Source organism: Marmota marmota, unplaced genomic scaffold, assembly GCF_001458135.2.
Source record: "Marmota marmota marmota unplaced genomic scaffold, marMar, whole genome shotgun sequence".
NCBI classification, from domain to species: domain Eukaryota; kingdom Metazoa; phylum Chordata; class Mammalia; order Rodentia; family Sciuridae; genus Marmota; species Marmota marmota.
This window is the reverse complement of record NW_025999875.1, coordinates 659,549-724,802: the sequence shown is the minus strand read 5'-3', so window position 1 is coordinate 724,802 and position 65,254 is coordinate 659,549. Positions and strand designations below refer to the sequence as shown.

Sequence of the window (65,254 nt, the reverse complement as noted above, 5' to 3'; positions counted from 1 at the left end):
TATATATATATCACAGTTTCTTTGTCCATTTATCTATTGAAGGGCATCTAGATCGCTTCCACAGTTTGTCTATTGTGAATTGTGCTACTATAAACATTGATGTGGCTGAGTCTGTGTAGTATGCTATTTTTAAGTCCTTTGGGTATAGACCAAGGAGTGAGATAGCTGGGTCAAATAGTGGTTTTATTTCAAGTTTTTTAAGAACTCTCCATCCTACTTTCCAAATTGGTTGCACCAATTTGCAGTCCCACCAGCAATGTATGTATGAGTGCCTTTCCCCCGACATCCTTGCCAACACTTATTGTTACTTGTATAACTGCCATTCTGACTAAAGTGAGATGAAATCTTAGAGTAGTTTTGATTTGCATTTCTCTAATTTCAAAATCAACTTTTTCAATGCTGAGTAATATTTCATTATGTGTGTGTGTCACACTTATGTATCCATTCATCTGTATGTAAACACTGGTGTTGCTTCCACATCTTGGTTATTGTCAATAATGCTGCTATAGAAACAAGTTTGGAGATCAATTTCTTAATCCAGTCAACTTGAGCCTCAGTTTATACCCAAAGTACTTAAAATCAGCATACTACAGTGACACAGCCACATCAATGTTTATAGCAGCTCTGTTCACTAGCTAAACTATGGAACCAACTCAGATGCCCTTCAACAGATGAATGGATAAAGAAAATATGGTGCATATACACAATGGACTATTACTCAGCCTTAAAGAATGAAATCATGGCATTTGCAGGTCAATGGATGGAGCTGGAAATATCATGCTAAATGAAATAAACCAACCCCAAAAAGTCAAAGGCAAAATGTTTCCTCTGATAAGTGGATGGTGATCCATAATGGGGTCGGGGATGAAGGGACTTTGGATTGTACAAAGGAGAGTGAGGGGAAAGGAGGAGGTATGGAGATGGGAAGGACAGTGAAATGAGACAGACGTATAGGGTATATACATGTAGGATACATTCTCGATGTGACTCTGCACCATGTTCAGCCAGAGGAAGGAGAAGTTGTGCTCCATTTGTGTACAAAGTGTCAAAATGCATTCTACTGTCTTCTATAACTAATTAGAACAATTTGCAAATAAAAAAAGAAATCCCAAGAGAATGGTAACGCATTATCTACATGTGTCTATGAGGGCATTTCCAGAGTACATTTTAATGTTAGTCAGTGGACTGAGTTGGGAAGATCTGCTTTCATGTTTAGCAGGCACTGTTCAATTAGCTATAATCCAGGCTAGAACAAAAAACAGGAAAAGTGAATTATTTCTCTCACTCTCCTGGAGTTGAGACCTCGTATTTATCTTCACATTAGGCATCAGGACTGCAGGCTTCCCAGACTGTGGACTCCAGAATTTAAACCAGGGATCACTGACTCTCAGTCCTCCAGCCTTGGATAAGAGTTACAACATTGGCTTCCCTTTTTCTGAGGTTTTTAGGCTTTAACTGAGCAATTCTACCATTATCCCATGTTCTCCAGCTTGCAGTTGGCCTAGTGTGGGGTTTCTCAGCCTCCATAACTGTATTGCAAATTCCCCTAATGAATGCCCTCACCTCTCTCTCCCCCACATCACATATTGTACCTGTCTCTCCAGAAAGACATGACTAATATGATGAGTATGAAAATATATCTTTGAGAACCTGATTTCCAAAGTATAGATACCATGAAGTAAAATAGCTAAATCATATTTTAATTGTATTTTTATTTTTTAAGGAAACTTCCTACTTTTTTCATAGAGATAACATTTCGCATTCCATCAAGGTACTGGGGATCGAATTAGAACAAGATATATTCCATGCTTTTATAATCATGTCAAAATGGATTCTACTGTCGTGTATAACTAAAATGAACCAATATAGTTTTTAAAGAATGCATAGGAGTTACAATACCCCCACATTCTTATCGATACTTGTTATCTTTGGAATTTTTAAATGACACTTATTCTAATGGGTATAAAGCAGTATATCCTTGGGGTTCTGATTTGCATTAACCTAATGATTAGTAACTTGAGCATCTTTTCATATAATTACTGACCATTTATATATCTTCTTCAGAAAAAAATGTATGTTCAACACCCTTGTACATTTTTAGTTGGGTTATCTGTTGTTGTTGTTGTTGAATTGTAGGTGGTCATTATATTCTGGATATTAATTATTATTAGATATGTGATTTGAAAATATTTTGTCCCTTTGTCAATTATGTTCTTTGATGCCCAGATGTTTTTAAGTTTAATATGGTCCTGTTTGTATAGTTTTACTTTTATTGTATATCTCAGAAAATCAATTTATTCTTTTCATATGCACAGCTAGTTTTCCCAGAACCACTCATTAAATAGACTGTCCTTTCTCTATTGTATTGTCATGACACCCTTTTTACCTCCTACCTTTCTTTCTAGCCTCAGTCTTCATCTATTAAAAATTCACTGTCAGAAAAAAAACTAGCAGAACATTGAAGTAAGAGTTGTATTTAGAATTGCAGAAGCCTGGGTCACATATTGAACCCACATTGGCTATGTAAACTTGAATAAGTTACTTAAACACACTGGACCTTTAGTTTCATCATGATTAAGCAAGGAATATAACAAAACATGAATATAGAAAACTAACTCAATACAATTTTAGTATCAATGACAATTTACTCTACACAAGTTTTCCTATCTTAAGCAAATAATGGTGATTAGTATTGAAAAAAAAGATTACTCCATCAAACCAAAAAGATTATTAAGATAGATACCTGCTGTGTGATGGGTGACATCAGATAGAGCACTAATCTCTAGGGTATATAAAGAACTCAAAAAACTAAACACCAAAAAACAAATAACCCATCAATAATTGGGCCAAGGAACTGAATAGACACATCTCAGAAGAGGATATACAATCAATCAACAAATATATGAAAAAATGTTCATCATCTCTAGCAAATAGAGAAAAGCAAATCAAAACTACTCTAAGATTTCATCTCATTCCTATCAGAATGGTAGCTATTAGGAAGATAAACAAAAATAACTGTTGGCAAGAATGTGGGGTGGGAAGGTACACTCATACATTGCTGATGGGACTACAAATTAGTGCAGCCGATATGAAAAACAGTGTGGAGATTCCTTAGAAAACTAGGAATGGAACCACCATTTGACCCAACTATCCCTCTCCTCAGTCTATACCCAAAGGACTTAAAAACAGCATACTACAGGAACACAGCCACATCAATGTTTATAGTAGAACAATTCACAATAGCTAAAATGTGGAACCAACCTTGATGCCCTTCAGTAGATGAATGGATAAAAAATATGTGGCCTATATACACAATGGAATATTACTCAGCAATAAAAGAAAATAAAATCATGGCATTTGCAGGGAAATGAATGGCGTTAGAGAAGATAATGCTAAGTGAAGTTAGCCAATCCCCCCCCCAAAAAAAAGCCAAATGTTTTATCTGATATAAGGAGGCTGATTCATAGTGGGGTAGGGAGGGGGAGCATAGAAGAAATAGACAAACTCCAAACTCGAGATAGAGCAGAGAGGTGGTAGGTGAAGGGAGGAGGCAGGAGGTTAGAAATGATGGTGGAATATGATGAACATCATTATCCAAAGTACAAGTATGAAGACACAAATTTATGTGAATATACTTTATATACAACCAGAGATATGAAAAATGTGCTCTATATTCTAATATGAATTGTAATGCATTCCACTGTCATATATAAAAAATCAATAGAAAAGAATGATACCTGCACTTTTAACATGACACTATTCTTTAAGTACATGAAATAAAATGATAATGACTAAAATATGATACTGAAATAAAGAAACATAAACATGCAAAAGTGGAATAGAAGATCTCAAATAAGCTTTCACATGTGTTAAAATGATGAATTAGCACTTTGCTTCAATTTATGTCCTATGTTAAATTTCTTTGAGAGCAATATTTTATATATATTTTTCTTCACTCTGCCAACATATAATATGTGATTATAATTCATTTTAAATTCATAATTTGCATACTCATTTCTTCTTTATTCTCTTTGACCTTACATGGGAAATTTCTTCTCCATGACTCCAGTAGCATCATTGAGACTCTTTCTGAAGCTGGCAAGAAGTTGCTTTCTCCTATTACTCAAGAATAACATGGTTGCTTATTTCTTCAATAGGTAAATGACACCCATGTCTGAAATTTATATGCTCCATGAAGTAGTTCTGTTCATAATTTTTATTTGTTCCAAGTATCACAAAAGGGTAAGAAACTTTTGAGAAAAGGTCCTGAGATATGAAGGAATGTGGCAGAATCCCAGATAATTAGAAAATCAGGGTGAACTCATGTCCTCTGCCTTTGTCATAGTGTCATCTTTATGGCACCACATTGGTAATGGAAAAAGTGTGGTCAGTCTGAACTGATGATACTCTGATTCCCAAACATGCCAAGGACCCAACATCATTTTTCTTATATGGTCATGATGCACCCCCTTCCCATCTCATTCCCTTAGAACTTACTCACCACTGAACAAATATCATAGCAAATAAACATCTCAAGAGATCTCCCCTTCAAAATTTCAAACAAAGAAATTTTTTAAAAAATGCTGTGCCCTACTGAGAACTATTATCTTTTTTATTTAATTGATTTTATTATTTTAAATACACGACAGCAGAATGCCCTTCAATGGATGAATGGATAGAAAAACTGTGGCATATACACAATGGAATTTTACTCAGCAATAAAAGAGAATAAAATCATGGCATTTGCAGGTAAATGGATGGCATTGGAGAAGATAATGCTAAGTTAGAGAACTGTTATCTACACACTAACCATCCTATAAGAAACAAGATGGGCTCCATAAGGAGAGAGCTGTGACAGGAAATGTTTTTAACCCTCTTTTATCCTCCTATCCCAAGTCTCTGCCTCTCCCCACCAGCTTCCACAGAGCCCCCTTCACATCCTTGTTCCTTAGGGTATAGATCAGAGGATTGAGCATAGGGGTAATTATAGTATAAAAAAGAGCAACAAACTTTCCTTCACTCTCAGAGTAATTGCCCAAGGGTTGGAGGTATGTGTACATGGCTGAGCCATAAAACAGACAAACCACAAGGAGGTGGGACCCACAGGTCCCAAAAGCCTTTCTGCGCCCTGCCATTGACTTGATCCTCAGCACTGCCTGAGCAATGTGTGCATAGGAGCCTAGAATCAATGCTGCAGGAATAACAATGATTATGACTCGGGCCACAAACATCTTGGCCTCTGTGCCAAGGAACTCACAAGCCAACTTCTGGAGTACAAGCATCTCACAGAAGAAGTGGTTCAGGTAATGGAGGCCACAGAGAGGCATGGCCATCATGAGGCTTGTCTGAATCAGAGAGTTCATGAGACCTCCCACCCAGGCAGCAATAGCCAGAGACAGGCAGAGAAGGGGGTGCATGATTGTTGTGTAGTAGAGTGGACGACACACAGCAGCATAGCGGTCAAAGGCCATCACCACCAGAAGCACACACTCAGTTCCACCCAGGGCGAGGACAATGAAGAGCTGGGCCACACACCGTCCATAGCTAATGGTCCTGTCAAGTCCAGAAAGATTGATCAGCAGCTGGGGCACAGTGCTGGTGGTATAGCAGAGGTCCAGGAAGGAGAGGTGGCAGAGGAAGAAGTACATGGGTGTGTGCAGTCGAGGGTCCAGTTGGGAGAGAACAATGATGGTGGTGTTGCCAAAGAGGGTCAGAGAGTAGAAAATTGAAATGAAGACAAAAAAGATAAGTTCCAGCTGCGGCCAATCTGAGAAGCCCACCAAAATGAAGCCTTCTTCAAAACTGGTATTGAAACCTCCCATAGCCTTGCACCTGCATAAAAAATGAAAGACAATTCAATGCCTTTACAAAGAACATGAATTAAAACATTTTATCAAGATTAAATCTATTATCACGTATAACTAAAAAGAACAAATACAAAATTTAAAAATAAAACATTGAAAAAAGGTATTCACAGTACTCCCTCAGTAATACATTTCTTTATTTTGCTAATCAGTTCAGTTTTATGAAGTCTTCTATTTTATTCTTTCCTTAAATGTGTAAATCACTGGATTGGAAATGATGCCATCTTTGAACCATAGTCCTGCTGCCTGTGTGTTCTGTGATGTTAGCCAGGTCACTCAGACTTACAGATCTGATGCTTCTTTGTCTTGAAGTAGAGATGACATTATCTCTACATTGCATTGAGATTAGGACAAAACATAGTAATTTTAAATTGCTTTTAAATATCTAAGGTGTAAAAGTGCAGCATTATTATTCCCTTTGCTCTTCTCCATGATCTGTTAGGAATCCTATTTCAGGTTTGAGTCAAGGATTAAGCAGACTGAGATCACAAATTTAATCCCACCTGAATGCTAATAAGCTACCTTCTGCTAGAAGAACTTAACCAGTGCATCCATCCTGGAAGCCCAGTTCATGATCAGATACCATCTGTCACATAGACTGAGAAGGGTGTGGATTCATGCCTTGATGGCAAAAAAAAAAAAATGTTCCAAGTGTTGAGTCATCATGCCTGGAATACCCCTCCCCTGACTTCATCAACCAACTAGGTGGGTAGAGGGGGAAGAATAGAAGTTCACTAGATTAGACAAAGGACAATGAAGAGAAGGGGTGAGGGAATCAGAATGAGAAAGACAGTGGCATGAATTTGACATAACTTTCCTATGTACATATGTGAAAGAGCTGTTCTTATTTTTCTAGCCCAGCCCTTTTGTACAGCTCCTTTCTAGCACTTGTCCTCTCACTAAAATTCTTTTTACATATCTTTGTCCTTTCTTGAGCTGTGAACTCCTCATTCATAGAGAATAAGTTCAATATTTAAAATATTAGTTTCTTCCTGTATGATACTCAAGATATGAAAAATTAATGCTTATTATTACACTTAATAGCTGTTAAATAAATTTTGTAATGTGTAGCATTAGACTTTCTAATCTCAAAATTCTATTCCTCTAAGAAACCTACATATTAACTAACAACATACCTTAATGAGGTTAGAAAAGGGATAGGCATGAAAAATTACCTTCCATGAAAGGTTGGTCTTTCTTGTGGCAAAGATCCAAAAATGTCATATGAAAATATGTCAGGAAGCAAAGCAGAAAACAGGTGACTAACAAAGCCTGGCTGTGCTCAGTATGAAACATCTTTTCCCTTATTAGCTGATTCTTTTTTCCCTTTATTATTATTAATTAATTAATTTTATAGTAGAATGCATTTTGACATATTGTACACAAATAGAGCACAACTTCTCATTCCTCTGGCTATATGTACATGGTGCAGAACCACTCCAGCAGTGTAATCATACATGTACATAGGGTAATAATGTCTGTCTCATTCTACCCTCCTTCCCATCCCCACAACCCCACCCTTACCCTCACTGCCCTCTTCACCAACCAAAGTTCCTTCATTCTTTCCTATTCCCTACTATGGGTCATCATCCACATGGATCAGCTGATTTTAAGTCCTTTGGGTATAAACCAAGGAGTGGGATAAGTGGGTCAAACGATAGATCCATTCCAAGTTTTCTGAGGTATCTCCATACTGCTTTCCAGAATGGTTCCACCAATTTGCAATCCCACCAGCAATGTATAAGTGGACCTTTTTCCCCACATCCTTGCCAACACTTATTATTGCTTGTATTCTTGATAATTGCCATTCTGACTTGAGTGAGATGAAATCTTAGATTAGTTTTGATTTGCATTTCTGTAATTGCTAGAGGTGATGAAATGTTTTCATATATTTTTGATCAACTGTATTTCTTCTGTGAAGTGTCTGTTCAGTTCCTTAGCCCATTTATTGAGTGGGTTATTTGTTTTTTGGGTGCTAAGTTTTTTGAATTCTTTATATATCCTGGAGATTAGTGCTTTGTCTGAGGTGTGTGTGGTACAGATTTTTTCCCATTCTGTAGGCTCTCTCATCACATTATTGATTGTTACTTTTGCTAAGAAAAAGCTTTTTAGTTTGAATCCATCCTATTTATCGATTTTTGATTTTACTTATTGCACTTTAGGAGTCTTGTTCAGGAAGTCACATCCTAAGCCAACATGATGAAGATTTAGGCCTACTTTTTCTTCTGTTAGGTGCAGGATCTCTGTTATACTAAGTCCTTGATCCACTTTGAGTTGTTTTGTGCAAGGTGAGAGATAGATAGGGGTTTGATTTCATGTTGCTACATATGGATTTCCAGTTTTCCCAGTACCATTTGTTGAATAGATTATCTTTTCTCTAATGTATGTTTTTGGTGCCTTTGTCTAGTATGAGAAAACTATATTTATATGGGTTTGTCTATGTTTCTTCTATTTTACACTATTGGTTTACATGTCTACTTTGGTACCAATACCATGCCATTTTTGTTACTATATCTCTGTAGTATACTTTATGATCTGGTATTGTGATGCCTCCTGCTAATTAGCTGATTTTTCTCCATACAAATACTGAACTGAAACATCATCATCAATGGATCTATGTTGGGTCAATGAAAATAATGAATTTGGAGGCTATCTTGCAGTCACAAGGGAAAAGATAAATAAATTGTGAGTTAATACTGAAGTATTAATTCACACATACCTTAACCAATACTCCAGAACTTTTTATTAAATGACCACCTTAGTAGAGAGCAACAGCTCTAGTGTGAATAACTGTTCCTACTGCTCAAGTCTACCACTGACTGACTGTTCCACCTATTCTAAAAAATTCATATCTATGAGTCTTATTCTACTTATCTATGTAACAAATAAATAACTTATTTCATAAGATTTTGATTGGGATTAAATGATATGTATTCTATTCTGATTTTTAGAACTTATATTTATTCATCACATGCAATAGGTTCTGCTTAACTTAGTCACCCTTATATCCCTATTCCAGGGCAGTACCTGGTAAATATGAGAATCATGAAAAATTTGTTGACTAAATTAATGAATGCATTCCTACCCTTAGACAATGCCTTGGGCATATAAATGTCTCCAAAATATTGGTTTCCTTTTGCAATGTGAAAGAGTTAACACACTTTCACTGTTTCTAACTTAGTGGCACAAACTATTTAATTGTTACTGCTCTATATGTTTGTGAGTGATTTTTATAATGTCACATGGATATGCTTCATATATTTGAAATTGAACAAAAACTTAGAACTATAATCAGCATGGATAAAGAATAAAACTATAATATAAAAGTATTTCAACATGATAAAATGTGGACATTTAAAATATAATATAAAATATAAATGGCCACTTTAGTAGATAAAAGAATGAGATATCTTTGAACTGGAAGAATTGAATTTAGCTTTAAACTTTACTTGGAGAAATATGGAATGGAGGACCCAAAACTTGCACATATTTCAGTTATTCACAAAAAGTAAAGGACAACCCCAAAGATCCAAATAAATTATATGTATATGTATATAAAATTGTAATTATATATAATTTCAATTATATTGAGTATACTTTGAGTTGTGGCATCACATATTCTAATTTCAATTTTTATTACAAAGCAATCATAACAAACAAACAAAAAACAAATAGCCCTGTAGAACAGAAGATTTGGCCTAGACATAAAGAGCAATATATTTGATTAATTTTTCACCAGGAACACAATGAGGAAAGAATAATCTCTTCCATAAATGGTGCTGGCAGAAATAAATTTCCACATGCAAAAGAATGAAATTGAGCCTATATCATGCAAAGAACAACTCAAAATGAACAATACAAAAATATCTTGCCATTTGCTACCACAAAGATAAAACTGGGAGACACTATATAAGGGAAATAAGCCAGAAGTAGAAAAACAAAAAATTGCTTGATCTCATTTAGATGTACAATGTAAAAGAAAAATAAATCAAATATACAGAGATACTAAATGAAATGTGGTTTCCAGGATTAGGTGGGAGGATGAAAGGTGAAGATATAGGTCAAAGGATTCAAAATAGAACACATTTAGGATAAAAAAAAATCTAGAGATCTAAACACAACCTGAAGACAATAGGCAACAATATTGTATTGTATTTGGAATTTATGTTAACAAACTTTAGCTATTCTGCTGGGTTTGCCATAAAAACAAAGAAAAAAATGAGAAATTGTGTATAACAATGTATGTTAACTTGCTTCATGATATTAACCATTATCCTACTTAAATGTATTCCATGTCATCATGTTTTATACATTAAATGTTCATGATAAAAAATTTTGCTATTAAAAATATTTAAAAAGCAGAAGACAAAGATGAGGTAAGAGTTGACTAAATTCTCAATATATAAGTCAACAGGGCCTGTTGGTCAGATTTTCATCACTATGACCAAACTATCTGAAAACAGCTTAGAGGAAGAAAGGTTTCAAAGGTTTCACTCATGGTTGGCTGGCTCCATTGTTCTGGGCCTGAGGTGAACAGATCATCATAAGGGAAGGGTGAGGCAGAAGAAAAGTTGCTTAGCTCATGGCAACTGGGGAGCAGAGACAGAAGAAGGGGCCAGAGATAAGATATTGTCCCTAAGGGCATATCTTCTTTCTTCAACTATGTCCCCCGTCTGCCTACAGTTTCTACCACGTGCCAGTAGTCCATTTGAAGTACTAATCCATCAAGTGGATTAGTCCACAAATGAGATTAGAGCCCTATGAGCCAATCATTTCTAAATGGTCCACCACTGTACATTGTACATTTGTATACGGGGTAAAAATGGGAGTTCATAACCCACTTGAATCAAAGTGTGAAATATGATATGTCAAGAACTATGTAATGTTTTGAACAACCAACAATAAAAATTAAAGGAAAAAAAATAAATAATAAAATAATAAAAAAAGAGAATTTTGAGAATTTTTCAAGTTCTGGTTAGAGACTTAGATAAAAACTTTTACAAAATACATAGACTCAAAAGACAGTAAAACCAATAAGTCATATGAAGATATTCTTTATGAGAAATAGGTGTTTCTCATTGTGTATTTTTTATTACAACAGGGAATGCTTTAAATATAGGCATGATAGCTTATATCCTATTTAAAGATTGGTCATATGGACACTAGTATTGCTGTATGTATATACGTGGCCGTATAACCAATGTGATTCTGCAACCTGTACACTTGGAAAAATGAGAATTCATACCCCATTTGATTCAAATGTATGATATGTCAAGATCATTGTATTGTCATGAGCAACTAATAAAAAAAAGATTGGTCATATGGAACAGGTGTTTAACTTGTTTTGTTCTTCTCCAAAGGCCAAAACTAGGACCAACCAGTGAAATGCATCAGAAAACAAAACATGCTTCACCATCTGCTTTCTCTATCTATGCATTTAGAGTGATCTTCAAGACTCTTCTATTAAATTCTCCATAATAACACACTGGTATTATAGAGCCAGAAAACCACAATTGGGGTCTAGTCACCTTAATTGACATTCAAAGACTCAATTATGAAAACTTGAAAGAAGTGAAGTCGTCTAAACATACAGTGCCTGGAACAAAAGTGACATTTTGTTCACTTTGCTAATTCAGAGGCTTAAAGTTAAAATTACAGGATGCTGTAAAAACGTTTCCACATGATCTGGAATATTGGGTTTAATCGTTTCAAGCACCATCTTCAATCCTGATAGCCTATGTTTCACTACTCATAAATTATCTTTTTAAAAATTTAACTCTTTAAGTCCCGAGCATTTGACATTTGCATAGTTGATTGTCTATATTACAAAAATCAATAATTATGTTTATCTCTGTGTGTTTGTGTTGGAGTATATGGATCTTTGTCTAGACATGAATTCTGTAAAAAATAAACCTTTTGCTGGACTGGGAACTAAACCCATTGACTCTTGCATGCTGGGCAAGCATTCTAAACTGAGCTACACACCCCAGGGAATAATAAAATTCTTGAGATCAAAAATCATGTACTAAATTCTTCATGCTTTTCGCCTAATTTAATGACACTATCTGACCATGATGGAGATACATTTGAGCCAGAAAAGATAATTTCCTGTGTGAAGGATAATGTTCTACAAACTCCTTACACTCCACCTTATTGTGAGAACATCCATTCTTCAATTTAAATCAAATTTTCCTTTCTCAAATTTTCCATGCTCACATTATAACTCTCCTATTAGTTTACAGAGGAATGAACTCACTACCAAACCTAACTAACTATGAAAGAATTCTTTTCCCTGTTGTCGATCACAGTTTGGATTTACCTTTATAGACTCAATCTCTCATTCCAAACCCATAGCTCTCACACTCAATAACATACAATTATCTTCCTCTCCCCATGTATGTAGGGTGATCTTCAAGAGTCTTCTATTAAATCCTCCATAATAACACACTAATGTTTTCCAGTGTAGAACCAAAAAACCACAGCTGGGGTCTAGTCAGCTGATTGACATTCAAAGGCTGAATTTAACAAATTTCTTTTTAAATTCCGACTCCTCACACAGCATTGTCTCTAAATATAATAGATTCTCTCCAACTTCCAGGATTTGCTCCAACCTTTCTTGATTAATTTTCAAAAATTCTAACAATGACTTGACTTCTTGGTCTCCTGGTTTTGATGTTTAAACTTTATATGACAGAGCAATGGCATCATAGGATTTGAGTTTGGGAAGAGACTTGAGAAGCCAGAAGGCACCCCAGTCAGTTCTTACACAGGGTTCTATTAAAGAAAACTGTTCCTTTTACCTCTTTTGATTCCACTGCCTTCAAGATGATGTGAGACCCATCTCACACTGTGGCATCTAGCGCTGTCTAGTAAAGACGTGTTCCTCTTTGGTCCTCACTTCATCTGTGGAGTGAGGATTTACACCAGAATCTTGTCCTGGAGAAATCAAACTTCCTCCATTAACAGAGGAGCCTGCTCAGAACCTAGGAGGGGGAAGCATCTTCCCACTGCACTCTGGTACAGTCACCTTAACCAGCAGAGAAAATGAAGAAGCTGGTGTATTACCAGACCACCTCCTGACCTCCCACAGAGGAGAATTGGCTGAGCACTACCAATTCTCCCATGGGGACACTGGTATAATCTATTCAAGAGCAGTGGAGAAAGAATTGTTTACCCAGACTGGCCTTGGAGACCTCTGGGCCCCAATGTGGCAATTATAACCAACTGACTGGCTCAAGATCTGCCTTGTAGTCCTCAGCTCTTTCTACCCTCACACTCTGCCAAACCAAACTGATGTATCCAGTGTGCTCAGAACACCACTTCTCCCTTGCTCATGGACTCTGTAGCCTGGGATTCCTCCCATAGTCCCTACATTGACTCCAGTCCTAATAGCTCTTCAATAAACCAAATTTCATGTCTCACTTAGAGACACCATTGTCACCACAATCCAAATGTTTCTTTCTCTGCAATTTTCATCACATGTTTATGTCTCTTTTACATGTATCATGAATCCAATAAATATTTATTTTCTTCATGAAAAGTTTGATGCTTTAAAATCTCTTTCACACACTATATACTCAATGTATTAGTAAAACTTATTATGTTATACCCTGACATTGTCCACAACAAATTAAAAAATTAAATGTGTACCTTTATCAATTCATTCCACAATCATTGTTGAGCAATGCACACTGGTCTAAATGCTTGAGAAATAAAAATCAAGGTTCAGAATTTATCTGTAGCCATTTAAAGGCATACGTGATGCAGAGGAAACAGCTCTGCCATAACTATCTGTGTGACCTTGAAAAGCTATCTTGACATGCTTGAGCCTCATCATTAAGATGATGTTAATGTGGCTTATCCTGTACCACAGTTTGTACATTAATGATACAACATATGTGAGGTGCCTGGTGTGTGGCAGACATTCACTCAGTGGTAGTGGTATTGTTTAACAAACATTATTTTGTGCCTTCTCTTTTTTTGTGAAATAAATGAAGAAAATATGATCTCTGTCAACAGGAAGTCCACAATCTTGCAAGAGATGGACATCACCTTAAATAATTGCAAACAAAGTAATAAGTTCTAATTGTCCACTTTTATTCAAGAGAATATAAAAATAAAGGGAAGTATTTTAAAAAATAATACCATGCTGGGTTTCACTTTGTATGCAGTTAAGAAAATGCCACAAATGGTTTTCATAGTTATGAAAGAGAATTACTTTGGTAAAGTCTGGGCAAAATCTACCTAGATGAACTGCTTTTTTAAAGAAAAAAATCTAAACTGTATATGTTTCTAATGATGCACCAGGCACTATCCTAAGAATCTGCACTTGTTGCCCAATTAATCCAAATAATAATTGTGGGTGAATTATCATTCCTTTTCTACAAAAGAGGACACTGAGGCAGAGGGTTCAAAAAATATTTTCAAGTTTGCACAGCTATCATTTGCCTGTGCCAGGCTATGCACCCAGGCACGAATGAACTAAGCAGGTTTACAGTGACATAGGTAGTGTTGATTTATTTCTGAAATATATAAATAGGGGGATCCACATGTGTGTATATGTGTGGCTATATAAGCATAAAGAAAAGTATGGAAAGATTCACATCAAACTGTTTGTGGTTACACTGCTTATTAGATGAAAGGTGTTGAATATGAGAAGGGAGTGTGTGTGATAAAACAGAAGTCTTGACTATAGTGACTCCAATTTGTAAAACATCCACGCCACCTAGAAAGGTTATGACTGGGGCAAGTTGTTTTTCCTTTTGTTGTGGAAACCCTCAAGAACACAGAACTGTCTAACTGGGCTCTGTTTCTGTAACTGGGGTAACTGGCTTATTCTGATTGGCTAAGCCTCCCACCACCTGACTGCAATCTGCGGCTTCTGTGATTTCGCCTGCTTGCATTGGCTAAACCCCCTAACATCCCTTTGTGGTTTTTTAGCTTAAATATGAGACAAACTGAAGGGAATGAGTCACTCTATCTCGATTTTAGAGAGTAGAGTGTCCACCACTGGCCAGCAATAAAGGCTTAATTGGAATGGCAATGAGTAGTCTGAGAGTTATTTGAGAGTCTCAGTATCAGTATAACATGTGGAGAGTAATTGATTTTTCTTCATACAATAACGGTTTCCTTTAACACATAATTTACATTGCTTTCACACCTTACACATTTAAAGTATGAAATTTGATGTTTTTTATTACATTCCCAGAGTGTCCCTGTGGTCTCTTCTCAAAGAAATTATTTTTTCTCATAGCAGGGATTGAACCCATGGGTGGTTAACCATTGAGACACATCCCCAGCATTTGCTAAGTGGCTGAGACTGAATTTGCAATCCTCCTGCCTCTGGAGCTGTTGAGATTACAGGTGTGCGCCACTATACCCAGTGCAGGATGTATTTTATGTTGTGCATATTAACCTTCATTGATTATGCACATTGCAAATACCTCCCAATATGTGTGTATTCTACATTTTATTTAATCCATTCATCTGTCAATAATGGATCAAAAATGGGTCACTTCCATTTTCGCTATCATAAATAATGTTATATAAATATAGATTTGATAGTTAATTTTAGAGCTGGCTGCATTAAGAATAACACAGAGAACTGGTATAACGTTATTTCTGAATGTGTCTGCAAAGGTATTTCCAGGGTAGATTGGCATTTTAGACAAGGGATCAAGTAGAGAAAATCTGCTCTCATTCTTGAGCAAGCTGTGTCCAATTAGCTGGGAACCAGGCTAGAACAAAATACGAGAGAGAAGGTTTATTCTTTTCTCTTTCCTAGAACTAAAACCCCCAATTTCTCTTGCAATTAGACGTCAGAATACCAGGTTCCCCAGCCTTTGAACTCCAGGACTTTACCCTGGTGGTTGGGGGCCCAGGTTCTCAGGTCTGCAGCCTCAGATGATAGTTACAACATTGGATTCCTTGTTTTGAGGTTTTTTAGACTTGGACTGAGCCATGCTACAAGCATTCCAGGATCTCCAGCTTGCAGGTGGCCGGTGGGGCTTCTTAGCCTCCACAAATGCATGAAAAACTTCCCCTAATGCACTCACACCTCTTTTTCTCTCTGTAATACACCACACATTGGTGCTGTCTCTTTACACAGACTTAACTAATATGATGGGTTTATTTCTTTGAGAACCTGCTTTCCAAAGTATATATACCTAGAAATAAAATGGCTATATCATATGGTGTTCTATTTTTATTTACTTTTTTTAGGAAACTCTGTGATATTTTTCACAGAGATATAACATTTCACACTTTCCCCAAGAGTATGCTAGGAGTTCCAATTTCTCCACATTCTCAATAATACTTGTCATCTTTGGATATTTCTTAACAATATTCATCCTAAGGTATGAAATAAGATATCTTTATGGTTTTGATTTACATTAGCCTAATGATTATGGATTTGAACAACTTTTTGTATGCTTAATGGCCTTTTTATGTCCTTGGCACATTTTTAAATTGGGTTACTTTGGTTTTTGTTGAATTGTAGGTTGTCATTATATATTATGGATAGTAACTATTATCAGATATGTGGTTTGAAAATACTTCCTACGAATGTTGATTTTGTCTTTGGTTTTAATTTTGACGAGGTCCCTATTTTTACTTTTATATCCTATGCTTTTGGGTCATATCCATGAAACCATTTACAAATGTAATGTCATGAAGCATTTCTCTAGGTTTTCTGAAAAGAGTTTTATAGTTTTCCAATTTATGTTTAAGTATTTCATATATTTTAAGTTATTTTGTACATATGGCATAATTTAAGGACCTGAATTCATTCTTTGTCATGCAGATACCCAGTTTTTCAGAACTGTTATGTTGAAGAGACTATCCTTTCTCCATTGTATCCATTTGGGCATACTGTTGACCTCTCCTACCTCCATTCTTCCTAACGTTAGTCTTTCTCTATTACAAGTTTGTTCACAGAAAACAGAACTGACAACATGTTAAACTAAATGTTATATTTAGACGCAGAAGTCTGGGTCCAAACTTCACCCGACATTTGCTATGTGTGCTTGAATATGTTACTTAAACCCATTGATCCTTAGCTTCATTGTGATTAAGCCAGGAAATAGCAAAATATGGATATAAAACAAACAATTTTTATAATGCTGTTATAGGAATAATGACAATTTATGCAAAATAAATTTGCAAATAGTAAGCAAATATTATTAATGATAATTATTGGAATAAAACATGACTAAACCAAACTAAAATTCAAGAAGACTGCAAAAGGTTGTTAATAAACATATCTACACTTTTTTAAATGAAACTCATTTAGTACATGGAATGAAATAATCGTGATGGAAATGTGGTTCTGCCATGCAGATAGACATGTGGAAAACTGGAAGAGAGAACAATGTAGAAGTAATCTTTCACATACAATTGAAATTGTATTTAGGAGTCTTTTCCTTTGATTGTTGTTATTTATTGAATAACTTTTATAAATAAATGTTATTTTTCTACATAAATTTCTTTTGCCTGCTGAAGTACCACAAGTATATTTTATAATTTGAATTTTTTTTCCTTTTAGGTCATTTATTTGTGTACTCATTTCTTCTTTATTCTCTTCTATCTTACATGGAAAATTTCATCTCCATGACACCAAGCAGCATGACTGAGATTCTTGGTGAGGCTGACACAATGTTCTTCTCTCCCTTTATTCAGTGATGAACAATCAATATTGCATCTTTCTTCAATGGGTAATTGACACCAGGTCTGAAATTTACATGCCCCATGAAGTAGTTCATTAAACATTATTTACTCCAAGTATCATAGAAAGGGATCCACTGTAAAGGGACATTTATGATAGACCCTGAGATATGAATGAATATGGCCAGAGTCACAAATAACTAAAAAATCAGACTGAACTCATATTATGGTTTGGATGTGAGGTGTCCCCCAAAGCATGTGTGTGAGACAATGCGAGGTTTGAAGGTAAAATGATTGGGTTATAGACTTAACCTGACGGGTGAACTAATCCATGATAGGATTAACTCTATGGTGACTGGGAGCAGGTGGGGTGTGCCAGGAGGAAATGGTTCATTTGGGGGTTTGGCTATGGGGTATATATTTTATATCTGGAGAGTGCACTCTCTCTCTCTCTCTCTCTCTCTCTCTCTCTTTCTCTCTCTCTCTCCTTCCTGATCATCATGTGAGATGCTTCCCTCTACCACACTCTTCCACCATGATGTACTGCCTCACCTCAAGTTCTGAGGAATGGAACCAGCTGTCTATGGATTGAGACCTCTAAAACTGTGAGCCCCTAAACAAATTTTCATCCCCTAAACTTGTTCTTGTCAGATCCTTTTAGTCACAGCAGCAATAATTCTAACTAAAACAACTAATGTCCTCTTCCTTTATCATATTGCGATCTCTATACCACCATATTGGTATCCGCTGGAACAATGTGGTCATTCTGAACTGATCCTTTCCTGACTCTCAGACATGCCAAGAACCCAACCTCATTCTGCATAAGTAGTCAAGATGCACCCTATTCCCATCTTATTCCCTTAGAAAGTGGAGATACAAATCAGCACTTACTCCCCACTGCACAGTGATCATAGCAAGTAAACATCTCAAGAGATCTCCCCTTCAAACTTCCAAACAAGGAAAACAATAAAAACCCTGGGGCCAACTGAGAACTGTTTTCTATACACTAAGCAACTCAGTGAGAGCCTGTCTCTAAATAAAACACAAAATAGGGCTGAGGGCGTGGCTCAGTGGCCAAGTGCCCATGAGTTCAATTCTTGGTACCCCACACACCCCCAAAAAAATCTAACTCGCAAAAATGTAGCATTGTTATTCTCTGTTGGTCTCTTTTGTTCTTTTCTTTGGTCTATTAGGTATCTTGCTCCATATTGCCAAGTTTTTTAATGACCACCATAGGAAGAGGATGGGCCATAGTCAGAAAGCTGGTGACAAGAAATGTTACTACTAACTCCCATTTCTTCTTTTATCCTGAGCTTCTGCCTCTCCCCAGTACCTTCCACAGAGCTCCCTTCACATCCTTGTTCCTTAGGGTATAGATCAAAGGATTGAGCATGGGAATGATTACAGTGTAAAAAAGGGCAACAAACTTTCCCTTACTCTCAGAGTAACTGCCCAGAGGTTGAAGGTAGGTGTACATGCCTGAGCCATAAAACAGACAAACCACAAAGAGATGGGACCCACATGTCCCAAAAGCCTTTCTGCGTCCAGCCATTGACTTGATCTTCAGCACTGCCTGAGCAATGTGTGCATAGGAGCCTAGAATCAATGCTGCAGGAATAACAATGATTATGACTCGGGCCACAAACATCTTGGCCTCTGTGCCTCCTGTATCCTCACAAGCCAACTTCTGGAGTACAAGCATCTCACAGAAGAAGTGGTTCAGGTAATGGAGGCCACAGAGAGGTATGGCCATCATGAGGCTTGTCTGAATCAGAGAGTTCGTGAGGCCTCCCACCCAGGCAGCAATAGCCAGGGACTGGCAGAGAAGGGGGTTCATGATGGCTGTGTAGTGGAGTGGACGACACACAGCAGCATAGCGGTCAAAGGCCATCACCACCAGAAGCACACACTCAGTTCCAGCCAGAGACAGGTAGATGAAGAGCTGGGCCACACACCCTCCATAGCTGATGGTCCTGTCAAGTCCAGAAAGATTGATCAGCAGCTGGGGCACAGTGCTGGTGGTATAGCAGAGGTCCAGGAAGGAGAGGTGGCAGAGGAAGAAGTACATGGGTGTGTGCAGTCGAGGATCCAATCGTGAGAGAATGATGATGGTGGTGTTGCCAAAAAGGGTTAGGGAGTAGAAAAGTGAAATATAGATAAAAAGAATGGGTTCCAGTTGAGGCCAATCTGAGAAGCCCACCAAAATGAAGCCCTCTCCAAAACTGGTGTTGAAAGTTCCCATATCCTTTCACCTGCACAAGTAACAGAAGACAATTAAATGCCTCCTATGAAGAACTTGAATTAAAGAATCACTTCACAATTATCCCTCAGTATTCCAACACCAAGGTTTTCATAATGTCAGAGAGATGTGTTTAATATATTTGAAATTGCTGAAATTGCAACCGCTGATGCTTATAACTATAATTATTGCAATAAATAATAAAACCACAATCCAAATGGATTTCAACGTGATGAAACCTAGACATTTAAAAAATAAATGGACACTTAAATAAACAAAATCATGATATATATTGAAGTGGGAGAATTGAACTTCCAAATCTCAGTAGAACAAATGTAAAATGGAGGATTCGAAACCTGCAAACTTAACTGCTATTTGTAAAAAGTAAAGGACATCCCCAAATAGCAAAAGCAATTCTTAGAAAGTACAATAAAGTTTTGGTATCATACTTCCTGTTTTAATTTTTTTATTACAAAGCAAAGGTGGTACTGGCAAAAGACACACACACACACACACACACACACACGTCATGGTGAGGAATCCCTGTAAACCAATTCAAAGCCAGACTCAAGAACTTAGTGAGACCCTGTCTCCAAATCTTAAAATATAAAGGGATGACAATGTAACTCAATAATAGAATTCTCCTGAGATTAATCCCATTCCTGAGTTCAATCCCCAGTACTACATACAGAACAATGAAACATAAGACATGACCCAGATATAAATACTAATATATATGGTTAATTTTCCACCAGAGGAACAAGAAGCAACTATGAAGATAGAATAATCTCTTCCATAAAGGGCTGGGGAATATGAACTTAAACACCAAAAGAATCAAATTTAACATATACAAAAATGATTCACATTGGATATGACTACGATATCCTGCCATTTGTGATGACATGATGAATGAAACTGGGGATATTATGTAAGGGAAATAAGCCAGAAGCAAAAATAAAAATTTCATGAAATAATTTACATGTGTGTTGTAAAAGTCAAGTATACAGACCTAATAATTAAAACATGGTTGCCTGGAACGAGATGAGGAAGCAAATGTGGGGTAGAAAATACTTAAAATAAAAAAGGATAGAGATATAATGACAACATGAAGAATATAGGTAATCAAGGTGTACTAGATATGTGATTTGGGAAAAATGAGTAGACTAGCTTCTCTTGCAATGTAAACAAAGAAAATGAGAAATTGTGTAATGGTGTACAGTTTAATTTGCTTCATGAGAGTAACTATTTTACTAATATTTATCATACATGATAAAATTTAGTTTTAAATGAAATAAGAAAAACATGCAAGGCAAAGATGAATTGGAGAGTAGTGAAGCAAAACCTCAATATAAAAGTCAACAGAGCCTGTATTAGTCAGCTTTTCATCAGGATGACCAAAATTCCTAACATAGACAACTTGGAGGACAAAAGATTTATTTGGGCTTACAGAGGTTTCAGAGGTTTAAGTCCATGGTCAGCTGACTCCACTGCTCTGGGCCTCAGTTGAGGCAGAACATCTTGGAGGAAGGACCTGGTGGAAGAAAGCTGCTCAGCTCATGGAAGCCAGAAGCAGAGAGAGAGAGAGAGAAGGGGCCAAATACGAATAGAGTTCACAAGGGCAAGCCACCATGACATCCTTCCTCCAACCATGCCCCACCTGCCTGCAATTTCCACCACCTCCCAGTAGACTCTACAAATTATTCAAATTATTAATCCATCTAGTACATTAATCCACTGATGAGGTTACAGCCATCAGAGTCAATCACTTCCTAAAGGCCCAACTCGGGATAATTATTGCTTTTCCTACACCCTTTTAAACTCTTCGATGCATGACTCTTCTGTACAAAATCTCAAACCAAAAACTTGTCTAATGAAGCCCTGCCTCATTTCCTCATGCCAGTTCTCTTGTCCGTTTATTTCTGTCTGCTCCTCACATTCATCTTTACGTGTCCTGCATTCCTTGAGTCATCATGTCTGCATCTTTAACTGAAGAACGCACTCTGTACAGTCTACCCACCTAACTACAGGTTAACAAATTCTTCTGAAAAGAATAAGATGAATATGCAAATGAATTATACCAAAAATTCAGTCCTTCTTAATGTGTCTTTAACATTCCCTTCTCTATTGGCTCTTTCTCAACAAAGTAATGTATGAGCAAGTCTCTTCCATTTGAACATATTTCTTTTCGCCCTGTGTCCCCTTTTATCTTTCTTCCTCTTCATAGATTACTTTACTGAAAGAGTCATCTCCACTCAGTGTTTCCACAACTTCCCTCCCACTCAGTCCTCAACCCACTTCTATATGGATTCTGTCCTTTCCACACTGTACCGTAAAACACAGTAGGCATTTTCAGTACTCTTCCTGGTCAAGAATTCTACATGTTGACTACTGTTCATTCTACACAAAACCTCTTCCCTTATCTTCCTGGACATCTTCCTCCTTCCTTGGTTATTTCTCAGTCTTTGGTGTGCTCCTCTTTCTCTGTACATCTCTTTCACAATAGGTTTCTCCTCAGGGTTCCACCCCAAACACCCTTCTCTTACCCTTCTAAAGACCCTTACTAGAAAATGCCATTCATTCCATAATTTGCATAATTCAAAAAGTCACCGTGTAGGTAACACTCCCAAACATTCAGACTTCCATAATCCATCTGTACTAATTACACCTTTTCATTTTATGTATTTCTAATGCTTTGACATTTGGGGATCTGACTGACCGTGCACAGACTACCCCTTTCAGGGATAACAATTCCTAAAGACAGTAAAAGAATTTCTTGAAAGCAGACCTGGCATGTGAAAACCAATCCAGAGCTCAATTCCAAGTTCCCCCTTTATTCGGCTTCAATGAGGCTCTCACACTTTGGGCCATTATGCACCCATCTTGAACAGCTGAAGGTCAGTTATCAGACAACTCTTTATATCCCAGAGAGTGCTAAGAATATTCAAACTCACCAGTTTAAGCCTGTTTATCCTTACCTGCTTTGTCCCATACTGAAAATACTTTGTGCTTCTCCAAAAGCCAAAATTAGGAAGAACTAGTGAAATTTCTAAGAAAGCAACATAAAGAAAACTTGGAAAAAGTGAAGCACACTAAACATACAGTCCCTGGACAGGAAGTGGCATTCTGGTCACTTGAAAGTTTCTTGCTTATTCAGAGGCTGGAAAATGTTTCTGCACTACCTGGATTATTAAGTTGGATGCTGTCAATCACCACACAAAACCCCGATAGTCTAGATTTTGCTACTCTTAAATTATCTTTTTAAAATTTAAGGGGGCTGGTATGGTGGCTCAGTGGTAGAGCGCTCGCCTAGCAAGTGTGAGGCACTGAGTTCAATCCTCAGCACCACATAAAAATAAATAAAATAAAGGCATTGTGTCCATCTATAACAAAAAATTTAAATTAACTCTTACTCCTATTCCCATTACACCAAGCATTTTTGACATTTGCATATCTGATATTGTTGATTGTCTGCATTATAAAGATCAGCAATTATCTGTGTTCACCTGTTTTTGTGCCTCATACAGAATCTGGGTCTGTGCACAATCTCTGTAAATAATAAACTCTTCTTTTTTGCAGTGCTGAAAATCAGACTTGTGAATATCGCCTACATTCTAGGCAAGTATTCTTCTACTCAGCTAACCCCTGGTCAATAATAAACTTCTTCAGATCAAAAATCATGTACTATCCTTCTAATTTACTAATTTAATGATATTATCTGACTATAATAGACCCACATTAAAAACAAAATATTTAATCTTCTGTACATAAAACAGGATGTTCTAAAAACTCTTTACTGTAAGATTACCTTCATCCATCCTTCAATTTGAGTTGATCTTTCCTTTCTCCATTTATGATTGCACATGAAGATCTCCTGTTAGTTTTCAGAGGTTTAAATTCACTACAAAAACTAGCCTTGCCACCAAAGAGTTCTTCTCCCCCTTCTCCGTCACAGTTTGCACTTCTACAGACACATTTCTCATCCAACTTCATCATGCTCACACTAGTTAACACACAATCTCCTTCAATCACTGAGTATGTATGGCAATCATCAAGACTCTTCTATTAAATCCTCCATAATAACACACTAATGTTTTCCAGTGTAGAACCAAAAAACCACAGCTGGGGTCCAGTCAGCTGATTGACATTCAAAGGCTGAATTTAACAAATATCTTTTAAAATTCTGACTCCCCAGACAGCACTGACTCTAAATATGATAGATTCTCTCCAACTTCCAGGATTCTCTCCAACCTTTCTTGATTAATTTTCAATAATTCTAACAATGTCTTGGTTCTTGGTCTCCTGGTTTTGATGTCTACACTTTACATGGTACAGCAATGGCATCATAGGATTTGAGTTTTGGAAGAGACTGTGAAGCCAGAATGGCACCCCAAGTCAGTTCACACCCAGGGATCTATCAAAGAAAACTCTTCCATTTACCTTTCTTGATTCAACTGCCTTCAAGATGATGTGAGACCCATCTCACACTGTGGCATCTAGAGATGAGAAAGATGTGTTCCTTTTTGGTCCTCACTTCATCTGTGGGTGAGTGTTTACACCAGAATCTTGTCCTGGAGAAATCAAACTTCCTCCCTCAACAGAGGAGCCTGCTAAGGCTCAGAACCTAGGAGGGGGAAGCATCTTCCCAGTGCACTCTGGTACAGTCACCTTAACCAGCAGAGAACCAGAAGAAGCTGGTGTATTACCAGACCACCTCCTGACCTCCCACAGAGGAGAATTGGCTGAGCACTACCAATTCTCCCATGGGAATACTGGCACAATCTATTCAAGAGCAGTGGAGAAAGAATTGTTTACCCAGATTGGCCTTGGAGACCTCTGGGCCCCAATGTGGCAATTATAACCAACTGACTGGCTCAAGATCTGCCATGCAGTCCTCAGCTCTTTCTACCCTCACACTCTGCCAAACCAAACTGATGTATCCAGTGTGCTCAGAACACCATTTCTCCCTTTCTCATCATGGATTCTGTAGCCTGGGAATCCTCCCATATTTTCTGACTCCAATCCTACCAGCCCTTCAAACAAACAAAGTTCTGTGTCTCACTTGATGTTACCATGGTCTAGATAATACAAATGTCTTCTCTCTCTGGAATTCCATCTAGTGTTCATATCTCCTTTATATGTATCATAGATAAATATAAGAATACTTATCATGGATAAATATCATGGATAAAAACTTCTTCGTGAAAGCTTGATGCTTTAAAATCTCTCACACACACTATATTCAATATACTAATAATCCTTATTTTGTTGTACCCCAACATTGTCCACAATGAATAAAAAATTAAATGTGTTCCTTTATCAGTTCATTCCACAAATATTATTGAGCAATGCACACTGGTTAAATGCTTGAGAAACAAAAATCAAGCTTCAGAATTTATCTGTAGGCATTTAAAACCATTCACGATACAGAGGAAACAGTTCTGTCATAACTATCTGTGTGACCTTGAAAAGCTGTCTTGACATACTTGAGCCTCAGTTTCTCCATCATTAAGATTATATTAATGTGGGGCTGGGGTTGTGGCTTAGGGGTAGAGCGCTCGCCTAGCCCGTGCGAGGTCCTGGGTTCGACATAAAAATAATCAGCACCACATAAAAATAAATAAATAAAATAAAGGTATTGTGTCCAATTAAAATAAAAAAATAAATATTAAAAAGAAGAGATGATGTTAATGTGGCCTATCCTGTACCACTGTTTGTACATTAATGATACAACATGTGAGGTGCCTGGTGTGTGGCAGACATTCACTCAGTGGTAGTCGTATTGTTTAATAAACATTTATTTTGTGCCTCTCTTTTTGTGACATAAATGAAGAAAACATGATTCCTGTCTACAAGGAAGTTTTCTGTTTTGCAAGAGATATACATCCCCTGAAATAATTGCAAACAAGATGGTAAGTTCAAAGTCTCTACTCTTGTTTAGATAAATTAAAAACATAAAGAGAATTATTTTTAAAAAATTACCATACTGGGTCTTCCTTTTTATATAGTTAAGAAAATACCATAAAATGAAATTTTACAGTTATGAAAGAGAGTTACTCTCTAATAGGCTGGGGAAAGTCTACCTAGATGAACTTCTTTTTGAAAGAAAAACAATACCTAAAATATATGCTTCTTATGATGTGCCAGGTTCCACTCTAAGAACATTTATGTGTTAACCCAATTCGTCCTTAAAATAACCTTGGGTGAATTATTACTCCTTTTCTAAAGAAGAGGACACTGAGGCAGAGAGTTCAAGAAAGATTTTCAAGTTTGCACAGCTATCCATTACCTGTGCCAGGCTATGCACCCAGGCATAAATGAGCTAAGCAGGTTCCCAATTACATGGTAGTGGTGTCTTATATCTGTAATATATAAATGGTGGGAACTACACATGTGTGGTAACATTTCCATAACCTCTTCATATAAGCATAAATAAAAGTATGGGAAGATTCACCCCAAACCATGCATGGTTATGCTGCTTATTAGATGAAGAGTATTGAAGGTGATAAGTGGGTGGGGAGAGTGACTGCTTTTTCTTCATATGGTAATAGTTTCCTTTACCATATAATTAGCATAAATTGCTTTCAACATTTTTATTGAGAAATAATTCACACATCCTACAATTCACACTTTTAAGGTACAAAATTGGACTATTTTTATTATATTCCAAGAGCTGTGCATCCATCTGTAATTTCTGTAATTTTAAATAAAATCAAAATAAAATCAAATATTTTGATGCTAGACATTAACTATACATGTCGAAAACATGAAAATATTAATATTTTGCAAATAACTTTACTCCTCTGCATAATTTCAAAAGAGAAAGAGGTGGGGTGAAGGGAAAGGAAAGCAAAACAGTCTGGGAAGGCATTTGATACATATTAGTTGGTTTTTAACTGAGATTTCGGGTTTAAAATCAATAGAATTTACATGAAATCTAGATATTTTTCTTCTTTGAAATTCTAAAAAATGTGGCAATACTTTAACTGAATTGCCTCAAATAAAATTAACTGAAGTTTAACAACAGCTGCCCTAGATTGAAGAAACATGCAGCTGCTCCACCCAACCAGCCCCTTTCTGTACATACCCTCCTTGTACCATGAATACTGGAATGTGTGACCCTCAGTTCTCAGAGGACAGGAGAGAATATCTGGGAAAATTAGAACAATAAATGAGATTTGGGGGGCTGGGGATGTGGCTTAAGCAGTAACGCGCTCTCCTGGCATGAGCGGGACGCTGGGTTCGATCATCAGCACCACATAAAAATAAAATAAAGATGTTGTGTCCACTGTAAACTGAAAAATAAATATTAAAAAATTCTCTTTCTCTCTCTCTCTCTCTCTCTCTCCTCTCTCTCAAAATAAATAAATAAATAGATGATAGATAGATAGATAGATAGATAGATAGATAGATAGATAGGATTTGGAAGCAACTTTTGAAGCCCTTGTCTGATTCACAGACCTTCTAAGCACCAGCATCTAACCATGGCCACACAGCTCCTATCTAAAGTCTCAGGGAAGGGGCCCTCATTACTTCCTGGGAGGCACTTATATTTTCTAATTTTTCAATTTGACAAATCATAATGGTATATGTTTAAATGGTTCAGTGTGAAATCTTCATATATGTACAAAATGTGCATGATTAACTCAAGGTAACTAACATTTCCATGACCTTGCTTACCTAACAATATTTCATAGTGAGACATTTAAAATCTACTTAGTTATTCTATAATGTGTAATGTATTATTTTTGCCTATGAGCACCCTGTTATGCATCTCTTACTTTTGTAAATTCTTCCTTACACTCAGCTAAATTCAGCTTCCTTTAGATTTCAATATCTCCATCCTTACTCTTACCTTTAAAAATCATAAGAAAAATTAAACCTGAGCACACTTCACAACATCTTTCTATCATTTAAAGATAGCACAATGCCCTGGGAATACTTTTAACCAAAACCTCAGAATAATTTAATGAATTGTGACCAAGAAACTAGCTCTCAATGGAAAAGCCATGATTAAAAACAAAATTCCTTTGGTTCTGAGCGTGAAAATCTTTCCCAATTCTACTAAATACATGTAACCACAGGAATAAATATGAAGAAATGGAAGCATGAAAGCGGCTGTTCCTGGCCTCTTCAGATGGCTCTCCAATGGGTAGAGGGGAGACTGAGGAGTTCATTTATTTTAATTGCTACATAGATTCATGGAATCAACATACCACTGTTTAATCATTATATCTGAAGAACAAACTATTGTGTTATTTCAAATGTTTTTCTACTTCAAACACTATGGTAGTGAAGATTTTTATGCATGGCTCTGTGCTATGGGCAAGAGTTTTTCTAGATGGTTTATCACAGTCAAATCTGAGTCAGAAAATACAAGTATCTTCAACAATAAAACACTGGAATATCTCTCATCCCTGTCATTTAAAAAACAATAAAAACAAAAACAAACAAAAACTTTAAATGTTTGCTAATTTAAAGGGTATGAAATTGTACCTTATTGACATCAATTTGCACTTTTTCGATCGAGAGAGGTTGAGGATTTTTTCACTTGTTTTTGAGTCCAATTTTTTTCTAGAATTATCTAAGTATGTATTTTGCTTTTATTGTGATATTTATACTTTTCAAAAGATTTTATAATTAATTTATTTTGTACATATTAATCTACTTATTTTTACATTGCAAATACCTCCTAATCTCTAGCATGGTTTTTATTTTATTTATTTCATTTATATATGTGTGTGTGTGTGTGTGCGCGCGCGCGCACGCATGCATGAAAGAAAAAGAGACAGATAGCATTCATGCACATGTGTGTATCCACATGCATTTAATATTAATCTTTTCCTTTTAAGTCTTCTCAAAAACTGAATCTCCATACCTGCACACCCAAGTTTATTGTAGCATTATTTACAAGACCTAAGATATGGAATCAGCTTAGGTTCCCATCAATAAATGAATACATAAAGAAAATATGGTATGTATACACAATAGAATATTATTGATCCATAAAAAAGGATGAAATCCTATCACTTGTAGCAACATGCAAAGGAAATTGTGCCAAATGAAATAAGCCCAAGGGGATATAGCTCAGTTGGTAGAGTGCTTGCCTTACATGCACAAGGCCCTGGGTTCAAGCCCCAGTACCACCAAAAAGAAAGAAAGAAGCCCAACACAGAAAGGCAAGTACTACACGTTCTTCATATGTAGAAGCCAAAAAAGTAAATAAATAAAAAATTAAAAAGCAAGCCTACCTAAAAGTGGAATAGTGACTAATACAGATTGAGAAGGGCATATGCAGGAAGGTTGGATTTGATCAATGAGTGCTATATGTTGTACAGAAATACCACACTGGATCCCATTAGTATATACAATTGATGCATGTTAACAAAATAAATTAAAAATTAAAACAAAAAAAAATGAGTCTCTAAGTTATGGACCTAGAAATATTCTTCTCTGTGCCTTCTGAAAGTTTGATATCTTGCTATTTCACATTGAGGCTTTGAATCAATTTGGCATATTATTATCATATCCTTTCAGATAATCTGTTTGAATAACACTTATTGAACAACTCTGGTTTCCCTAGCAAATTTTCCATTGTCATACACCAACTTTTCAGTTTCTGTTGGTTCTCTTTGTTCTGCTGTTCCATCATATGTTCCTTTCAGTAATATCTTTTGTCTTTATTTTTAGATTTATAGTAATTTCATAATTTATAGCCCAAGTCTCCAAAGTTTTTTTTTAAGAATACTCTTTACTTTTTCCATGAGAGTGTAACTATTCAAGTGCTACAAGAGGCCCTGTTTGGAAGTTTTTAGAATTGTATCAGGAAATAATTAGAATTAGTTAGAGTAAAATAGGAATTTATATAGTATAGTGTATTCCACATATGAATATGTAGATCTTCAGTATCATTTAGATTTTTTTATCTTCTTTAGAAATGTTTTGTGATTTTTATCCATTGATTGCTAATTTCTTCTATGACGTGATTATTATTGGCATTCTGGATGTTACTAATTTTACATTTTTTCTCTAATTGCGGTGAGATACACATAACGTAAAATTTGCCATCTTAATCATTTTAAGTATATAGTTCAATAGTGCTAAGTACATTCACATTGTCATACATCAGCTCTCCAGAACTTTTTTATCTAGCAAAACTGTATCTCTATACTCACTAAACAAGCCCCTATCTTCTCTACTCCCTGGCAACTGCCATTCTACTTTCTACATCTAATGAATTTGACTACTCTACTCATATAAGTAGAATTATACAGAATTTGTGCTTGGCTATTGTGACTGGCTATTTAACTTAGCTTATGCTTTATAGTTCACAAAGTTCTACCATACTGAAGCATGTGTCAGAATTTCCTTTTTTAATGCTAAATAATGTTCCACTGTATGTGTATATGTATTTGTGTATGTATATATATGAGATATTATATATAATATATATGAGACATTATATATATATATATATATATATATATATATATATATATATATATATATATATACAATTTATTCATTCATTCATTGGTAGATGGACACTGAGGTTGCTTCCACCTTTTGGCTATTGTGAATAATGCTGCTGTGACAATGAGTATGACAGTCAAGTTAACTGGATTAAGAAATATATAGAGAACTGGTAAAGCATTATTTCTGGATATATGAGAGTATTTCCAGAGTATATTGGCATGTCAGTTGGTGAAACTAGTTGGGAAGATCTGCTCTCAATATGAGCAGGTACCATCTAATTAGCTAGGAACCAAGATAGTTTAAAAAGCAGAGGAAAGTGAATCTCTCTCTCTCTCTCTCTCTCTCTCTCTCTCTCTCTCTCTCTCTCCTAGGACACCCATCTTCTTCTGCCATTGGATACTAAGATTCTAGCCATCCTAGACTTTGGACTCACAGGCCTCAGTTTTCAGGACTTCACCTTGCATGAAAGTTACACATTGGTTTCCTTAGTTCGGAGACTCTCAGACTTGAACTGAGCTATCCTACTGGCATTACAGGGTCTCCAGCTTGCAGGTGGCCTATTGTGAGGCTTCTCATCCTCCACAATTGCATGTGCAAATTCCCTTGATAAATGCCTTCACACCTGTCTGTCTCTCACCCACACACCTTTCTCTTTCTCTTTGGTACTGTCTATAAAGAACCTAATACCATGGGTATGCAAGCAAATCTCTGAAACCCTGCTTTCAATTATTTTGGATATAGACTCAGAAATAAAAATAGCTGGATCCTATGGTAATTCTACTTTCATTTATTTATTTTGTGAAACTCCATGCTGTTTTCTGTAGAGATGATACCAATCTACATTCCCTCCAAGAGTACATGAGGAGTTTCAATTTTTCCATTTTCTCACAATCCTTCTTATGTTTAGTTTTTTAAATAGCATTTAACCTAATGGGTATAAGTAGATTGTGCTTGTGGTTTTGATTTGCATGAGCCTAATGATTTTTTATGTTGGCATCTTTTCATACACTAGTCACATAGCTTTTTAAGAACAATGTCTCTTTAACTCCTTTGAACATTCTTTATAGCGATGTTATTAATTTTGTTGTTGTTGTTGTTGTTGAGTTGTAGATGGCCTTTGTATATTAGTAGATATGTGATTTGGAAGTACCCAGTGATCTCCCATTGAGTACTTTGCCCTTTCACTCTGTTGATTGTGTCCTTTGATGTACAGAAGTTTTTAATTTTGACAGGGTCCTGTTGATCCAGTTTAACTAATGTTACCCAGGCTTTTGGTGCAATATGCAGGAAATCATTGCCAAATGAAATGTCACCAAGATTTTTCCTTGTGTCTTTTTCTAAGATTTTTATAGTTTTCCATTTTATGTTTAGGTATTTGATATCTTTTAATTTTATATATGTCATAAGATAAGAATCTAAATTCATCCATCGCAAGAAGAGAGCCAGTTTTCTAAAAACCATTTGCTAATGAGACTCCTTTCTTCATTGTACCATCTTGGCATCCTTCTCACCTCTCCAACATTTCTTCCTAATCTCAATCATTATGACATTTGCTCTCAGAAAATAGAACTGGCAGCATGTTATGCTAAGGGTTTGGTTTAGGATTGCAGAAGCCTGGGCCTTGCCTTCACACTTTATTTTCTATTTAAACTTGAGTAAGTTATTTAAAACTTTTGAACCTTAACTTCATAATGAATAGGCAGTGAATATAACTCAATGTTGTTACAGAATTAATGACAACTTACACAAAACAAGTTTTCAAATATTAAGCAAATATTATTGTAATTGAAGTGAAAGATGATTAAATCAAATTGAAATATGAGAAAACTGCAAAAGGTCTTATAACAAACATACTTGCACTTTTTGTTATGAAACCCTCATTTAAGTACATGGAATGAAGTGACAGTGGTAGGAATGTGGGTTACCACCATGAAGACAGATATGTAGAAAGGAAATATAGAAAAGCCCAGAAATGAACATTCAGATACATGTCAAATGATAAATATTTATAAATCTTTTATTTTTCTTGCTTTTTATTTATTTTATAACTCTCTTCGAAATAATGATTTTTCTATATGATTTTCTTCTATTTGAGTACAACGTGTACTTTTTTATTTTAAAATTTCTCTTATTAGTTCATTATTCGTATACTCATTTCTTCTCTGTTCTCTTCTATCTTATATGGCAAATTTCTTCTCCATGCAGCATGACACCAAGTAGCATGACTGAGACTCTGGTGAGGCTGATAAGCTATTGCTCTCTCCCTTTATGCAGTGATGGTCAATTGACATTACCTCTTTCTTCAATGGATAAATGACAACAGGTCTGTTTCATGAAGTAGCTCTGTTTAAAATTATTTGCTCAAAGTATCACAGAAGGGGAACAACTGTAAGAGACTTTTTAAACAGGCCTTGAGATATGAATGATTATGGCCAGAGTCACAAAAAATTAGAACATCAGGGTGAACTTATGTCCTATGACTTTGTCATGGTGCCATATAGATGGCACCATGTCAGAATCTGGCTGTTGGTAAAAGTGTGGTCATTCTGAATTGATCCTTTTCTGGTTCTCAGACATGCCAAGAACCCAACCTCATTCTGCACCCTATTCCCATCTTATTCCCTTAGAAAGTGGAGATACAAATCAGCACTTACTCCCCACTGCACAGTGATCATAGCAAGTAAACATCTCAAGAGATCTCCCCTTCAAACTTCCAAACAAGGAAAACAATAAAACCCGGGGCCAACTGAGAACTATTTTCTACACAATAACTACTCTACAAGAAGCAGGATGGACTCCATATCAGAGAGCTGTTGACAAGAAATGTTACTACTAACCTTCTTTTCTTCTGTTACCCAGAGTCTCTGCCTCTCCCCAGTACCTTCCACAGAGCTCCCTTCACATCCTTGTTCCTTAGGGTATAGATCAAAGGATTGAGCATGGGGATGATGATAGTATAAAAAAGGGCAACAAACTTTCCCTCACTCTCAGTGTAACTGCCCATGGATTGGAGGTATGTGTACATGGCTGAGCCATAAAACAGACAAACCACAAGGAGGTGGGACCCACATGTCCCAAAAGCCTTTCTGCGCCCTGCCATTGACTTGATCCTCAGCACTGCCTGAGCAATGTGTGCATAGGAGCCTAGAATCAGTGCTGCAGGAATAACAATGATTATGACTCGGGCCACAAACATCTTGGCCTCTGTGCCTCCTGTATCCTCACAAGCCAACTTCTGGAGTACAAGCATCTCACAGAAGAAGTGGTTCAGGTAATGGAGGCCACAGAGAGGCATGGCCATCATGAGGCTTGTCTGAATCAGAGAGTTCATGAAACCTCCCACCCAGGCAGCAATAGCCAGGGAGTGACAGAGAAGGGGGTTCATGATGGCTGTGTAGTGGAGTGGACGACACACAGCAGCATAGCGGTCAAAGGCCATCACCACCAGGAGCACACACTCAGTGGAGCCCAGAGCAAGGTAAAAGAAGAGCTGAGCCACACACCGTCCATAGCTGATGGTCCTGTCAAGTCCAGAAAGACTGATCAGCAGCTGGGGCACAGTGCTGGTGGTATAGCAAAGGTCCAGGAAGGAGAGGTGGCAGAGGAAGAAGTACATGGGTGTGTGCAGTCGAGGGTCCAGTTGTGAGAGTGCAATGATGGTGGTGTTTCCAATGAGAGTTAGGGAGTAGAAAAGTGAAATATAGATAAAAAGGATGAATTCCAGTTGAGGCCAATCTGAGAAGCCCACCAAAATGAAGCCCTCTCCAAAACTGGTGTTGAAACTTCCCATAGCCTTTCACCTGCACAAATAACAAAAGAAAATTCAATGTCCTCTATGAAGAAAATGAATTAAAAATATTTTACAATATTCCCTCAGTGCTATAAAATCATGCTTTCTATTTTCTGTTTTTGTATTTAGTTCATTTCTGACCAGTCTTCTATTCTTACTCTGTTCTTTGTACTGCAAATCACTAGATCAGGAATGCTGGCATTATTGTTTCAACCACAGTCTTGCTGTCTGTTTTTTCTTTGGTCAGGTCACCCAGTCCTCTGGATCTGCTACATCTTTGCCTAAAAATAGAGATGGTGTTTTCCCTCCTCATTTCACTGAGTTTAAGACAAAATGTAGTAATGTAGAAATGTATTTTAAATATCTAACATGTAAAAATGCAGCATTATTATTCTCTGTTGTTATCTTTTGCCCCTGTCCTTTGTGTAGGGTATCTTATTTCAGATTTTAATCAAGAATTAACCAGACTGGGGTTAAGGTTGTGGCTCAGTGATAGAGCACTTGCCTGGCATGTGTGAGGCACTGGTAATCCTCAGCACCACATAAAAATAAATAAAATAAGGGTATTGTGTCCATTTTAAATTTTTTTAAAAAAATTAACTAGACTGTAATTGTGAGTTTGATCTGTGGGTGCTGATAAGCTACCTTCTGCTGGGATATCATAGCCAGTGCACCTATCCTGCTGCCCTTCTCATGACCAGCTGACACCTGTCACATAGGACTGAGAAGAGTGTTGATTCAAGACTCTGGAGGAAAAAAGAACAATTAACAGAAGATATACTCCATATAATGTGTTATCCATCACACCTTGAATACCCCTCCTTCCACTTCTTCAGCTAATAAATCTCATATTTCAACTGCACAGAAAAAGCTATTCTTTCCTTTCTAACATAGCTCTCTTTGTGAATTTTCTTTCTAGTACTTGGCCACTCACTAATATTCTTTTCTCTGTCCTTTTTTAAGTTGAGTGGTAGAAAACAAATTGTATTTAAAAGTAAATATCAGCATTTTTATGGTACTCAAGATATGATGATGTTACTTTCATTCATGCCACATAGTAGCTCTCAGATAAATTTTTTACATGAAACATTTGACCCTCCATCAAATCTCATGGAAGTTCACTTCCTCCAAGAAACTTGCAGACTAACATATAACACATTTTGATGAACTACTGAAGTGGGGTATGCATCAAAATTGCCTTCCTTGAAAGATTGATCTTTCTTGTGGTAAAAATCCAATTATTTCATATGAAAATATATCAGAAAGTAAATCAGGAAACTGGTGATTAAAAAAAAAAGTCTGGTTTGTGCTCAATATGAAATATCTTTTCCTAACTGCTGATTCCTCTAATGCCAAGTTTACTGAACTAGAAGATCATCATCAATGGATCAATGCTGGATCAATGATGATGAATTTGGAGACTATCCTTGAGGACCTTATGGAAAAGTTAAATGAAATGTGAATTTATTATAAAAACTGTTAATTCATATGTAACTTCACCAATACTCCAAAGCTGTTTTTTTTTTCTAAAACAGCCTTAGTGTACATACCAGATCCTAACCAATCAATTCTACCACTGACCAGATGAGCCATCTGTTCTGAAAAATTCGTTTCTATGAGTCTTAACTTACTTACCTGAAAACAAAGAAAATGAACCATTTTACATTAATTTGGGACTAAATAATATGATACATTCTGTAACTTACCAAAAATAAAAGAGCTATTCTCACTTTTAACAGTTGTCTTCCTCTATAACTAATCTTTAAGTTCCCTGCAACTAGATCGGCTGAATTTATTCATCATAATATTTTCATCTTCCAGGGCAGCTCTTAGCAAATATTGTTGAATGAATTAATGAATGCATTACCTACCCTGAGACACAATGTCCTGTGCACATAAATGCTCCAGAAATATTTGTTTCCTGTGTAGCATTCAAAAATTAATACACCTGCACTGTTTGTCATTTAGTAGCACAAGACTGTTAACCATTCCTGCTCTATATGTTCACCAATAATATTTATAATGCCATATAGATATGCTTCATATATTTGAAGTTGAACAAATGCTTATAACTATAATTGAAATGATAAACAATAGAACTATAATCCAAAGGAATTTCATTAGGTTGAAACCTGGATCTGTAAAACAATACATGGCAATTATGGTAGATATAATGATGAGATATCTTTGAACTGGGAGAATTAAATTTAGCTTTCAAACCTCCATTGGACAAATGTGGATTGGAGGACTTGAGACTTGTAAATTTGACAGTCATTCATAAAAACCAAAAGACAAGCCCAAATAACCAAAACAATTCCAAGGGGAAAAAAAAACAAGTCAAAAGTATCACATCTTCTGATTTAAGATTTTATTATAAACAACAGTAATCAAAACAGTGTAGCATCAGCAAACACACACACAAACTACCTAAACACTAGACCCATAGGCCAGTAGAATAAAAGACTTGAACAGAAATAAATCCTAACATATATGGCTAATTTTTCACCAGGGCACTAAGAGGACATAATGCAGAAAGGATAGTCTCATCCATAAATTGGAGACTATAAATTTCCAATGCAAAAGAATGAAATTGGAGCTTATCTCATACCGTGCATAAAAACAACTCAGAATGGATAAGATGAGAAGATTTTGTCATTTACTACAATTTTGGATGAAACTAGAATACATTGTATAAGGGAAGTAAGCCAGAAGCAGAAAACAAAAATTGCATGATCTCACTTATATGTATTATGTAAAAGAAAAGTAGATAGTAAAAAATAACAAACATCATTGCCAGAAATGAGCTGGGAAGGGGGAATAGAGAATATGTATCAAAGAATACAAGTAGAAGATATTTAAAATGAAAAAGTCTAGAGATCTAATGATAACAGAAAGAATATAGGTAATAAAATTGTGCCATATTTGGGATTCATGCTAAAAAAATATATTTAAGCTACTCTTGCCACATAAACAAAGAAAAATAAGAAACTGTAGATGATTGCATATAGATTGATTTATTTCCTGATAGTAGCTATTTCACTATTTAATATGTATGCCATAACATCATGTTTTAGACCTTAAATATGCATGATAAATTTTATTTTACAAACTAAGGAAAAAACAGAAGAAAAAATATGAGATGGAGAGTACTACTCAAAAGCTTAACAAAAGTCAACAGACTGTGTTAGTCAGCTTTCCATCACTGTGACCAAAATATCTGACACAAACAACTTGGAGGAGAAGAGGATTATTTTGGCTTACAGATTCAGAGTTTCAGACAGCTGGCTCCATTGTTCTGGGCCTCAGGTGAGAGGAACATTACGGAGGAAGAGACACTCTCTGGGATGGAGACAAAGAGGAGAGGGGAGGGGAGGGGAGGAGGGTCCAGATACAAAATATAGAGCAAACCACATACTTCCTCCAATCATGTCCCAGCTGCCTACAGTTTCCACCACCTCTCTGTACTCCAAATTATGAATCTATCAAACAAATTAATCCCATGATGAGGATAGAGCCTTCATTCTCCAAACGTTTCATAAAAGCCCTACTGATAGATAATTGAAGCATTAGGGACTAAGCCCTTCAACACATGGGCTTTTGGGGAATAATTCAGATCTAAATGATAACAGTGTCCATTGGACCCTGAATTTCACCAAAAAAACAAGCTCAGACTTAGCAAAATAATAATACAGGACATTTGCCTCTCTTTTTTGGAGAGAACAAACAGATCATTTCCTTATAGCCCTTCACACCATCGGATGCATAACTCCTGTGTACAGAATTTCAAACCAAGAACTTTTTTAATGAAGCCCTGCCTCATTTTCTCATCCATAATCTTGTACCCCCATATTTCTATCAGCTCCCTACTTTCATCATCATGTATCTTGTACTCTTTGAGTCACCATATTGATCATTTTGTATCACTTATTAGAACTCTCACATCTACTCAATTCTGGAAGAATGTAGTTCTCTACAGTTTCCAGTAGTGACAATGCAATAATAGTGGTGTTACTATCAGATTAATAAATAATTCTGAAAAGAATAATATGAGCATTTAAATCAGTCTTACCAAAAATTCACAGTTTTTCTAATGTGTCTTTAACATTTTTCTCTCTCTACTTACTCTTTCCCAACAGAAGTGAGCTATGAGCAAGCGTCTGCCATCAAAAAAAAAAAAATCTTTCCTCCTATGTCCCCTTTTAGTTTCTCTTATGTCTCTTCCTCTTCATAGATTACCTTATTAAAAGAGTTGCCTCTGCTCAATGTTTCTACCACTTCCTCTCCCACTCAGTCCTCAACCCACTTCTATATGAATTTTGCCCTCTCTACTTTTATAAGAAAACTCAGTGGATATTTTCCGTTTTCTTCTTTGCCATAGCATTTTACATGTTGACTCTATCCCTTTCTACACAAAATATCTTCCCTCACCTTCCTGGATATCCTCCTCTTTCTTTGGCCATCCCTCAGTCTCTAAGATGCTCCTCTTTCTCTGTACATCCTTTTCATGACAGGTTCCTCTTCAGGGTTCCATCCTAAACCTTCTTCTCTTACCTTCTAAGGAACCTTACTGGAAAATGTCACTTATTCCAGGGAGCTTGCATCACAGAGTCACTGTGGTTGATAATCCTCAAATGTATGCCTCCATCACCAATATCGCTTGAACTTCAGACTTCTATAATGAATTTGTACTAAATTATGTCTTTTTATTTTATGCAATTCGAATGCTTTGACATTTAGAGGTCTTGATGATCATGGAAGAAACTTCCATCTCAGGGATAGCAATTCCTAAAGATAGTAAGAGACTTTCATGAAAGCAGTCCTTTCATATACAAACTACCAATCCAGAAATCCTATTCCAAGCACCACTTTATTTGGTTTCAGTCAGGATCTCACACCCTGTACTTGCCTTGACCAGACAAGTAAAGACAGTTTTTATATCCCAAAGAGTGTTGAAAATATTCAAGCTCACTAGTTTTAAGCCTGCTTACTCTACCTGCCCAGTTCCATATTGCAGAAACCATAGTAGAGACTCTTGTTCACATTTTCCCTTACTCCCCCTGTTGCCAACCCACCTGGTGCTTCATTATATGCCTTGCCCCATTTTCTTAGAAGTCATAAGTAATAAACTATTTTTAAAGGATAGTTTCTTTTTTAGTTGTTGATGGACCTTTATTTTATTTATTTATTTATTTATTTATTTATTTATGGTGCTGAGAATTGAACTCAGTGCCTCACACATGCTAGGCAAGTGCTCTACCACTGAACTACAAAACCAGCCTCATAATAAACTACTAAATGGCAATCATTTTCTGGTCTGTTTACCTCATCTTACCTGAATAATAAAACCTACTGGTTAAACACCATATGCTTGCTGGACATCTCCACTTAAAAGACCCCTGGGGTCCATTACTAAACTCACCCTCTTACCCTTCAAAACTCCTTTCCTCCTGTGTGCCCTATGAGGGAAGGGCACCATAATTACTCAATTTGCCAAGCCAGAAAACTAGTCATCAGTTTCCAATAGCTCCACTTTGGTTCAAGTTATATCTTCCATATCACTTCATTTAAGACAGAGGTTCTCTAACAGGGGTGAGATGACCTTCAGGAGATACTTGTCAATGTCTGCAGACAATTTTCATTGGTACAATTGGCATCTAGTATATCAAGGCCAAGAATATTGTTGCACATTTCATAATACACAAAATATCCTATCTCACCACAACCCTAACACATACCCAAAAATGCACTAGCCTAAAAATGTCAATAGTGCAGAGGTCAAGAAAATCTCTATAAGAAATATTATTTAACATCTATTGTCTAAGCTATGTCCTTTGCTATATGCTCCTATGGGGCACTGTAATTTCCCACATACAATTTATTATGTTTATCTTAATTTCAAATTTGATTATTTCCTTATCACATCACTCTGCAGCTCACAGAGACAGAGCTTGGTCTCTCATATTCACAAATTTATGCTTCATGCTTGGAACAATGACTGGCTCATAAAATTGCTCAATATGTCCCTGAGACTATGGGCATATACCTGCATGAGCTCCTTAGCAAGTCATTGTGAAAGCATTCCATTTTGCAATAGTTTTGATTCCATTTACAAAGTGGGATATGGAAGTAGTCCTGTGTCCTTGGAATCTAGTGTTTTTGTCCAGAAAGTGATGTGCAAGAACAGGGCCCAACATTATGTACTCTCTAGCTGAAAGTTTTTTCTATCCCTGCTCCATCATATGGAGTTTTTTCTGCCAAACCAAGAACTTGACATTTGTCTGTCTGATTATAACCCCCTTGTTTGAAGGATGTGTACTAAAATTTAAGGACTTACTGAAAATGGGATGATCTCCAAAAAGTTAATAAGTTTATATATATATATATATATATATATCTCCCCAAATGAAGTGTCCCACTAAACTTCTCCCAAGACTGAAGCCTGTGACTCTCTATTCAGTACAGTCAACCTCACCCTCCCTGTACTGGGCACATCTCTGACACTGAGAAACCAGTTCCTACAGTGATGACCATTTTCCAGTCCCCTCATAGAGCTTTTCTCCACCTTTCCTTGGGCTCACTAGTGGGGTCTGCCTCATGCCCACATCTGGTAATCATGGAAAGAAAAGCTCTTCTTATTTATAAACTCCCTGGGAGTCTTTTCATCTGTAAGAACTGTTGCACATTACATCTCAGATGGACCCTGCAGTAGGGTTTTGGTAGATCCCATACAATATTCCCAGCCCTGTATCTCATAACCCAAGAGGGTTGGACCAGAAAGCAAGCCGAGCATTGGTCAAGATGGCTCAGGGAATGAGCACCATTAGGTCTCATATGAACAGCCCCAGTGCATATAGCTGGGAAGGGTGGGGAAGATCTCACTAGGAGAGCACACAGGATAAACCCAAATCTCCTTTCAAATGATGATACTCTGTATACTAAAGAAAACAGTCATGCCATGCAACCTTTACTAGGTTCCATATTCCTTAAGTGAAAATTCAAAAAGATCATTTTCTTAAATATTTTCCAAATTTGTCATTCTGGTGATGGAAAAAAAATGATAAAGATATGTGACTGATTCTTAATGTTTCCTGTTTTTATAGCAGCTATTTCTGTTTTCAAATAATTTGTCTGCAACTTCACACCTAAATAAATGTATGATGGCCAACACTTTGCCATAGTCAAATTGAATTTGAGGATTTCTCAAGTTCTAGTCAAAGGCTTAGATTAAAACCTTTACAAAATACATAGACTCAAAGGACAATGAAACTAATAAGTCTTCTGAAAATGTTTTTGAAAAATAAGTGTTTTCACTGTACATTTTATATTATACCTAGGAATGCTTAAGGACAGGCATGAAAGCTTATATTCATGCTTAAAGATCTGTTACATGGAAAGAATAGTAATTTGTTTTGTTCCTCTTCAAAGACCCAAACGAGGACAAACTGGTGAAATTTACAAGAAAACAGAATGTGGCTGAAAATAAAACTTAGAAAAATTAAAGTAGTCTAAATATACAGTGCCTAGAAAGGAAGTGATATTCTGGTCACTTGAAAGCTTCCTTTTCATTGAGAGGCTGAAATTTGGACTTCCTGAATGAAGATGGACCCTGCAGTGGGTCCATCTATAAAAATATTTCCCCATTACCTAGAGTATTGAGTTTGATGATATCAAGCACCATACTCAACACTTATATCCTATATTTTACTTCTCTTAAATTGTCTTTCAAAAATTTAAGTCTTTACTCCTAATTTCCTTAAGAAAACCAAGAGTTTTGATATTTTCGTATTTCATACTATTGATTATCTTGTCTGCATTACAAAGATCAGTGATTGCCTGTGTTCATCTCTGTGTTTTTATGTCTAAGTATGTGAATCTATGTCTGCGCATAATTTCTGTAAGTAGTAAACCTTTATTTATTGCAGTGCTGGGAATCAGACCCATGCCCTTTGCATGCTTGGCACGCATGTGACCACTATCTACACCCCCAGCCAATAATAAACTTCTTGAGAAAAACTATCCTGTACTATATCCTTCATAATTCACTAATTTAATGGTACTGTGTGACTGTAATGGAGCCACATTTAATCCAGAAGTTTTTAATCTTCTGTCTGAGTGAAGCAGGGATTCTACAAACCCTTATTAATTACCTTCATTGTTAGAACATCCATCCTTCAATTTGATTTGAATGTTCCTTTCCCCTGTTATGCTTATACATGTAGCTCTCTTATTAGTTTTCAGTACTGAACACACTACTAAATCTAACTAGGCACCAAAGTGTCCTGCTCCCTGTTCTCCATCACAGTCTGCATTTGAATAGATGTAATCATTCTGTGATCCTAATCCCATCACTTTCTTTTTTTTTAAGAGAGAGAGAGAATTTTAATATTTATTTTTTAGTTTTTTCGGCAGACACAACATCTTTGTTTGTATGTGGTGCTGAGAATCAATCCAGGGCCACACGCCTGCCAGGCAAGCACGCTACCACTTGAGCCACATCCCCAGCCCTCCTATCACTTTCATGTAGAAGTCACACAATCTCCAACATTTCCCTGAGTATTTATCTTCACAACTCTTCTATTAAATACTTATTAATAGTACACTGATGTTTTCCAGTGTAGAACCAGAAAAACACAGTGGGAGTCTAGTCAACAGTTAACATCCAAAGGCTAAATTTAACAAATTTCATTTTTAACTATCACTCCTCACACAGAGCTTTGTCTCAATACAATGGATTCTTGCCAACCTGCAAGAGGTGTCCTCTCCTTCAAGACAACTTTCTTGCTTTATATGTAACAACTCTGACTATGACTTAGTTCTTGGTCTCCTAGTTCTGATGTGTACACTTTACATGACAGAGCAATGGCATCATAGGATTTGAGTTTTGGAAGAGACTGTGAAGCCAGAATGGTACCCTCAGTCAGTTCTCACCCAGGGCTCTATCAAGGGAAACTGTTCCATTTACCTCTCTTGATTCTATTGCCTTCAAGATGATGTGAGACCCATCTCACACTGGTGGCATCTAGAGATGGGACAGATATGTTCCTCTTTGGTCCTCACTTCATCTGTGGAGTGGAGGGCTTGCACCAGAGTCTTGTCCTGGAGAAACCATGCTTCTACATGGTTCCCTCCTTCAACAGGGGAGCCTGCTAAGGCTCAGAACCTAGGAGGTGGAAGCATCTTCCCTCTACACTCTGGTTCAGTCACCCTATCCAGCTGAGACAGAAAGAAGCTGGTGTGTTATCAGACCACCTCCTGACCTACCACAGGGGAGAATTGGCTGAGCACTGCCAATTATCCCCTGTAGACACTGCCACAATCTTTTTAAGAGCAGTGGAGAAAGAATTATCATGACTGGCCTTGGAGACTTCTGGGCCCCACCCAATGTGATGATTATAACCAACTGACTGGCTCAAGATATGCCTTGCAGTATTCAGTTCTCTCCATCCCTTCACTCTGCTCAAACAAAACTTATGTATCCAGTGTGTACAGAACACAGGTTCTCCCTTGTTTGTGGACTCTGTAGCCTAGGATTCTTCCCACACCCGCTACTTTGACTACAATCCTACCAGCCCTTCAATCAAACCAAATTTCATGTCTCACTTGGAGCCACCATGATCACCCCAATCCAAATGCTTTCCTTCTCTGGAACTTTCTCATCTAATAATGTTTGTGTCTCTTTTACATGTATCATGGATCCAACTATATATTTTCTTCATGAAAAGTCTGATGCTTTAAAATTCTCTTATATACTACACTAAATGTATTAATATTCCCTATTTCACTATACCCTGATATTGTCCACAACAAATTAAAAAATTAAATGCATTTCTTTATCAATTCATTCTATAATTATTTATTGAGGAATGTATACTAGTCTAGATGCTTGAGAAATAAAAAACAAGATTCAAAGTTTTTCAGTATCCATTAAAGGCACAGATGATATGAAAATCCTAGCTCTGCCATAACTAACTTTGTGATCTCAAGAAACTATCTTGATATTCTTGAGCTTCAGTTTCCCCATCAGTAAGATGAAGATAATGTGATCTATCCTGTACCACTGTTTGTGCATACACAATGTATGTGAAGTGCCTGGCTTGTGGTAGACATTCATTCTGTGATAGTCAGTATTACAGTAATAAAAACACTTATTTAGTATTTTTTTCTTTGCCTGAAATAAAGGAAAAAAAATATGTAGCTGTCTACAAAAACATCCCCAATCAAACAAGAGAGAAACATCACCTGAAATAATTGTACACAAGGTATAAAGTTAAAGGTCTCTCCTTTTATTCAGAAAGCATAAAACAATAAAGGGATATATTAGAAACATTTAAAACAGTATTACCTTACAAGATCTTACTTTACATACAATTAAGAAAAATATCACAAAATAGTTATAAAAGAGAGCTCTTTTCCAAAAGGTGGGAAATGTCTTCTTAGATGAACTACTTCTAGAAAGAAAACTAATACCTAAAATATATATAGTGCTTACAATGTAACAGGCACTATTCTAAGAACTTACACATATTAACACAATTAATCCTTGGGTCATAGTTACCATTTTTATTCATGTTTTATAAAAGAGGACATTGATGCACAAAGGGTTCAAACAATTTTTTTCAAGGTACTCAGCTTCCCAGTGCCAGTACCAGTCTCTAAAACCCAGTAGGAAGTGAGCTAAGAGGGTTCACAGTGTCACTGGTAGTGTTGTTTTATTTCTGTAATATGTAAATGGAGGAAACTACATGCTTGCATATGTGTGGCTATACAAGCATAAAGAAAAGCATGGGAAGATTGACCCCAAACTATGCATGGTTATGCTGCCTATTAGATGAAGAGATTTGAATATGGTAAGGTGGTGGGGAGAATGATGGATTTTTCTTCACACAATAATAGTTTTCTTTGCCATATAATTAGCATCTTATTTTTTTAAGTTCTATCACTGCATATATTTAATATCCATGTAATGCATTCAAGCCACACAGTCATTTTTCAGCATACATTTTACAAAAAGGAAGTTAAATTTTCTTACAGCTTCTGGAATATTACTTAGTCAAAAAAACAGAATGACTTTATGACTTTTTCTGGCTAATGGATGGATCTGGAGACTATCATACTAAGTGAAATAAGTCAATCCCAAAAACAAAGGTCGAATGTTCTCTCTGATATGCGGATAGTAACACACTATAAGTGGGGCAGGAAGGGAAGAATAAAAGTTCAGTGGATTAGAAAGAGGGGAATGAAGGGAAGGGAGGGGAAATGGCTTAGGAAAGACAGTAGAATGAATCAGATAGAACTTTCCTACGTACATATATGAATATACCACAAGTGAAATGTCACATCATATACGACCACAAGACTGGGATCCTAATTAGAATAAGTTATACTCTCCATGTTTTCAACATCTTATTGAGACATAATTCATACATCCTACAATTCACACATTTTTTAAGAGGGGGGAGAGAAAGAGAGAGAGATTTTTAATATTTATTTTTTAGTTATCGGCAGACACAACATCTTTGTTTGCATGTGGTGCTGAGGATCGAACCCGGGCCGCACGCATGCCAGGCGAGCACGCTACCGCTTGAGCCACATCCCCAGCCCCACAATTCACACATTTAAAGTATGAAATCCCATGATTTTTATTATATTCCCTGAGATATGCATCCATCATTTTTAATATTTCTTTTATCCAAAAATGACATGCCCATTAGCAATTGCTTGTCATTCCCATATCCAACTCTCCAGGCAATCACTGATGTGCTATCTGACTCTATAGATATGCCATTTCTGGAAAGTTCATTTCAATAGATTCTTAGAATAGTCTATTGAGTCTGTCTTCTATCCTACCATAATCCTTTCAAGGTTCATCCAGGTAGTAGCAAAAATTAACAGTATGTCATCCTTTTTTATGGCTGAATGTCCCATTATATGATTAGATCATTTTTGCCTTATCCATTCATTTGTTGGTGGTTATTTGGGTTGTTTCCACTTTTTGGCTATCAGAATTATACTGCTATGAAACATTCACATGTGAGCTTTTTGTGCACATTTTGATTTCTGTAATTTCAAGAAACATCAAAATGAAATCAAATATTTTAATATGGTGGAAATAAAGATGTTAACCATACATGTCAAAATCCTGGGAAAAAATTTTGATATTTTCTACAGGTGATTTTACTCCCTATAATTTTCATAACACTTAGACTGAAAATCTATTGGTAATGAGGATAGTGATTAAATGGTACTCATAGACTGTAATCATTATAACAAGTTTTTCTTTATCACTATCCCTCTAAACTCAACTGAAGAGGGGAGTGCAATAAATGGTAGCAGGGAGGGTAGATACATTCTATGCATGATATGTTCATATGTGGAAATGTCACTGAGAAACCCACTATATAATTAATATGACTGAAAATTATAACAAAAAGATAATGGTAATAAAAAGGAGGACTACCCAAAGGATGTAATCCTTTCTTTTGCCTTGGATGAAACTTGCACATCATTTACAGATATATAAAAGTCTCATTGTCACTTAAAGACTACAAACAGAATAATTTAAAAAATTGTACATGAACAAAAAAGTAGCAGAGTTGGAAAACTATAATTAAAACAAAATGTCTTTGATTCCAATGGTGAAAATCCAAGCCTATATATACCGGCTTGGAATGTAGCTCAGTGGTAGAGCATTTGCCTAGGTGAAACCTGGAATTAGATTCCCAGCACTGCAAAACTTTTTTAATAAATAAATAAAAGTATATGGCAATGAAGATAAACAGAAATCCAGGCAAAATAAGTGAAAATGGCTGTCACTCTTTTCCTAAGATTTATCTCCCCTGGGGTGGTGGGGGGAAAGCTTGAGGAATTTATTCATTTCAGTTGCTATATAGAATTTCATGACATAACATAACTCTGTTTAATCATTGCTCTTGAAGAGTAAACCACTCTGGGTGTTTCTAATGTTTTGCCACTTTGAACAATGTGCCAGTGAACATATTTATACATAGCTCTAAATCCCATGTGCAGGAATTTCTCTATACAGTCCATCACACATGGTCAGAGGGATGAGCATCTTCAACATAAAAGATATTCTGAATTGCAGGAATTTATCTTGTTTCTGTCCTTAGAAAAAAGAAAACAACAGCTTTTAGATGCTTACTTATTAGATAGGTATAAAACTATACCTCCCTGCCATTTTAATTTACACTTCATTGACTATAAGTAAGGTAAAGCATTTTTCCACATGATTTCCAATTTCCTTCTGGACTTATCTGCTTATATATTTTGTATTTTATTAGGATACTTATACTTTCCTAAAAGATTTGTAGAAAGGATCCAACATGGCAGGCCAGAGGTGAGGCAGCATTCTGTGTCACTCTGTGACCTGGGACTCAAGAAGTGAGAATTCTGCTTCTCTGCAAGCGATATTCCTGCTTCTGCACAGGAATCGTGGTCACCATGCCTGTGCAGGGCTCCAGGCCTCAGCTTCAGAGTTGGTCTCCCAACTATTCGCCCACACAGAACCACCGGGTACCTGAGTGGGGACCATCAGCACCTGCACAAAACTTTTGACCACACATCCAAGCAGAAATCCTAGATGCAGCTCCCTATGTGCAAGATCTCCAGCTGCCACTACTGTGTGGACCCCCATCAACCAATGTGGGGCTCTCCTGTTGCCCCCATCTTGGGACTTTGCAATAAAGAAGATAGTCCCCTACACACCATGGCACCGAGGAACTTCACACAGGCTGGGAAGACAACCAAAATCATACACTACACTCCACAGACCCAGTCTCTGAACTTATAATCCAATGCCATTGCCCGGCTCCCCCCACCCAATCAGACACTTCATTGCTAAAAGCAAATCCCTCCATCTTGAGTCACCTTCATCACCATCTTTAGTGAGGGCAACTTCTAGTTTGGAACTCCGGAAGGCCAGGTACCCAGTTTCTAACCACACCTGTCCCCAGCAGCTGCTAACCCCACACAGTGACTGCCTGTGGGGACAAGTTTATGGAGTATTGCATACATGGAATAACTTAAGGGCATCTGAGTGGCAAACCACTCCCCCATGCTAGGTGTGTGAACAGCAAACCACTTACCCCATAGGCACAGCCCTGGGCATGAGGCCATGTGTTGCAGTGTCTGGACTTGCTCCATGGCCCACTCCTCGATTGGTCGCTGGGAAGACAGTTAGCAGAAATTGCATTGGTGGCTGCCTGTAATCTGCTTAGCTACTGCCTGAGTATATATACATGGTAACTGCTCAATAAAATCAGACCTGCTTCCTGCTTGGTCTCCAGAGGTCTTGATTAGCAACTCCACAGCCACACTCTCCTCTACCCTGTTCCATGGACCTCCTCGCTGGATGAGAGAGAGCCCATGAAGCTGGCACCCCCAGAAGGTCCCAAACAGGGACCTGAGGTAAGCCTATGAGACAGGGTGTGGCCCTATCACAGAGTAGTGAGGAAGGGGAAATGGGGAACCTGCCTAGTTCCACCAAAGACTCGCAGCTGCAAGTGCTGTACACTCTCTTAGATACTAGAGGTTTAACCCTGAATAAGAGAGAAGCTCAGAAGTTCTGGGATGTTATGATTAATGCCAGTCCATGGATAAGTGCCGCTGATGTTTTTGAACCTAGGTCATGGGACAAGATAATGGCAAGTACATGGCAAGCTGAAGTGAAACAGGGTTATACTTTACCACTACATTTTTTTTCTATTGTGACAGTCATTCAGCAAAGTTTAGGGGGCCTTGCAACAGACCCTTCTCATATAATGATGGCCCTGAAGGAAGATGAGACTGTGAAAGACAGGCAAAGGAAAAAAGTGGGGTTGACAATCTACCTCAAAGCAAGCAACCGCAGCAGGCACAGGAAAGCAAGGGCGAGAATCTACTCCAAAGCAAGCAACCACACAGGTGCAGGAAGAAGAGAGGCAGGAAATGGTACTGGTACCATTAGCCTTCATAGTGCAGGAAGAGGTGACCACAAATGGCACAAGTGTGCCTTCTACTGACAGGCAAAGATTATATCCTTCCTTAAGTCAATGGCAACTGCCTCCTCATGAGGCAACACCAAAGCTATCAAGGGACTATGACAGCTTAGAAATGACCAGGCCACCAGACAGGCCCAAGCCATGGTCTCCCAGAAACCCATTCCAGAAGGCCAGAGATCCTTTTGAAGATCTATGTAAGATAAGAGATGAAAAGTGGGGTAAGGGAGTGAAAGCCTTCCTAGTCAACACGGCCCCACACCACAGAGCCTTGCTATTTGGTATCCACACACATTGGGTACCCTGAAAGAGTTAAAGAAGGCAGTAAAAGAGGATGGGACCCAGAGGCCATTTGCAGAGCAAATGCTCGAATCACTCAGTCTGGAGCTTAATTGCCCCCAAGACTGGAAAGACCTAGCCAGAGCAACTATTGAGTGTGACATTTTTGAAGTGGAAGGCATTCTTCTATGATGAATGTGAACAGTAGAGGGATCCTAACCACACCACAAATATTAACCTCCCAGATGCATGCTTGCAGGGAGAGGGAATCTACAGTTCCCCTGTGGTACAGGCTACAGGTCCATCAAATTATTTTTATCAAGTGTGGCTCTGTGCTCTGAGAGCCTGGAGGAAGTTGCCAGCTGGAGAAGTACAGTTTCTATACAGGGCTTAAGGCAAAAAGCCACTGAGGACATGCCACAGTTTATTGACAGAGTAAACAAGGTGGTAGAAGGGAAGGTGTCTCATGAAGAAGCTAGGGCTGCCTTAGCCAAGGAGTTGATCTGGGACAGACTAAATAAGGAACATAGAGCAGCAGTGGTGCCAGTACACAATGGCACACTGGATGACTGGATTTGGGCCGCTCAAGATTTAGGGACACAAGGCCAACAGGCCATGTTAATGCCCTTGGTATTCTCAGCTCTGTCCATGAATCACCAAAATAGAGCAGATGGGTGGTGGAGCTGTGGAGGAAAAAGGCATCTCTCTTGAGATTGCCCTTCTCAGAGAGGAGGGGACAAACCGGGTCTCTGCCCACAGTGTAAGAAGAAATGGCACTGGGCTAGAGACTGGTCCGTCAAGCCAAGACTGTGCAGGAAAGCCTTTAAATGCCTCTTGGGGCAACCCCTAGCCCCATGACCAAGGGAGGGTCCAAACAGAAGGAAACAAAAACAAAGACAAACAACTAATCAAATGGATATAAGGTGTCCTGGAATATGGTGCACAATTCCTATTAGTGAGAACAACAAACTCAGGGCAATGCTAAAGATAAATAGAACATTTTCAAGAGGTTGATGGACACAGGGGCTGACTTATTGTTGCTGAGGTTAGAGGAGGTACCAAGTCATGGGCCACTAAACCAGGGTCCAATGTTACAGGTATTGGAGGACTAACCTCCTCTTGGCAGGCAGAGCAGGGCTGGACATGGGAAGACAGGGATGGCAACCAAGGGACCGTCTGCCCTCTAGTGGTGGAAGGAATACCTAACAACCTATTTGGCAGAGATCTTGGGCTCTGTGGGAGCAGTGCTCACTACTGATGACCAGGCCTTCTATGATAACATAATGGACACAGATTTAAAAGATCCAAACTTAAGAGGGGGATTTCACATGCCCCCCAATATTAAAGGCCACTGTTTATATTATAGCACCTTTCCCCATATGGTTGCAATGGCTCTCTGATGGACCAGTATGAGTTGAACAGTGGCCACTTTCCCAAGAAAAGTTACAGCATATCCAGGAATTGGTAAAAAGAGAATTGGCTTTTGGGCATATTGAGCTCTCTAATAGTCCATGGAATGCCCTCATCTTTTATATTAAAAAAAAAGGCAAAAGGCAAATGGAGATTACTTCAGGATTTATGGGCCATAAATGAGACTATGCAAAAGATGGGCACAACTCAGCTCCGGCATCCATTGACCCAATGTGTTCTAAAAGGCTATAAAATTTGCATAGCAGACATAAAGGACTGTTTCTTCTCCATTCCACTGCATCCATCTGATAGACAACATTTTGTGTTTATGGTACCTGTCATTAGCAACTCGGTGCCTGCACAACATTTTCAGTGGATAAGGAATGAAAAACAGCCCCACTATTTGTCAGAGGCCTTGAACAATATAAAGGTCTTGTTGTGGTATACTACATGGATGACCTTTTCTTAGAACATGAGAAAGAGGCTATATTACAACAGGCTTTCACAGCTTCGATTGACAACCTCAATGAATTAGGATTGACTATTGCCCTGGAAAAGATCCAAAAGGAACCCCTTTTAAATTTTTAGGACATTGCATCCTTCCAAGAGCAGTTATGCATATGGTTCCTCATATCACTTTTCCTGAAAAGCCTACCTTGAACCAATTGCAGACTATCCTGGGGCATCTGAATTGGCTTAGACCTTCTTTAAAGATCACTACTCAACAAATGAGGCCCTTATTTAATTTGCTAAAGGGAGACCCACATTTAAACTCCCCCCAACAGGTTACCCCAGAAGCTCTTGAGGCTTTGGAATTGGTTAATACATCCCTAAGCAACATGGAGGTAAAAAGCTATGACCCTAAGAAGGATGTCTGAGCAATAGTATGCCTAATTCTTGGGATTCCTACTGGAGTCATCTGGCAGGAGCCAGACAATATCATATCATGGGTGCAAAAGAAAGTCCAAAGTCAAGTGGAAGGCATCTCACAAATGATTGCCTCATTGAGAAGGTTCCTACTGCAAGCACTGGAGGAAAAACCAGATAGGCTCATAATTCCTCTCACAACTTCAGAGGTGAATAATCTCATTATGCTTAGCCCTAATTTCCAAGTGGCCATGGCTAATTTCACTGGGGTCCTTGACTATCATATGCCTCTGTCAAGAATCCTACAAACCATTTCCCTTGTGCCTCTCAAGCAACCAAAGATAATAGTGGGCCAGTCTGTTCCTGGTGTGCCCTTGGTGTTCATGGATGCCAGCTCTATAGGAAAAATTGGCATAATCTATTTCCACCCTGATACCAGGATAAAAAGGGCCTTCTAATATAATTACTCCCCTAGGTCTCCCCAAGTACTAGAATTATCGGATATAAACTTGGTCTTGCAACAATTCCCTGAACTTATTAATGCTGTGACTTATAGTCAATATTGTGCCATGGATATTCCTAAACTGCCTTTTGCTTCCATAAAAAATGATACCAATGTGGTTACCCTGCTCCTAGAATCTATTCAAACCCTCCTAGAAGGAAGGGCTAACCCTCTTTACAGTTGCCCGGGCCTTTGTCACACTAAATAAGGAGGCTGATAACTGGACCCGTGGAGCCTATGAAGCCTCCTTGCCTGAGTAGGCAATCAGGCTGCACAGCAAGTTCCATCAATCAGCCCATAGCTTGCACAAACTGTTCCCTCAATTAACAAAGAAAAATTCCAAGCTAATTACTAGATAGTGCACTAAATATGTTCCCTTCTTGCCCATAGGACCTTTACAACCGAAAGGTGTTAATCCTAGAGGTCTAAAGTTCAATGCCCTGTGGCAAATGGATATCACTCACGTGCCATCCTTTGGGCATTTAAAATATATGCATGTATGCATAGACACTTACTCGGGGCTCTTTCTGGCAACAGCAGCCCCAGGAGAACAATCCAAACATGTCTTTTCTCACCTCTTGTGCTGTTTTACAACATGGGAGGACCATAAGAGATAAAAACAGACAATGGCCCCGAGTATACAAGTATAACCTTTAAGGAGTTCTGATCCAAGTGGAAGGTTAAACATACCACTGGTATTCCTTACAACCCCTGGGGACAAGGGCTGGTGGAAAGAGCCCACAAAGAGCTAAAGTCTGCCATTTTAAAGCAAAAGGGAGAGACAGAGCCTCCCCATGGTCTCCCCATAATATTCTTAATGCTATCCTCTTTACTTTAAATTTTTTAACTGTGCATAAGGGTGATGATTGTACACCTGCCTTTAAGCATTGGGCCCCCTTGATGGGGCCATCCTACTTACGCCTAGTGCAGTAAAAAGATTCTTTAACCAATCAGTGGTCGAAGCCTTCGCTGTTTCTGGTGTTGGGTAGGGGTTTTGCTTGTGTCTTCCCAGCCTATCTGGATTCCAGCCTGGCATGTCAAACCCTGGACACCTACCAGCAATGATGACCCACTGCATGCACCAAGAAGAGAAGAAGCAAAAATGCAAGAAGGCAAGAGGACACCAGAGGAGACCCCATCACGGGGTCACATGGGGTGATATAAAAGGGCTAATACAGCAGGCCAGTAATATTGGAGAAAGCCAGGGTCATGGTCCTAATCCTCCTGGACAGGTCTTCTTTCTATTCTTATGCACAGCTCTAACCATCAACAGTACCATGGCCCAGGTAAATTGGTCCCTGATCACTAGACTACACCTTCTGGCTATTGCTAATTGGGAAGGGGCTTTACCTAAGCTCTTTTCCAATATTTCCAACCTTATTGATCCTGAGTTATCCATCCAAGAGGTAACTGTACCCTGGAATAACAACATTTTCATAACCACTCTGCCTATTTGTTTCTCCATAGTAAATTATAGTAACGAGAACTATAATCCAGGCAGTCCCCTCTGTTTTGTTCTTGACAATGAAACTATTGTAGATAACTATAATAAGTCATATGTTGGGCTATCTCTCACTGACCTTAGAGTTATAGTTAATGCTACCTATAGCCATAGATATCCCCCATGGCAATTGAATACCAACATGCCCAACAACGCTTTTTGGAAACCCCCTCTGGGATAATGATAGCATCCCATAGAATCAATGTGTCACTGACGTACCTTATCTCCTTGATAAGAGGAATTTCTCTGGAGAAGAACAACAACTAAGCACCTGGGCAGGCGTAGCTCCCTGGAATGCAACTGATGTGCCCCAAAACCATATGGGTTACTGCAGTAACTGCAGTAACATGGGACAAGCTGTTACCAACCGGTATGCAGGAAATCAGTATGGCATAATGAATATCTCACTAATATTGCTGGCTTACAGGACCATCAAATGGGCAGCAGCCAGATGGATGAATGGGTCTATATTGAGTCCAGACCCTGACCATGGATTTGCCTTTGTGCCAAATTATACACATACCCACTATGCACAAATTTATGTTATACCACCCTCTGCCATGTTAATAATCAATGATACTGATGGCATAAATATCATTCATACAGAGATCCCTTGTCAGTCAATACATCCTGCTGGCTCACAAATTGTCTAACCCCTGCTATGACAGCTGAACCTATATTTATCTTCAGAGTGCCCTTAGCAATGTGGCTTCCAGTGAACCTGTCCAGAGAGTGGAGGAGTCCATGGGACATAGAGATGAAAAATCTTATGAATGAAATCCTACACTGGACAAGGCATGCAATTAGCCTCATCATCACTAGAATTATTGCCCTGGTAGCTGCCATCACCATCACAGCCACTGTGGCCGCTTCACTCACTCAGAGTATCCAGACTGCTCAGACTGTAAACAACTTCTCTACTGCCATGGCAGAAGCCTTTGCCCTTTAAAATAACTTAAATAAACTGTCTTGAGCCACTACTTTAGTCATTCAGCAATAACTAGACCTCCACCAGGAACAACTAGATATTCTGTTTATGTTTCAAAGGCTCACTTGCAACCCTGAATTTCATAGTATTTGTGTCACTTAATATGTTGTATCTGACAATGTAACCTTACACTTCTCCAATTTTTCTCAGTATACTAAAGGCACTTGGGATGCTAACTATGTTATGACTATGCATAACCTTACTAAGGCAATTATCAAAATCAATGAGATGAAGGTGTCTATCTTGACAACCTCTTCCTTCTTCCAGGGATTAACTGAACATTGGAAAAACCTGATAGCCAATATAATTATATATTATAATCCTTATAATGCTATTACCTTGGCCCTACTGTTTACAATAGTGACGATTTTTTCTTGTGTTGTGAGATGCTCATGTAACCACATAAAGGCCACCTACTGAAAAACAGAAATGCTGGCTGAAATCCTTGCAGCATAGTCAGAGTGGGGAGATGTGGGGACAAGTGCATGGAGTACTGCATACATGGAATAAGTTAAGGGCATCTGAGTGGCAAACCATTCCCCCATGCTAGGCATGTGAGCAGCAAACCACTTACTCCATAGGCACAGCCCTGGGCATAAAGCCACATGTTGCAGTCCCTGTGCTTGCTCTATGGCACACTCCTTGATTGGTCACTGCAAGGACAGTTGGCCAGAAGTTGCATTGGTGGCTGCCTGTAATCTGCTTAGCTACTGCCTGAGTATATATACATAGTAACTTCCCAATAAAATCAGACCTGCTTCCTGCTTGGTCTCCAGAGGTCTTGATTAGCAACTCCACAGCCACACTCTCCTCTACCCTGTTCAATGGACCTCCTCGCTGGATGAGAGAGAGCCCATGTAACTGCCCAACAAAAAAAAAACAGCTCTCAGTGGGGCAGGTGTGGAGCATGCCCAAAGCACCACACACAAGAGCCCTGGAGAGAATGATCCCTTATTAGGAAGCACTAAGGGAGAGGGTGAGTGTGATACAGTTTAGAGACTGAGACCAGGAACTGAGAGGTCTTCGGGTGAGATAAGGAGATAAGACCATGTGCTCACATCACAGGAGAAGGCCCAAAAAGAGATCCCTGAGGTGCAGCCTCCCTTCAGGGACTGGTGGGTGCCACACCCCACTTCCAGGTGCCCTCCACCCAGGACCAACCCTCTATCATGAGGGTGCAGATACCAGCTAACAACAGATGACCCTACCTATTGAATAGAAGGAAAGCAGGAAAAATACTGATCTCCAACCCAAACAATCCTTGTTTCTTCCTTCAAGATTTTTTTCTTTTTTTCTTTCTTCTCCCTTTCTATTCTCCCGCCCTCACATCCCCAACATATGTGAAACCAAGTACTTTGCATGAATTAGGATATTGAGGTCTGAGACAACTGAATAGTATATTAGAGTTGTGTTGTATATTCTTTTATTTTTGTTTCTTTTCCTCCAATTTTTACAATTTTAACATTTTTTATTTTTCTTTGTACATATGTGTTTGTTTTATGCACTCTACTGTCTTCCCTCTTACTTGTCTACACAAAATTACTTTCTTTCTATTCTCCTGCTACTGACTTTCTTCTTTAGATTTCTCTCTCACACTTCCTAATATATAATAACTCTATATCTTCACCTCCTACCTCCTCAGAATATCTTCCTACACCTCACCCCCAGTCTTTGTTCACCATCAGAAACTGTAAACTCTTTTACAAACCTACTGATAATATTCTAGCTAATAATTGAATTCACCATCTCTGTACCTTGTGACTAAACTGTAAATGTCTATTGACAACAAGTTGTTTTATGTGGTATATTATTTATATTGAGATCTGTTAACATTGTCCTACTCCTCAAAGGAGAGATATTGGAACCCTACAGGGGCACTATAAGCCTATAGGGTACAAATGGTAATGCCTTGGATCCACAATGCTAGAAGGGAAGACACATGAGCAACATGAAAAGACAAGGGAGGAAAGTGCTCCAAACAAATAAAGATACCACATTATTAGAATCCATGGCCAGCACAGCAGATGAAATGAGAGAGAAGGAGTTTAGGATATACATAATTAAAATACTCTGTGAATTAAAGTATGATATAAGAGTGCAAACACAGGCAGCAAAAAATCATTTCAACAAAGAACTACATAAACAAATACAAGAAGCAAAAGATTACTTAAATAGGGAGATAGAGGTTCTAAAGAAATACCAAACAGAAATCCTTGACATGAAAGAAATAATAAATCAAATTAAAAGTTCAATTGAAAGCATCATCAACAGATTAGACCACTTGGAAGACAGGACCTCAGACAATGAAGACCAAATATATAATCTTAAAAAGAATGTAGACCACACAGTGAAAATGGTTTTAAAAAAATGAGTAGAACATTCAAGAAATATGGAATAGTATAAAAAGACCAAATTTAAGAGTTATTGGGATAGAGGAAGGTATAGAGTTCCAAACCAAAGGAATGAACAATCTATTCAATGAAATAATATCATAAAAATTTCTAAACATGAAGAATGAATTGGAAAACCAAATCCAAGAGGCTTATAGGATGCCAAATGTACAAAATCACAAGAGATCCACACCAAGGCACATTATAATGAAAAATGCCTAACATACCAAATAAGGAGAGAGTATTAAAATCCACAAGAGAAAATACTCAGATTGCATATACAAGGAAACCATTTAGGTTGTGGACAAATTTTTTAACCAAGACCCTGATAGCTAGAAGATCCTGGAACAAAATCAAGCTTTGAGAAAATAAATGCCAACCAAGAATCTTGTATCCAGCAAAATCAAGCTTTAGATTTGATGATGAAATAAAAACCTTCCATGATAAACAAAAGTTCAAAGAATTTACAATTAGAAAACCTGCACTACAGAACATCTTTGGCAAAATAGTCTATGAAGAGGAAATAAAAAACAACAATGAAAATCAGCAGAGAGGTATTACACTAAAAGAAAAACTAATCAAAGGTGAAATCAAGTCAAGTTAAATAACAAAAATAAACAAAAATGGCTTGGAATACATGACATTTCAATAATAACCCTGAATGCTAATGGCCTAAACTCACCAATCAAAAGACGTAGGCTAGCTGATTTGATCAAAAAAAAAAAAAAAAAAAAAAAACCAACACCCAACAATATGCTGAGTCTCTCTCCAAGAGACTCATCTCATTAGAAAAGACATCCACAGACTGAAGGTGAAAAGTTGGGAAAAATCATACCACGCACATGGACTGTGGAAGCAAGCAGGGGTTTTCATCCTCATATCAGCTAAAGTTAATCAAAAGAGATAAAGAAGGACACTTCACACTGCTCAAGGCAACCATACCCCAACAAGACATAGCAATTATAAATATATATGTCCCAAACAATGGAGCATCTTTGTTTATCAAACAAACTCTTCTCAAGTTCAAGAGTCAAATAGACCACAACACAATAATTCTGGGAGACTCTAACACACCTCTTTCATCATTGGATAGATCTTCCAAACAAAAGCTGAACAAAGAAACTATAGAACTCAATAATATAATCAATAACTTATACTTAATGGACACATATAGAATATTTCATCCTTCAATGAGCAAATACACTTTCTTCTCAGCAGCACATGGATCCTTCTCTAAAATAAACCATACATTATACCACAAAGCAACTCTTGACAAATATAAAAATATAGAGATACTACCCTGCATTCTATCAGATCGCACTAGAATAAATCATATGATCATCTCAATAGATGCAGAAAAAGCACTTGAGAAAATGCAGCACAGATTCATGTTCAAAGCACTAGAAAAACTAGGGATAACAGAAACATCATAAAAAATCACAACATCATAAAAGCTATCTATGTTAAGCACCAGACCAACATCATTCTAGATGGAGAAAAATTGAAAGCATCCCCTCTAAAAACTGGAACAAGACAGGGATGCCCTCATTAACCACTTCTATTTAGCATAGTTCTTGAAACACTGGTCAGAGCAATTACAGAGACCTAAAGGGATATGGATAGGAAAAGAAGAACTCAAATTAGCACTATTTACCGATGATATGATTTTACACCTAGAAGACCAAAAAAATTCCACCAGAAAACTTATGGAACTACTAAGTGAATTAAGAAAACAGCAGGATATAAAATCAACACCCATAAATCAAAGGCATTTCTGTAATATCAGTGACAAATCCTCTGAAAGGGAAACAAAGAAAACTATCCCATTTACAATAACCTCAAAAAAAAAAAAACTTGGAAATCAACCTAACAAAAGAGGTGAAAAACCTCTACAATGAAAACTACAGAATGCTAAAGAAAGAAATTAAAGAAGACATTAGAAGATGGAAAGATCTTCCTTGTTCTTGAATAGGCAGAATTAATATTGTCAAAATGACCATACTGTCAAAATGATCATACTACCAAAAGCACTATACAGATTTAATGCAATTCCAATCAAAATCCCAATGAAATTCCTGATAGAAATAGAAAAATCAATCATGAAATAAGAGACCCAGAATAGCTAAAGTAATCCTTAGCAAGAAGAGTGAAGTAGGTGGCATCACTATATCAGACCTTAAACTATACACAGAGCAATAGTAACAAAAACAGCATCGTATTGGCACCAAAATAGACATGTAGACCAATGGTACAGAATAGAGGACACAGAAACTAACCCACATAATTACAATTATCTTATATTAGACAGAGGCACCAAAAACATACATTGGAGAAAAAACAGCCTCTTCAACAAATGGTGCTGGGAAAACTGGAAATTCATATGCAGCAAAATGAAATTAAGCCCCTATCTCTCACCATGCACAAAACTCAACTCAAAGTGGATCAAGGACCTAGTAATTAAATCAGAGACACTGTGTCTATTAGAAGAAAAAGTGGGCCCAAATCTCCATCATGTTGAATTAGACCCCGACTTCCTTAAGAAGACTCCTATAGCACAAGAATTAAAATCAAGAATCAAAAAATGGGATGGATTCAAACTAAAAAGCTTCTTCTCAGCAAACAAAACAATCAGTGAGGTGAATAGAGAGCCTACAGAATGGGAGCAAATTTTTACTACTCGCACATCAGCGAACTAATCTCTAGGGTATACAAAGAACTCAAAAAGCTATAAACATCAATCAAACAAAAACCCAATTAATAAATGGGCAAAGGAATTGCACAGATGCCTCTCAGAAGATGATATACAATAAATCAACAAACATATGAAAAAATGTTCAACATCTAGCAATTAGAGAAATGCAAATCAAAACTACTCTAAGATTTCATTTCTCTCCGGCCAGAATGGCAGTTATTAAGTGTTGGTGAGAATTGGGGGAAAAGGCACACTCATACATTGCTTGTGGGACTGCAAATTGATGAAACCAATATGGAAAGCAGTAATGAGATTCCCTGGAAAGCTGGGAATGGAACCACCATTTGACCCAGCTATCCCTCTCCTCAGTCTATACCCAAAGGACTTAAAAACAGCATACTACAGGGACACAGCCACATCAATGTTTATAGCAACACAATTCAAAATAGCTAAACTGTGGAACCTACCTAGATGCCCTTCAGTAGATGAATGGATAAAAAAAACCTATGGTATATATACACAGTGGAATGTTACTTAGCAATGAAAGAGAATAAAATAATAGCATTTACAGGTAAATGGATGGAGTTGGAGAATACAATGCTAAGTGAAGTTAGCCAATCCCTAAAACCCAAATGCTAAATGTTTTTTCTGATATAAGGAGGCTGATTCATAATGGGGTTGAGAGGGGTAGCATGGGAAGATTAGATGAACTCTAGATAGGGAAAATGGTGGGAGGAGAAAGGAAGAAGAATAGGGGTAAAAAATGATGGCCCTAAAGCTGATGCTGTGTCAGTCTGGCCATGAAGGAGCAGCCAAGTGCCCTAGGATGCTGAAGGGGCCAGGATATGCAGCAAAGAAATTTAGATGTGGGTACTGGGGTGGGTGGAAATGGTAGAAGGATCAGTCATGGCCCACACAGCAGGACCATAGACCCAGTGTCCTTTATTAATTCTTCTCTGCATGGTTTCTGTTCAAAACAGCTATAAGGGGAAATCTCAGCAAATCTTTAAGGCTCGATTATAACAAGAGCTTAGAGAAGCTGCTTTTGTTAAAAACACTCTTTACCTAGGCCTGCAGATGCCAAATGAGTAACTAAAAGCAAACTAAATCTTGGCATCTTTGCCTTCATTTTATTATTATCTTGCTTATTATCTTAAACTCTGACCTGCTCAGCTCTGCACATTGACATGTTCATCTTTTAAGGAATGTTCATCTAAAAACTGGTAATACAACATTTATTAGCCCTAAGTTTACCTAACATTTCTTATCTCCCTTCAAGATTGAGGCAAGATTTGCAGAACCCTATTTCAGATCCTGGTGTAGTGTCTAAAAGTCTTCAGTCACTGTCTCCATAGTGGAGCCTAACAGGCACATCACCCCACAATGAGACTGTCTTTGTGATAAGGGCTTCACCAGAGCTACCTTGCAGAACTTAAATAATAATCAACCAGACCACAGTTTGACCAAGATTGCTTAATTATACATTACTCTCAATCCCTACCCCAATTCTTCCTCTATTTAAACCAGCTCATGTTAGTACCCCAAGGATAGGGATGAGATGTTTGGTCTTATTTTGCTTTCCCATTATGTACATGTTGATTAAAAATTTCTTTCCTGCTTTTTACCATTACCTTTTTTGATTGTTTTTTGGTGCAAGTGGCCAGACTTGGTTTGTTGGGAAACCTGAGATCAGGCCTCTGCCCTAGGATTTTGGAAATACCAACTTGGTGTGGTCTTTGCCCAACAGCTAATCCAATTTGCTATCCTCCTGGTGCTCTTCTTCTACTCCATGGGCTGAAGGTGGCAGTCTATAGTCTCAACCAAGACGGATACAGGAAATGTGAAATAAGGAGCAAAGATACAAACCACAGTTCAAAGCACAAATCACCTGATATCTGCAGCCCAGTTTCCCCACTCCTCAGTCTGCAGTCTGCACCAACCTCTTCCTGATCTAGCTTGAGTATTATTTTAAATAACAAGTATTATTATTTAAAATAATATTATTATAAACATAATATTTCAAGTATTATTTTTAAATACTTGAACCTGAAGTGATTTAAATTTCAGAATTTTGGGATTTTATAATATTTTCATATAGACCTTGGGATGGGACCAAAGTCTAAACACAAAATTCATTTATATTTTATTTATACTTTATACACATAAGCTGAAAGTAGTTTATACAACATAACATTTTTAGTGTATCTGAGTTTTGGTGATATGAGGTCAGGGGTAGAATTTTCCATTTTCAGTGTCATATTGATGGTGAAAACATTTCAGATTTTGGAATATTTTCAGATTTTGGATTTTCAGGTTAGGAATTCTCAACCTAGATGTATGTGTGTATGTATGTATGTATTATTTTTCTAACAAAGTTTTTTATTATCTTCCTCATAGACAACTTAGTTCACATTATGCATTCAACAATCATTTCTCAATCTTGTTTATTCTTATTAACTTCAATGTGTGTGTGTGTGTGTGTGTGTGTGTGTTTGTGTGTGTGTGTGTGTTTTACTGGGGATCAAACCCAGAGGCTTGCCCATGCTAGACAAATGTTCTAACACTGGACTACATCCCAAACCCATTTCACTTATTATTTAAACACAATCAGGAATTTTGTATACATTAGATAATTAAATTTACTCAGCTTATGAATAACTAACTGTTCTCATCATTTTTTTATAACATGGTATTTTTATGTGTAGGCTTTTGAAGACTCTTCATACTCATTTCTATAGTGGTTTTAATAATTCCCACGATTAGTGCATAAGAATTCTTTCTTCTCCCACATCCTCACCAGCGTTTCTTGTTATTTGTATTCTTTTAGTTTTAAATTAATTCATTTATTTTAATTAGGTATATATGACAGCAGAATGCATTTTGATTCATTGTACACAATTACAACACAACTTTACATGTCTATAATTGTACACGATGTAGCATCACACCATATGTGCAAGTCATACATGTCCCTAGGGTAATGATGTTCATCTCATTCCACCATCTTTCCTTTCCCCATGCACCCTCCCCTACCCTCTCTCCCCTTTGTCCAGTCAAAGTTCCTCCATTTTTCCCATGCCTCCCCACTCCCTGTTATGGATCAGCATCCACTTATCAGAGAGAACATTCTGCATTTGGGTTTTGGGGATTGAATTATTTCACTTAGAATGATATTCTCCAACTCCATCCATTTACCTGAAAATGCCATTATTTTATTCTTTTATTGCTGAGTAATATTTCATTGTATATATATACCACAGTTTCTTTATCCATTCATCTATTGAAAGGCATCTAGGTTGCTTCCACAGTTTAGCTATTGTGAATTGAGATGCTATGAACATTGATGTGGCTGTGTTACTATAGTATGCTGATTTAAAGTCCTTTGGGTAAAGACTGAGGAGTGGAATAGGTGGGTCAAATGGTGGTTCCATTCCAAGTTTTCTAAAGAATCTCCATACTGCTTTCCAGATTGGTTGCTCCAATTTGGAGTCACACCAGCAATGTATGAGTGTGCCATTTCCCCCACATCCTCGCAGACATTTATTGTTGTCTGTATTCTTAATAACTGCCATTTTGACTGGCATGAGATGAAATCTTAGAGTAGTTTTGATTTGCATTTCTATATTTTCTAGAGATGTTGAACATTTTTTACATATGTTTATCTTTAAATGTACTTTTATCTTACACAAAAATTGAACTGAATATAAAATTTTTAAAGGACGGCTAATTCTCCTAACCTTTTGAAAATAATAGTCTCCCATCTTCTGGAAACTTGCTATAGATAAAAGATCCACTATCAGTTGAACTGTTACACTTGTTTTTCTATAATTCAGGATAATTGCAATAATTTTCTTTCTAAATATTCCTTCTTCATTCCTTCAATTATCTTCTGAAATTTCTGTTATATAAGTGTCAGAATGTCTCAGTCTAATCTTGACTACTCTTCTCTTCCATAAAGCAGATAAGGTTATTGCTAATAAGATTAAGATTATAATTGTGGTAAAAAAATTTATCATCTCAAAAATAATAAGGAACCCCAAGGGAGTAACCTAAGAGTATGTAAAGGCCAGTTAGGGACTCCTGCCCAAAGGACCTGTGGAACATGTCTCCTGCAGCATGACATCTCTGTACAGCCTCTCTGATTAGGCTTCTTGTCTGGCAAAACAGGAAGCAGTCAGCGCTCTGCACACTGAACATCACTAGCACCAAGCATCACTAGCCCCACCTCTTTCTTTGTTTTTAGCTGCCTTCAGAATTTTTAGTCCTTCAAGCACTGGAGATGCTCCCTTTGGGCTGAGGCAGAATGTTTTTCCTGTGATAAAATCCAGGATGGTGAGGAAACTGGTGCCCACCTCAGTCTTACTTTTTCCAGTTTCAAAACTGCAAATTCAATGGGTTTTTTTTCTACATACCACCTGTAAGCTTTGGGGAGCGGGGGTCATGGTTAGAGATCAGTTTTTCTTACCAGCTGCTCATGATTTTTCACTTCCTTCTGGTCCAAGGGATCATCATATCCTCAGTCTTTAGTTCTGGGATATTCTGGCTGGTAATTTTACCACTGCAAAGTTCAAAGTTGTAATTGGATTTGTTTGTTTGTTTGTTTGTTTCCTGTTTTTGAACTGGGGGTTGAATCCAGAGGTATTTTACCAATGAGCTACATCCCCAGTCCTTTTTACCTTTTGAGACAGGTTCTTGCTAAGTTGCTGAGGGCCTCACTAAATTGCTGAGACTGGCTTGAACCTTGAGATCCTCCTGCCTCAGCCTCCCAAGTCACTGGAATTAAAGATGGACATCTCTGCTCTAGGCTTTGTGATTGGTTTTCTATGAAAAAAAAAAAGCAAAGTCCAACCATTTGTACTTTACCACTTTGATGATATCTCTCTCCAAGTTTTCTCTGTGGTGCCAGGCATGGAGGCACACATCAGTAATCCTAGAGACTCTGGAGACTGAGTCAGAAGATCACAAGTTCCAGGTTAACATCAGCAACTTAGTGAGACCTAGGCAATTTAGTGAGATTCTGTTTCAAAATCAAAAATAAAAATAGCTGGGGATGTGGCTCAGTGGGTTCAATCCACACTACCAAAAAAAAAAAAAAAAAGTTTCTCTGTGATGATCCTTTACATTTTAAAAAGTATCTTTATTTGCTTTTTAAGTATTAGTAGCCTTTTTAAAGTCCATGTTCTTATTATTTAGTTTGTTGGTTATCTTAGCATTAGATTTCTTTTTCTGGTTTAGAATATTGGTTGACACATTCATTTGAAGTTTTTGTTTTCTTTGTTATTTTTCTTTTGATTCTTCTTTCCCCTCTCTTCATGCTCCCCCTACAGTTTATCTCTTGCCTATCAGAGTTTTGGTTGCCTCTACCAATCCAGAATTGGTATTTATGATGGATGGTAGAAATAAATTATGTCAGATATTTGAGATATATAATCATAGTATTTAGGACCCTTTTACCCTACAAATACCAATATTATGATGACCAGTCCATACATGAGGAAAATATATCACATGCCAGTGTTACCTGGCAAGTGTCCACCCCAGAACCTGGGCAACTGTGGTGGTTCTCTGGTACTGGTTCTAGTGACTCTGTGGGAAAGAATTCAAT

At 37.4% G+C, this 65,254-nt stretch overlaps 3 protein-coding genes and 1 non-coding gene across 4 annotated transcripts; 1 reads left to right on the top strand and 3 right to left on the bottom strand.

The window, feature by feature from the left end:
- Nucleotides 1–4,673: 4,673 nt before the first annotated feature.
- On the bottom strand, nucleotides 4,674–5,903 carry LOC107160549 (olfactory receptor 2Y1-like). The gene has a single exon (XM_015507223.2). The coding sequence runs from the start codon at nucleotides 5,820–5,822 to the stop codon at nucleotides 4,887–4,889; it is 936 nt and encodes a 311-aa protein (XP_015362709.1). The 5' UTR covers nucleotides 5,823–5,903; the 3' UTR covers nucleotides 4,674–4,886.
- Nucleotides 5,904–18,126: 12,223 nt separating this feature from the next.
- On the bottom strand, nucleotides 18,127–19,873 carry LOC107160548 (olfactory receptor 10-like). The gene has a single exon (XM_015507221.2). It carries the CDS (start codon nucleotides 19,765–19,767, stop codon nucleotides 18,829–18,831), a length of 939 nt encoding a protein of 312 aa, XP_015362707.1. The 5' UTR covers nucleotides 19,768–19,873; the 3' UTR covers nucleotides 18,127–18,828.
- Nucleotides 19,874–28,837: 8,964 nt separating this feature from the next.
- Trnav-uac lies at nucleotides 28,838–28,910 on the top strand. Its single transcript has one exon. It is a non-coding gene; the product is annotated as a tRNA-Val (tRNA).
- Nucleotides 28,911–32,099: 3,189 nt separating this feature from the next.
- Nucleotides 32,100–36,368, bottom strand: LOC107160546 (olfactory receptor 2Y1-like). Its single transcript, XM_015507219.2, has one exon. It carries the CDS (start codon nucleotides 34,025–34,027, stop codon nucleotides 33,089–33,091), a length of 939 nt encoding a protein of 312 aa, XP_015362705.1. The 5' UTR covers nucleotides 34,028–36,368; the 3' UTR covers nucleotides 32,100–33,088.
- Nucleotides 36,369–65,254: the final 28,886 nt, after the last annotated feature.

Coding starts and splice junctions, on each gene's coding strand:
- LOC107160548 (XM_015507221.2), bottom strand. CDS start 19,767: ATGGGAACTTTCAACACCAGTTTTGGAGAGGGCTTCATTTTGGTGGGC.
- LOC107160546 (XM_015507219.2), bottom strand. CDS start 34,027: ATGGGAAGTTTCAACACCAGTTTTGGAGAGGGCTTCATTTTGGTGGGC.
- LOC107160549 (XM_015507223.2), bottom strand. CDS start 5,822: ATGGGAGGTTTCAATACCAGTTTTGAAGAAGGCTTCATTTTGGTGGGC.